The sequence below is a fragment of the Pomacea canaliculata genome, linkage group LG7 (genome assembly GCF_003073045.1).
Source record: "Pomacea canaliculata isolate SZHN2017 linkage group LG7, ASM307304v1, whole genome shotgun sequence".
NCBI classification, from domain to species: Eukaryota; Metazoa; Mollusca; class Gastropoda; order Architaenioglossa; family Ampullariidae; genus Pomacea; species Pomacea canaliculata.
This window is the reverse complement of record NC_037596.1, coordinates 26,473,733-26,531,660: the sequence shown is the minus strand read 5'-3', so window position 1 is coordinate 26,531,660 and position 57,928 is coordinate 26,473,733. Positions and strand designations below refer to the sequence as shown.

General features: G+C 38.7%; 3 protein-coding genes and 1 long non-coding RNA gene across 5 annotated transcripts; 2 read left to right on the top strand and 2 right to left on the bottom strand.

Moving 5' to 3' along the window:
* The first annotated feature begins 847 nt into the window (after positions 1 to 847).
* On the top strand, positions 848 to 3,506 carry LOC112568862. Its single transcript, XR_003100220.1, has 4 exons — positions 848 to 1,681; positions 2,320 to 2,344; positions 2,665 to 2,708; positions 3,199 to 3,506. It is a non-coding gene; the product is annotated as an uncharacterized LOC112568862 (long non-coding RNA).
* A 1,132-nt stretch (positions 3,507 to 4,638) lies between these two features.
* LOC112567567 lies at positions 4,639 to 7,287 on the bottom strand. The gene is made up of 6 exons (XM_025244263.1): positions 7,248 to 7,287; positions 6,269 to 6,348; positions 5,791 to 5,900; positions 5,515 to 5,682; positions 5,248 to 5,294; positions 4,639 to 4,722 (listed from the first exon to the last, which is right to left on the bottom strand). Exons 2-6 carry the CDS (start codon positions 6,331 to 6,333, stop codon positions 4,639 to 4,641), a joined length of 474 nt encoding a protein of 157 aa, XP_025100048.1. The 5' UTR covers positions 6,334 to 6,348; positions 7,248 to 7,287.
* Positions 7,288 to 9,118: 1,831 nt separating this feature from the next.
* On the top strand, positions 9,119 to 12,428 carry LOC112568858. Of its 2 annotated transcripts, none has more exons than XM_025246373.1 (6): positions 9,119 to 9,193; positions 10,278 to 10,356; positions 10,693 to 10,811; positions 11,340 to 11,507; positions 11,713 to 11,759; positions 12,246 to 12,428. In XM_025246373.1, exons 2-6 carry the CDS (start codon positions 10,298 to 10,300, stop codon positions 12,264 to 12,266), a joined length of 414 nt encoding a protein of 137 aa, XP_025102158.1. In that variant the 5' UTR covers positions 9,119 to 9,193; positions 10,278 to 10,297; the 3' UTR covers positions 12,267 to 12,428. The 2 variants fall into 2 exon arrangements, with proteins under 2 accessions (XP_025102158.1, XP_025102159.1); XM_025246374.1 differs by having other exon boundaries at positions 9,120 to 9,193; positions 10,702 to 10,811.
* Positions 12,429 to 18,413: 5,985 nt separating this feature from the next.
* LOC112568842 (deleted in malignant brain tumors 1 protein-like) lies at positions 18,414 to 40,522 on the bottom strand. The gene is made up of 11 exons (XM_025246352.1): positions 40,325 to 40,522; positions 35,210 to 35,435; positions 34,529 to 34,701; positions 25,624 to 25,771; positions 24,998 to 25,170; positions 22,105 to 22,252; positions 21,241 to 21,413; positions 20,659 to 20,797; positions 20,254 to 20,426; positions 19,511 to 19,762; positions 18,414 to 18,874 (listed from the first exon to the last, which is right to left on the bottom strand). Exons 1-11 carry the CDS (start codon positions 40,506 to 40,508, stop codon positions 18,525 to 18,527), a joined length of 2,139 nt encoding a protein of 712 aa, XP_025102137.1. The 5' UTR covers positions 40,509 to 40,522; the 3' UTR covers positions 18,414 to 18,524.
* Positions 40,523 to 57,928: the final 17,406 nt, after the last annotated feature.

The following is a 57,928-nucleotide window of genomic DNA, read 5'->3' as shown; positions in this document are numbered from 1 at the left end:
CATGCGTATGCAAGTAAGTGTCGTTCGTCATATTGATATCTTTTCGTAATGTTAGTATCATTTGTTTTTAATTTTAGCTACAGAAATTTTAAATTTAATTAGCTTTTACAAATATTCTCTTATCGCCGCCCATCTCTCCTGAATCATATTGATGACCAACACATCAGGCATTGAACAGTCGGAGCAACTCACTCTAAATGCCAAGTTTACATCAGTCACCCAGGCCTACTACACATAGGCCAGAGAATGCAGTGTGTCGGCCTGATGAGATCTCTAATATTCGAACAAAGCTAACGACAGAGGAACAAAATGAAGAAAGAGAGGGAGAAGAACGTAGGAAAGGGAGTGTGGCCAAGAAATTAAGAAAATTTACTGTGAACGACACCAGTTCCCCGCTAAGCCTCCTCACATTGCACAAATGTACACGGTAAGTACATTTGTATCTATATATATAGCTGATTTTATTTTTTCATTATAGAATAGTTGAATGTGATTTTCCTTATGTTGATAAAAAAATTGATAAATGTTTGCTTTCTTAGTCTCAGCTTGGTATTCTGTTTTGTTCTCCTGATTGGACTTATACAAATAAGTCTTTGTAAAAAAAGGTTATTTTTCTTTCTAGCAGAAATTTCAGAAGCACTGTCTCAGATAGGACATCTTTTTTTTTCGACAAACAACGCTTTTTACAAGCCCAAACTTGATATCCGTTGAGGGAATGTTGCAGATATAGCTTGGTCAGGAAGCTGACGTTCCAGTTGACATTTTGTTTTTGTTTTTGTTTTGTTTGTCATTTTGCAACTGATGTCTAAACAATCTTGTCCGAATATGTCCGCTGTTTTATCTGACGTTCCCGCGTTATGGGTGATCCAACTATTTGTAATTCTCTTCTTCCATTTTGCTTTAATTCATTGGCGATGTAAAATGTTTGTAATTATAATTATTTTGTACACTGCTAAATAATATATTTTATACTTTATGGTTACAAGAGTCTCACAAAATATAAAGTATATATATAATATGCTATCAAGAACGCTTACTGGCGCAAATTTTCGCAGTTTTTCCTGTTTGTGCCATGTAAATCTTAGACATGTATTTAAACATATTACAAAAATTTTAATCGAACCCTCGACTTTAAACGAATTAAAATAGTCACTTTGATCCTGGGGAAACATTAAAATAAAACGACAGTTCAGTTAGAAGATAGGAAAGGAAAGCTTCGATTTTAGCTTCCCGATGATTTGGTTGATTGTAAATCTGAGTCTCTTTTGATCCGCTATGTTGGATTCTAATTGCTTTCTAAACACGTTTTTTTAATGGACGTAAGTCACTTGGTGAATTATCCGGTTTTCCGCTTTCCATTACTCATAACAGCAAAAGTATTACAATATATTATTAATATTTTAATCTGTTTGCAAATAACTGTTTATATTATATCACATACCCAAATTATCATTCTCTTAATTAATAGAGTAATGAGGAATTACTGCATGACAAGATATGCTGAGATTTGTTTAATTTAAAACAAAAATTAATTATTTTGTTTATTATTTTCTAGTTGTAGATCCTAAAAACAGCCATGGAATGCAGTCTGCTTCAAGTATATTCATTGCTGTTGTTTGCTCCTTGGTGATTATTGCTGCAATCATCTTTATTAGCGCGTTTATTTGGAAGCGTTCTAGAGGTATGCAATTCAACACAGATTTTTTTGTATCCATTGATGAACGATGACAAAATCAGTATCACTTAAGCTGGAAAAGAAATGAAGCGTCGTTAACAATTTAAAAGCTTGCAACCTTATAGAGGAACTGCTTTTATAGAAACTAAGAAACAATAAAAAAATTAATGAAAATTTATTTGTACTTGATAGCTGTGATACAGTTCTTCTTGAATATTTTTCTTTATCAGAGATTATCTTAAACGTAGTGACCTTATAATGACAATGTCAAAAAACATAAAAAACTGCACTGTGATACTAGGTATCAATTAATACATTGACCTAGTCTGTAACACTATTTTACAACTACAGCAGCATTACTATACAATAAATACAATAACAATATTTAAGTACTGCAGTGTAGTAAAGTCATTAAATGCCAGCATTTTAACTTAATGAGCTAAACCGTGATGTGAGATTATTTTTGATATTAAAATACTAAAGTGATTGATTATAAGGATTATTAGTGCGTATTGTGGGCAGTGATTAGACACATTTTAAAGTAGTTTTTATTCATTTGATATTTTCATGTTTTCTGTCCGTCTGTGTGTGTGCACTCTCGCGCCCGTGTTTGCATGTAACAGTACTTTTTAATCTATCAACAGGACACAGCATAAGCTATAGGTTTGTGTAAGTATGAGTAATTGTTTGGAATGTTTAGCTTTACTTATCTTTGGTTATTCTAAGCACTGACATGACAAACATCTTTCTCCAAAATATTTCTTTAGCACAGCATTTAAAGAAAATGAGTCTACATATCCCACAAGACTATTAAAAAGTATTGCATAAAACTCATTAATGATTCCAAAACATATAGAGGACTTTTTAAAATTCAACCAAGAAGTAATGGTGTATACAGGAATCAAGTTTATGATAAAAAGAGATTGAATCGTAAAGTTTTAATATGATATATTAACAAATCAGTACTAAGTATTGTGTTATGATTCCAGAAATCATAAAGCAAGTGGACCTTATATTGAAAATATGATTTAAGGTCAGTCACATTTCATGCAGTTAAAATGTTTACTTTGACAACTATGTTTGCATAAACATTGATGCATAACCTGTTTTAGATGTCTATACTATGTCCTACAAAAGTATAAAATGTTTTCAATTTCATTGCTCTTGTAGTTCCTTAGGTTACATGCTTTTTGTGATATTAAGTGGCGACATAAATAGTAATACTTGATAAGTTTTACACAAGATTGTGTTTATTTGACGTAGGCAAAAAAGACAACACTGTATTTTGAGATGCTATGAAATATATTTTAACTTTTATTTACTATTTTAAATTTATTTACCACTTGAAGTACAGAGACGTAAGCAGAACCAAGAAGAATGCTTGAGCTCTGGTTGTGTTTTAGGAAGATTGCAGGACAGTTTATATAGTCTGTGTATGAGTAACCAGACATATTAGAGACATATTATATCAGATTTAAATTTGATAATTAATGTTCACTAGACTTCTTATTTAATATTGACAGGTGACCGCATGCTCAACTGAAATCGAAGTTGTTTTGAGATTATTGAGGTGAATACAAGGTATGAGTGACAGCGTGGCAGTAATATTACACAAATATTCATTTTCTTTTTGTTCCTGTTTTAAATTTCAAAGCCTAAGACGGTCTGCATGTCTATTAAAATATTAATCATCTTCGTTGAAAATTGTAATGAGATATTTTAACTATTTAGAATGAATGTTTAAAATATTAGGCATTTCACCCTCTATACTATGTTGATGATTAGTTAAAATATTACATTACAATTTTTTACAGTTTCACAATAGCAAAAATAAAAAAAAGGTCATGGATCATTCGAGGTGAAGTCATTGTTGAATGAGAACTTCCCCAAGTTTGGCTATTTTATACCCAACATCAGTAATTGTGAGATGTTCATGAAATATTATGAAATAAAAAGTCGGAAACGAATTATAAAAAGAAAAGCCCACAAGATTTAGGTATACATATTGAATCATGCTCTTCAGCGAAGAATACTGTTACAGTTTCTCATTGTATTGTGCAAACTAAACCATTGCAATGCATGTGTCTTATGTTTCTCGCGCAGTCTTGAATACTATACAATATACTGCTGATTCACCACTTATGCTTTTTATTTTGATAACTTATTGACAAACACGGATCTGTTGTCTTAACTGTCAGCTAGATATCATGCCAACATGGCCATTATAGTCATCAAGAGAGATAAAAAATGTCAGCTCGCAAAGCAGTACAGGAATATTGTTTTCATATTGTGCAAAGATGCTCTTTAATCTCGTCATCCTAGTGTCCTATTTATATGACAGGCTGTATCTAAACATGCAGAAAAACAAACACATTTGTAAGATAGCGAATTAAATAAACATTTGATTGGTTAGTATTAAATATAAAGAAATAATTTTTATATTTATCTAGTTTTCTGAAACCGATTGTCCTCATCCAAAGACGAATAAATGATTGAGACCACTAATCTACATCGGAAAAATGCATTGTTTCATAAAGTCATGTTTTAATTATTTCAACACAATTAGTTTTGATATTTATGCACTTACTTATTTCAGCATCAATGTGCCGCTGTAAAGTTTTCCCCTCTATTTATTCTTAAATCTTTCTAGTTCTTTTCTAAAGAAATATATTGTTAATTTTAATGTTGTGTTATGTCTTTATTGTTTGTTTAAAATGTTCTTGCCGTAACCTGTTCAAATTATTTTTAGAAAAATGGTTTTGTCGTTACCACAATAGCATAATATAAATACACCAGAGGTCAGGAATGAAATGGTGGAGAGATATCAAAGCCACGACAGAAAAGAAAACAAGAACTAAAGTCACTAGCATCAGAGATGAAAAAGCAGATGATGTGCAGTGAAACATCACGCCACTAAAAGACAATAAATAAACAAACATAAATTTGTTTCGACAAATTTGAATTTATTTGGAGTTTCTTTTGCATATGATGCAACAGATGTCAACATCCCGCGATGTTTTCAGCTCTGTTTTGAAGTAGCTTTTCGCCTGGAAACATAAAAAATACATGCAATCACATATTGATACATCGTCTATGAGGTAAAGCTTACTTTTCTTCACTCCTTATGGAGTCCGGTACACTTTCCTGCCAGCTGGATCGACTGAAGTTTGCTGCGTTGATCAGGCATCGAACCAGGGCGCTGTCTGTTTGGACACCACAACTCTAACCACTCGGCTATCCGCCTTCTCGTCTTTACGTGAATATTTGGTTTAAAGTCTTTTACTATTTCATCGCTAAAAGTGGTTTTTATTTTTAAGGACTATGAATAAACTTTTAGTTTCTAAAAATGCAGTTTGAAGCAGTCGGTGCAGATGATCTTGAAACAAGAAACATAAGACCACAGAAGGGGTTATTTAGTTTTTGACTAGGCAAATTACAGTTAAAGCTCATCTGTTATTCCCAAGAGGTAATCTCTCTTGATAAATTATAGTCTTTCATTTTTTATAACATTATCATCTACCTACCCTTCTCTGTCAGAATGTCACCGAATGTCTACAACATGACGATCTTACCTGATGGGATGCGTTTTTATATTCTCCTAAAATTGCTTTCCTGTTGTCTGAAAAGGTAAATACAATCGAGATGCTTAGGCAGAGCGACATACACCTAAAAAATTATTTTAACCACTTCTCAATTTACAAAATCAACAAATTTGAAATATTGATGGACATGAACAACAAATCCTTCATTTAAAGTTTACTTTATGACCTCTTAAATTATATCGTAATACGCTTTATTTCTAGGTCCGACAGAACTAACTTAGAAGGAAGATTTCTCACTGTCCACATCCATGATGCTGAAAAATGCGCATGTCACCGATGAATCGATGACACCGTCGACTGCAGAGTCCAGGGTGTCCGCAAAGTCAAATGCGATTTGAGCTTGAAGAGGAGGAATATCTGGAGAACACTTATCAGCGAACTCTTCAAAGCTCCAGACTCCATCATCTGTAATTAAAAAAAAATTCAATCTCGTGTTAAATTTTTCTGAGTTGACGTGAACACCGACGATCACTAAAACAAACATTTACGAACAAGAAAACATCGAAAAAGTACCATTCGTATCAACGTCCCTGAAAGTTGTGAAAGTTTCACTGAAATGGAGGATTCCATCGCCATTAAGGTCGAACGCTTTGAAATTCTCGACATCTACCTCGTTGGTAAAGCTGAAAGTATCAAAAAATGAAATTCTTTTTCAATTTGATGATATTATGAACTTTAATGAAATGGACTGAGAAAGTTGATTTTGCTGCAACTGAAAGTGACATTTTTTTTTGTTTATTTGCATGTTTGCTGGTGTTTTGTGCACATCTATGCTTAGTTCATTTTTCTTACTTATAGAACTAGTTTCTGCAAGAAATTAAAGTTTTGTAAGTATGATTTTCATGCATTTTACTAAAGGCTCCTGATGCATTTCCTTCACTTTTCATCGAGTGTCTACACATAATAAAATCTGATCAGACCTGACAACATCTTATTTTTTTCACATCTCGTATGAGAAAATATAATGCTTATCTGTTATATAAATTACTACCCCGTGTGAAACACAACTTCACTATGTGCAGTAGCCAGAAGTCCAAAAAGGATGATGATTCTCATTCTGATCCGATTTATCTGCAAAGTGGGTAGTAAGAAAATAAATGTAAAATTATATTTGTTATTTGATATCTCTGTAAACCTTTTCTTTTAGAGATATGTTCTTAAATGCACATTTACTTGACGTGAGTGGACAACTTTTTTAATTACTTATGTGATTATATCATCAAGTGAAAAATGTATCTGCAGGTATTTGTGTGTAGTCATGGTATGCTTTGAAAAGAATAAACATTAATATTGACATAAAAAGCGGATTATTTCGTTAAAAAAGTGAGAAAGACTTTAGAGAAAAAGACACAAACCACAACATAAAACAAAAGTCATGATCACAATTTCACGTGAAACATTTCACGTAAAGCACATAGTAAAAATGGAGAAGAGAGGTGTGACAGAACTTTTGCTCTTCAAACGAGACAGTCTTCCTAAGATATTTTTAGTGTTTATGGAGATGATTACAAAAATCACGTCATATAAACTCATTTATAGATCAGTTTAATAACGAGTTATTTAAAAAATTATAAATAAATACTCCTATAACCAGTTTATTATTAATATGATAAATTGGTTATGATTTTTTTTGAATTGGTGTGGGATTAGTATGTTTAGTTTAAAGTGTTTATACTTCTCTAAATAATAATAAAATTTAAATGTTGATAAGTATTTTTATTATAAGAAAAGTTGTTTAGAATAGACATCGACGATGAAAAAGAAAGTGACTGCAAAAAGAAAAGGAGTACAACGGATGCTCCATGCAGAGCTACTGACTACTAGCTACAACATGACTTTAAATACATTAATCAGTCATTAGTTTGACTGTGTTAAAGTTTTGGCAAAGATGACTTAACACTTCATTACCTGTACTTTCAGATGCTATGTAAAATATTTTACTTTTATTTACTATTTTCAATTTACTTACCACTTGAAGTGCAGAGATGTGAGCAGAACCAAGAACTTGAGCTCTGGTTGTGTTTTAGGAAGATTTCAGGACAGTTTATATAGTCTGTGGATGAGTAACCAGACATATGTCAGGATTAAGCCTGATAATTATTATTCACTAGACTTCTTATTTGATTTTGACAGGTGACCGCATGCTCAACCTGAAATCGAAGTTGTGTTGAGATTATTGAGGTGAATACAAGGTATGAGTGACAGCGTGGCAGTAATATTACACAAATGTTTCTTCTTTTTTCGTTCTTGTTTTTAAAATTTTAAAGCCTAATACTGTGTGGACATCTGTGGGAGAAAGACCTCTTTCCATACATCTTTGTTTCCGAAGAAGCTTGATTTCAGAAGATGAACACAGAAGTCATGCGGACGTATAAACTGGAGTTGGGAGAAATACCGAGGGCCAGTGCCAGAAATGATGGAATAAGTCAAAGAATGATAGCTGATCTTTTAATATTTTTAAAATTCTGTTTCAACTCTTGCAATTTTTCTGGCCAAGTTATGCTTTTTGCTGCTCGCTACTTTAATCCTAGGTTCCGAACTCAATCAAATAAACATAATCTTGCAGGGGAACCAGATGTGCACTAACAAGACTTTAGTCGACAACAGTTTCCTCTACAAGCTCACGTGCGTCCACACCAGTTCTATTATGGACAAAACATTTAAAAATATGTGACATAAAGTACAAACATAAACATTTACTTAACATACGAAAGATGCAAGTACAGATAAACAACATAATAGTATTCCCGTACTATCCATACTATACATATTACAGTGGTGGTATTCCCGTTAACACCACAATGTCCTTTAACCACACTCGGACAGTGTGGTCCAGTGATGCCACTTCTACACCATCCTCACCTTCCCTCGCAGCTGCACAGAGGTACACCGGGAGTAACGTTACTTTACAGCTTCATAGGTCATAGGTTAAATTTTGCTTTTGCATTTCGCTACTTTAACTGACATCCCAACTTTCCGATTCCTGTCAAACAAACTGGAACTGAATACTCCCCTTAATTATCAAGTTACAATAGAGAGATTAAACATTGAGACCGTGTTAACATTGCTGAAATAATTCGCACTTTGGGTGACGGAACTAACAAATATTATACTCTCTCTTTTATAAACAAATTCATGTCAAGATTAATATAAAGTAAAAAAACATCCGCACTATGTTTATTTCTGGCGTTTGAAAGATGACCTCTGTCTGAATCTGAAATCGAACATTTCTAGACAAGATTGATGTCAACAAGATTGATGTCAACAAAAACTTTTGGTAACAGCGTGGCGGTATTTTTAAAATAAATATCTGACTACATTCATGTGCTAGGATAAACAATTTTAGTTGGTAACAAGGAGTGAATTTAACTAAATAAATTTCTCCTAACAACTTTTAATCTTTTTCAAACTGATTTTTTAATAAAAATTGTATTCTTTTGAAGTGAGAATTAATAGCATCGTGGAGACATCAGTACTTTAATGTCTTTGAGAGTTGTTGGTATTTCAGTCCACTGCTCAACTGCAATCGAAACCGATGTGGTGATACTGCAACATCTGGTTCATATTACTCACATGACCGGTCAACCAAACCACGATCCTGCATTTTTCTTACCGTTAGTAATCTCTTTGATATCATAGGGGTTTTATTTGGCTTCCCAGTGTGTTTGAGGAGGTACATTGTATTGTGATATTGTCCCAGACAGACTGTTGTTGATGTCAACACGAGTTCGACTCCAAGTTCCTGAAGCGGTCATCTGTCAGATTAAGTGAAGCCTGTGGGAAGTTTGCTCAAGTTTTATCCTGATTTACGGACTTGTTGATTCAGAAGCCAGGTATATAGTTTGTCCTGGCGGCATTCTCAGACTCACCACTGCTCAGACATTCCCAGTCTGCTGACTTCACTGCAAGTAAGGCGGTAAGTACTCTGTAAGATGGAAATTCAACTTCTAAAGTTTATTTGCTTATAAAGCTTGTCTTGAACATCAAGTGATTCAAGCGGCTTTTACACATAGTACGACATGTGTACATTTACTTAGAAATATAAACTAGTTAGTTATCTCGTTACAAATTACGCCACTGAATTTTCAAAATCTGCAAAAGGTTTTATATGTTTAAAGCAATGCACACGTCTGTTTATAAATTTTATTCATATTCAGAAACGAACGCATACAGTTTTCATAATCTTATACATGGACTTATCTAAGAATAGAAAAATTTATATAATAGGTTGTACTCAAATCCCTAAAAACTGCTTTTAAATTGATTCAGGGTTTTGAAAGGTATAGATGACCTGTCCTTTTGTTAGGTCACTTAACTGATTGTTTGATAGACCTGTTCTCTTGTATTTAACTGCTCGAGTACGCTTTATTCACCATCTCTATATCTGAAGCGCTAAGCATACTCTTCTGATGTTTAACAAGAGAGTACGCAAATGACTTAGTTGTTAATTATATTATTCCACCTATTGATGAACACAAACTCTCAAATATTTTTTCTACTTTAATAAAGCTGTCTATGCAGTTTTTGGCTGAAAGAAAATTTTAACAAAAAGGTTGACAATTCTCATTACTTATCTTAACGATTTATACTCTTATTTTATACCTGTTACACAACAGGTCTCCCTTCTACATTCTTTTAAGTATTAAATTAATTTTGTTTAAGATAAACAACTCTTAGCATTGCTTTTTTAATATCCAAAGACAGAGATAATCATCGTTTTAAATATGAGATTTTGCACACAGACAAAGAAATTTGTTGTTCTTTATTGACATATTTTATGATAAAACGCTTTTGCAATTAAACAACTATTCTTAGTAAACATGGTGACTTTAGTACTTCACTGGAAATAATTTGCTTCATAGAATGTTCTACCTTATCGATATTGTTCACACTGGCATCGAAAACTCTTCTTTTTAGAATATTTAACTGAAAGGAAAACCTGTCCACAACATTGTGTCTTACTTTACAAATTTCTGTGGTTTCGTTTTGTGATTTTTCAGATTAACCATAGTTTTGCATAATGAAGATCGTCCTCCTTTTTGGTCTTCTGGCTACTGCGTTCGCCATCGATTCATCGGGGTAAAAATCAACACTTTCACATTTTATTCAATTGTAGTAACACATCTTAATGAATATTAATAGTGAATATTAATAGCTCTGAAAAATGATAGCTAACCTAAAAACTTGACTATCCGTTTTTAAGAAGAGTTTGGAAATCTCTCTCTCATACTAATATTTATACACAAATATTCATAAATATATATACCTACACACATAAACACCCAAACATATATATATATATATACTAGCATCCCACACACTTAAGCGATGAATAGCATTAGCAGAAAGGATGAAACATCATATAAAAACTTAACAAAAGCTTTATAATTCAAACTAGTGAAAATATATTTTCAGTCCTTTCAGCTACAGCACAAAAGAGATCCGAGTAGTGTTCGATTTTCTGGACAGGAACATGGATGGAATCATCCACCAGAGTGAACTTTTTACAAAGTTTAGGAAGGATGATACAAACGGTATTTTTTCTTCACTGCTGCCATCATCATCATCATCATCATCATCGTCGTCGTCGTCATCATCATCCACCAATGTGTTTTTTTCAACTGTTTTTGAGTGTTCGCGTTATTCACTGTCATGCATTATCCTCTTTTTCTCACATTCTCTCACTAATATCATTTCGAGGTGTTGCTGCCTGTATGTCGGTACATTTAAACGTTTGTAGAAATCTCACTCTTCTTGAGGGTCGGCAAACACACATGTCTGTGTGAGGGTGAGCGTTAAAAGTAGCTTCATATTTATTATGTTTAAATAATAAATTTATATATATATACACACTTTATATGCCTTTGGATACATGCATATTCTTTCGCAAATGAACAACTTAAATACTGAACGATGATCGTAGTACAGTATATGGAGGTAAGAAAATAATGCATAATTGCTTGTGATAAAAAAAGTAGGATAAATGAGCTAAAACAGTTCAAAATAAAAGAAGAATACATTTCCTATCGTAAAAATACGTTTTAGACAAATCTCTGTCACAGACGATAAAAAGGTGAGCTATGAAGAATTTACTGCTGGGTTCCCTCCTGAGATACCATCAAGTCTAATCAACGGTACTTTTATCTTCTTCGATGGAATGGACGACAACGTTGACGGCGTTCTGGATCCATCCATCGTTTGCCGCCTTTTCGCCTTCCTGGATGCTAACAGTGAGAGTCACACCCCTCCTCTATCTCTCTGGACATGTAAAATAATGAGCAATAAAACACAACTGAGTTGGGCATATGTTAAACGTGTAACAAAATATTTGTTTTATAGACAACTGCTTTTCAAAAGCATCGACTTTGAATGTTTTATAGTTCAGAATTAAGAAACCACGTTGATAAAACATTTAAATTGTATTTTTGGTTCCAGACAACAGGAAAGGCGTATTTGGGGAGTTTAAAACTGTTGTTGATCAGGTAATATTCTCATAATACGACAGTAAAACAGATAAGTGCAAAGACTGAGACTTATTATAAAGAATGAAGAAGAGGTAGAGCTAGAAATGATGACAAAAAGAATAAGATGCCAGGACATGTGTGTGAATGAGAACTAGTCTGTTAGCTAGAAGGTTTGCTACAAAATAAAGTGCACAAGATCTGTCGGGGAAGATAAAAAGACAGGACTAGACTGCAATGTCCACTTGTTTACTCCACATACAATAGTGTTGCCTGATGGTTTCAAGAATTATTGTCGTGATCATTGTTTCTGGAAGGTCGCTACAAACTGCAGGTCACGCGTTTTTTTCTGTAAAACTGCAGGCTATCGCCTGACTCATTGGACTTAAATTAATAAATTTAAATAGTGGCATTTAGGAGATCTTGTATTAAAAACATGCAGATGTACCATATAATTGAGGGTAGTTACAAATATGATTACATGTAATTATGTTCTGATGTTGCCAGGTGCTCAGCTCCATCTCCTAAGCGCAAAGACCTGATCAAGAGATTAACATGCTGACGCTATGATGTCAGGACTAGAGACTACAAGTAAATAAAAGATATTATCATAAAATTAACAGGCTGCTGCAACGATGTCAGGACTAGAGACTACAAGTAAATAAAAGTCAAATTTCGAAACCAAAAAAAGTGTGTTTTAGTGTTTTTTTTGAGACTGCATGTAATGGACTCATTATCACTGATGTTAATGAAATTTGTTCTTCTCAATCCTTCGTTGGGCAGCTATCAGGAGAACCAGTAATTCATATGGGTTTTAAGTACTGTGTACTCTTTCCTTCAGTTGCCGTTAAAAGGCATGCAAAGCTTCTTTATTCTTTACATTATCTTTGTGTCCCTTTCATACTTTGACAGACTCTGGCGTTCACCTACACTCCTGGACATTTCTTTCGTCACAAAATAACTCTACTATTTTGAAGTCCTGTTTATAATTAATAATTTTAACTAATGAAGATACACAAAAAGTATAAAAAATTATTTCATAGTAAACATACATCACTTAATCCATACCACTACCTAAGATATACCTAAGATATATTATTACTACTTATTACTGATCTCTAATTCTGTCATGAGAGAAAGTTACTGTTCTTGATGATTAACCTAAGAGTAATGAAGTGTAAAGCTCTGCACAACACTGCTTACATTGTATATATTGTCTATAGGGACGAATGTTCCATAAATTTATATACATGTAACTCAACATTTACAACTATTCTTAAAATGACACAAACAATCATACAAACAAAACACAACTGACGTGTCCACTCGGGGACAGACGTTATCCACTAAATGACTCTGAGCACGAGCGACCTTTACCTTCTGACATATCTAACGCTGCTCTTGGGGTTAGACGTTGTCTTCCTGGGCCGTATACTCCAGGAGACCAGTACAAACAAAACAAAACAAAACAAAACAAAACAAAACAAAACAAAACAAAACAAAACAAAACAAAACAAAACAAAACAAAACAAAACAAAACAAAACAAAACAAAACAAAACAAAACAAAACAAAACAAAACAAAACAAAACAAAACCTCTTCAGATATTTTATGGCATTCCACTATCTAAAAAAACAAAACAAACTCCGATTAGTCATTCATCAAGTGGGTTGAGCCTTTTTATAAAATTTAGGCAGGATGATGCAAACTCTTTCCACACTGCTGCTGTCATCATCATCATCATCGTCATCGTCGGCGTCGTCGGTAGCATTATAAGCGTTATTCACTGTCACGTATTATCCGCTTTTTATCAAATTTTCTTACCGTTACTATTTAGAGCTAATGCTGCCTGTATTTAGGTACATTTCTGTAGAAACATTGCTATTCTAGAGGGTTGGCAAATGTGTGCATGTGTGTGCGTGCGCGTGTGCGTGTGCGTGTGATCCGGCAGCCTACTAGAAATAGCAAGAGGATGCAGGTGGTCGGTGTGCTGGAGGTCTCTTGATATTCAATAGTAGTGAAAGGTATAGTTTCTATAAGTCAATCAAATCTGTGACTCACAGAGAGATGTATTTGAGCTTAGATGCTAATAGTTTCATCAGAAATGCATTAGTGAGAATTCGATTTGGTATTTCAGATATAATGACACATACTTTAAGATATTCTGACAATAATATAAGTAAAATATGCCCTATGTGTCAAATTGATGAAGAGGATGAGTTCTATTTTATACTATGTTGTCCATGCCTGAAAGATCTGAGAAAAAAATTCATTCCGACAATGTACTACACTAGACCAAATAATTCCAAACTGCAGATGCTCATGTCAAAAAGTTATGAAACAATACTGTCCAATCTTGCCAAGTTTTTATATTTAGCGGCAAAGAAAAGAGATGCTATTCTACGCTAATAACACTGTATCTATTGTGTTGCATGAATCCTTTTGAATGGGCCCAAAGGCCTAACAAAATAAACTATTCGTATTCGTATTCGTATAGTCATACAAAGGATTACAAGGTGAACACAAAATCCAGCATGATATTCGACAAACTAATCCTGGTTCATAATGAAAGAAACGTAACATGAAGTCAATCTGTCTTGTAAATATAATATATAAAGAGAAGATTCCTGATTTAGGAGAGTGCATGATTTCTTAGTCTCAGCTAAGATGTTTGCTTTCCCGTGATTCGTACTGTAAGTCTGAGAAAAAGTAGTATCTTTATAAGAAAGAATTAAACAGTTTCTTCCTCACTTGTGAATAGTGACAAAACAAGGTTGTAACTTAATTAGAAGCAAAGATTAAAATTGTAAACAGAATTGTAATAGCAGATTTGGTATAATTTTTGTCCCTGATTTATAGTGGTGATTTTGGCATAATTGTAAATAGAGCACTGAGAGCTGCAATCATTTTATTAAGACTGATTGTTTAACAGGAAGAAAGAAATATCTTCCATAACCATAAGGCATTATGACTGTATTTTTTTTATGTAGATTTGTTTATTAAAAGCACCTTTGTCTTCCTTATTGTAACTTCTTGGTGTCTAGCATTGAATTAAGGATATCTTACGTTTGCCTTTCAGTGTAGCAGTGATGAGCCACTAGGATAATCGCTACTTCTTGGTGGTGAAGACCATCTCTTTAACAGTATAGTACCTGTGATTTGGAGTAGCTCTTACACAACTTTATTTAACTGACCAATTGATTCGTTAACACTATGTCTCGACACTTAGCTTAAGCACCGATTGTCTTTCATAATATCATTGTCTTTCTACACAAACCTCTGTCACTGCACTATTGTAACACTATTAAAAATTATATTGTTTTTTATAATAAAATTATACAATATAATAAGTATTTGGAAACTGTAAGATGCATTGTTTAATGAAAATGTAATGAGTTTTGTATTCTTACACCTAATTATATTAGCATAAACATGTCACTGTTAAGTTGTCCCCTGTCTTCTAGTCTTTAGTCTTACCATTTCTATTATGTGATATGTAGTTTAATGTCAATGTCGTCTATATTGTCTGTTTAAAGATTTTATGCCACAACATGTTTTATTGCATTTAAAAAAGATTTTCTGAAAGCCCGTTTCGTCGTTCGCTCTATTGCCGTCATAGCAAAATATAAAAATACATCATAGATAAGGAATAGAACCTTAGAGAGAAATAAAGTGATCGACAGATAAAAAAAAAAAACGAAAGAAAAAGTTAGCATCAGTAACAAAAAACCAAAACAAAACAAAACAGAAAAGCTGATAACATGCAGCGAAACACCACGCCACTAAAAGACACAATGTAAAGCATTCGTTATTTTTTCGACAAATTTATTTGGAGTTTTTTTTTGCGCATTATCGCAAGAGACTGTCAACACCTCGCGATATTCGTCTCTTTTCGAGCTTAGTCGTATGCCTAGCACCATCAAGCGTAATACAAGCAATCACATCTGTATATACCGTAATATTTCATTTATACATCTTTTCAAGGTAAGGTAAAGGTTGTCCTCGAACACTTTTAGGTATTCGAACTCGAATTCGAAGACTTTATTTACTTAAGTTCATTTCAGCCATTGTCACTTTTATGAATGGATGAGAATGTTAGCGGGAAAAGGGTTAACCGTGACACAAAGTATTTACTGAAAACTGCTCAACCATAGAAATTTCGGCTAGAACGGGGTTGGAAAGGAATTCAGGCCCGGGATGGTGAAGGAAGAAGACGTGTCTGAGTCACATGTAAATGTCCCGAGTTGAGATCACAGAGTAGACCAGGGTAGTGTCCATCCACGCTGGATGCGGCGCGATACTGAGTAAAATTTATTTAAGTGCAAAGTTGATTACATTTTACATCATTGAACCATCTCTTGCTGAACATGAACTCTCAAAAAATTTTTACATTGATAAAGTTATATATACAACTTTTGGCTCTACGAAAAAAAAAATCAACAAAGAAGTTGACAATTCTGGTAACAAGTCTCTTCTCAACTGCCCTCCTTAAACAAACGATTTTTAAAACCCATTTATAATCTTATTATATACAGAAACATACCAGTACACATATCTATAGATATATTTAAACACATTTATAGTATTCGAAAACCAACCCATAAACTCGTTTATTAAACGATCTTCTATAAATATCCCATAATTTTAGTCATGAATCAGAAAGGGAGATAAGCACTACTGTGATGTCAGTCACCGCGTTTGATGCAGTCTGATGTCAAGAACATATGATAATAAACACTAAGGCCTTACGATTAGTAAGACAACAAGAGGTACAGACGAGTGATTATCTCACAACGTAGCAAGATGTCACAGGTTGGTAGTTTATCTAATTAGCCATCACCTGAAAAAGTAAATTAGCCTGTAAAGGTTAACACATTAACATCTGCTGAAGGGAGATAAACCTTCAATTAGCACAGTGTTGAAATAAAATTAAAAAATGTTCAACTGTTGTGCTCAGTTACACACTAATTTTTTAAAAGTTTAATTGGAAAATGCAAAAATGTATTTTTTAAAACAAACAGTAAATCAAATAATTATTACTTCTCTTTTCTTCGTAAACCATTGAATGTGTCAATACCGACAAGCTGTTGCTGTTGATTTTGTCTTCTCACTAAAAGAAAAATAAGCACATGACGTTAAGAACGCATGCGGTGACAGTCGTTCAGCCTGTACATTGACTGTTTTCAATCATGTTTTACTTTCTATTAAAGCATAAATAAACACAACTGAGTTTAAATAATCGTAGTTTAATGATTACTTTCACCTTGTTTCAACGATGATTGTGACGATGGACCATCGGCGATGGACGTTTCTACTCTCCCTTTCATGTAATTTGAGATTAGTGGCTGTATTGTGTGTTTGGCATAGTTATTTGCCGTAAATGACAAAATAAACTGGACATCAGAACAAAGACAAAATGTGCATGGCTTGCTAAAATAAAAGGAAAACAAGAAAAGATTAACCATACAAAAAAGTTGAATTCGAGAACAGGATAAACATTATTGTTTTGCTCAATCTAGTTTCAGATGCATTTTTGAAAAGCTCGTCTAATAAGTCGTATTTCTGGCACAAAGCTTTAAGCAGTATATCATGGCTGAACTGACACAAAAATGTCTCGTAGGAGTCATTTATCTTTTATTTGTCTTTTATATGAATATTTAAAACCGCGCAGCAGCAGCAGCAGCAGCAGCAGCAGCAGCAACAACAACAACAACAACAACAACAACAACAACAACAACAACAACAACAACAACAACAACAACAACATACTTACGCAGCAAGACAACCCCTTAAAAAACAAGCACGTAACAAAAATCTTTCCTCCAAGCACATATCGTCTCCACTGAAGTCTTTTTCTTAATACAGTAGATACTTGGCCGCATATGACCAATCGTTTGCCTTTAGGCTGATGATGTGTTTGGTAAAGAGCGGAAGCTGTTGTAGATACAATGAGAAACAATATGCGCAGATCCAAATAAACACGAAAACTACGAAACCTGCACATATAACAATATTATTTGTTCATACATGTGTTATTTTATGGACAACATAATTAATTTTTATGTACGTTATTCAATGCGTTGACAGCAAGTCGGGAACACTCATTAAGATACACAAAAGTGAAGAGCTTCAACAAAATCGCTGACTGCTACAAGATTTTTCAAAATTTTCGACACATGCACAGTCTGCAGAAAGAGTCTTTAATTTAGTTCTATTTTCTTACCTCTGACATCTGACTGCTTTCTGGAAGTTGGGACAATCCAAAATGATTTATAGAACACGACATCAATCACTGTGGACACGACACGCGCTGCGGTTGACTCTACGAGTCTCGGTGGTCAAGCTGTGATGTTACCTTAGTTTTGTTTGTGTTTACAAAATGGATATGAAATGCAAGACAGTGTTATGTGGCTGAAAGGCAAATAGCAAATGTTAGACTTAAATGATAGACACTGATGTTCTGATTATTTTTCTGGTCAAAAATTTTTGGCTTACTTAAAAATTGATATCCGGCGAACGAAAGTGCTTTCTTAAGAAAATTTATTTAAATTGTTACTAAATTTATACCTTTGCACTTTTATTTTGAGACTTATATTTTAATTTTGTGATTGCTTTACTCGCAGTTGCTATGCTTATCGTGAGCAATTACTGTATATTATACTGTATATTCGGAAAATGTGCTTAATCTACACAATGTAAGCTGCTGTTGAACATGAAATTATGAACAGAAACGATTTAGAACATTAGCATCTACCATTTTATTTTTATTTGCTACTTTACTTTTCCTTTAAATACGTGATAGCATTAATAATAGTGACAGATGATGAATAAAACCTTTAACAATTAAAGTAAAGTGGTAAGATGACTTCAGTGGGAGGCGGTCATCACCATCAACAGTTTCAGTAGTCACGGTACAGGTGTAGATGCCATTGTGTCTGTTGTCTGCTGCTGTAATATGTAGTTCCCCGGTATCACTGCTTACTACTCCTCGCCAAGTAATGGAAGCAGGAGGTGGGTTGCTGTCAGCTTCACAAACAAATGTTACATTCTGTCCATGAGCGATCTCATAGAGGACTATGTTTTCAGTCCTTGTTGCATTCATATTATTTCTTGGTAATATTCTGATGAGCGGCTCATCTGCAAAAATACGAAACCCAAATTAAAAAAAAAATCTACTAATCACGGAGCTGTTTTAGTATCTCATAAGTAATTAAAACATTTTCTACATTCAGTTTCTTTGTAATCTCACTTTTGTTATTTCGTTCATATTAAGCTTTTACCCCGAATTCTATTTATCAACTATTAGCTACATCTTACCTGCCACTAACTTTAACCAACATACGTCAGTGAGATAAAGTGATATCCTTATCTTTGTGTCGAGGAATGAAAACTAACCAAAACCGAAAATATATATTTGTGTCGTTGAAGAACGAGATAGTATTAACCGTGCTTATTTCGGGGATTGCTTTTATCGTAAGAGCGGTGAAAATCTCAGCTTCCTTATATCTTCTCTAGCATTTTTCAACCCTTTAACGGGTCAGGAATCCATTCAAAATCTCGGTTAGTAGAGTCAGAGAGAACATGATGTTTGGCCAATATCTGTACGATATATCTTATAAGTGTTTAAAAAACCGACTGGCGTTATAATCGAGAAAAATGTTAGTAAGCAACGAATCAAACCTGTTCTCTTTGAAACTAGTGACCTTAAAAAAATATAAATAAAGTAAGTTAACTTTTTTATCTCGTAATTAAGTATCTTTTCAATGTACTCACAATAAACATTTAGTACGAGACTATCACCAGATATATTTTTGACAGACGTTAAGTTGCATGTCACTCGTCTCATATTGTGTGTCCTGGTCAGAGGTTCAAAGATAAGAAGATCTCCATCAGGTCGACCACCTGCTGTTTCTGACCAAGTGGGCTTTTCTGCTATTGTGTAACTGTTTGGAGTCAAACACCTGAGAGCTGATTTTTTTCCAGCCATCAGCCGATCATTTGCAGACACGATATAAACAGAAGGGGCTGAAGAATGAAAAGAAAATAGGATTTAAATAATCAGATGTTGTACACATACTAATCAGATGTTGTTTACAATGGCACGTAATTAGCCTTTACAGCTTGTGTAGTTTCATAAAAACACAAATATAAAGTGCTTGACTTTAGAAAAGGTTGATGTAGTTTTACTTTTTTTTTTTTGGGGGGGGGGATTGTCAGATGTTTTTGATATCCACGTGTTATTTTAAAACTAAAATGATTTTCATTTCCTTTATGGTGGGAGTGTAATTGAAATGACCTTATATGATTTACAAATATCTGTATCTCTCTGTGTTCCGGAAACACACACACACACCCTGTAAAAAAAAACTACATGCTTTAAGAGTCTGGGGAGGGGCAAACAGTTCTGAAATCTTAGAACTGAGCTTAATCCGTATTTTTCTAACTGAGCGGCTTAATAGTAACCAAACAAAGTAAAGTATATCAACAGAAAACATTAAAAGTAGTTTATTTCTTACTGTCGGTGCAAAAGACTCCCACGTCACTGTCGTCACACTCACTCTTGTAGCCGTCTACATTCTGACCGCAATGGAAAAGATTGTTCTCATGGCCCTCACAGGTAAAAGATACCTTTAGTACAGGGCTCTTCCTAGCCTCATGTAACAATCCCCCTGTGTGAACGGCTGCCCCTCTAAATAAAATGAAAAAACGGGTTAAGAAAGATGTGCATACAATTACTGTTTGTCGTAACGGACAAAGACAGTTACTTAAAAAATGAAAAAAAAAGTTTTTAATTGACTTGAGGTGAGTTTGATTTTTTGTTTCACACATCGTCTCTCTTGTATTGCAGAATTGCTATAGAAACTTTATTAGCGTTTTTAATCAGTTTTGTCGACTTAAAGGGAAAGAAGCGTGTTTCTCACGTGGGTAGACGGAGTTGTCTGCACGCTACTGTCGCCGTCGTGACGTCAGAGACGCAAACAGCTTGCCACGTGCTCCCGGTCTTCATCTCTACAAGGCCCAGGTCTTGTCTGGTGCGACTAGTGCCAGTCAGACGTAGTTCTGCCACAGGTAAGTACGTTTACACTTATAAATATATAAAACTTGTTTCACTGATAGGATATATTATACTTGGTTAAGTTGTAATCGGCAACACAAATATTAGTATTCATTATTATTGTATCTTTTTAAAACTAAGTACAGGTTAATATGAAATTTTACTGCATCATGTACTCAATACATCATCAAACATGCATACTCATTCAGAAAGTCACTCAGATATAATTTCCTTCAATATACTAGAAATTCTCACTGAATAGCAGGTATTGTCCTCGTTTTGTCTGCTTATTTTAATCCAACTTTTTTGTCGTATCGAAAGCAGAGGTTGTTTTAAGAGAATGGTTTTTTTTTTTTTTTGTTCTTCCAAAAAATATTTATTAAGATTAGGAATGTTATCGCGATCCCGTATCTACAATAAAAACAAGCTGTAAAATAAATTTTCTAACCTATTTTGCAGACGACACCAACATCATTCGAATGCTTGCAGGAGTGTTCATAAAGCATTTTGTGAGAGCAGATTCCCAGACTAGTTTCTGTTCCTGTGCACTTCAGACCATCGAGCAAAATGTTGCCTGACCCTGCTCGGTATACACCAAAATTTACAGCTGCTGCTCCAGTACTGTAGAAAATAACAGAAAGATCGTGAAGTTACTTATGAATATGCTTATTAAATATGTTTGTTTTTTTTTAAATAAAGGACAAATACAGATGTCAAAGCTTAAGTAGATACAATAGTGAGTTCTATTTTTGTGTTGAAGTAGATAGTGATTCTTTTGTTTTTCATTATGGATTAAACCTACGAAGTGTGTGTGTTTGATAGGTGAGTGGGGGTCCGTGTGTTTGTGCTTGTCTAGAAATTATTGTTTATGTTAATAAAAAATGTAAGTATCCCTTGCATTATGTATTTGTTTAGGTATGAATTGAAATATGTATGTTTCGGAGTTAAATACTTTTGCTTGGTTTCGATGTTGTAATCATGAAGAGGGACAATTCATGTCGCTGGATAAACACTGCAGTGGAGCTAGTCGTCACTCTAACCAAGGTACACAGAACCATAATCTAAGAATCTTTAGGAAGGCTCAGAGGTAATAAAGTTGAATTTAACAGACATCACCCAGAAATATTTTTCTCTGCATGTAGGTTTATACTCCCAAAAATATCGCCCCAATTTGTTGCATTTATAAAAGAAAACTAAGTTATTGACGAATGCTTTAGAGTTTGACACAATCAAGAACATCACTTGACCAAAAATAGGGAAAAGGAAGTGAGAGATGCAGAAAGTTAACACCTGTGTCTTAGAGGCAGCTTACCTGTTGAATCCTAACATCCTGCAGGCTACCTGCGCCTCTTCCTGTCCAAACCCAGTGTCACACACTGTAGTCCATTCCTCGTTAAACAAGATCTCAAGTCGCCCCGCCGCAGACGTACCGTGAACCAACCGCGCTGACATATTGTTGGCTGACAAGTTTAACACGTGAAAACAGTATAGGTAGGGATTGTCAGTGATTACTTGCAACATATTGTTGGTTAACAAATTTAAATCATGAAAACAGTATAGGTAGTGATTGATAGTGATTAATTGAGGCATAGAGCAATCTTTAGACTATTAACATCGCGGTCTACTTGTAACTTTGGATAACTGTTTCACGAAAGAGATTATCTTTTTAATTATAAAGAAGTTATATAGTGAAATGTTTTTAAACACATGTAGAGTTCCTTTACGTCAGCTGCAAAGGTAGATTGTTATACTCATTGTAACAAAAATTCATTTTTTTGCGCACTAGAAGAGCATCCGTATTAGTATTAACTGTATATATATCATGTTACACTTTTGTCTCCAAAATGGTGCCAAGCGTACGAGTGTCTGTTCCAATTGTAATTAGGGATAATTAAGGCGGGAAATTAGTATAGCATTAACTACAAATACTACTTTGTCATGCATTTCATGATGAAAACGCACACACGGTCGAAAATGCAATGCCTATGTTATGAAAACATGAAAATTAACTTGTACCTAAATTATAAAAAACAAGTATATAGTGTTACTAGAAAAAAAGACGAATGGTCCACTTAGTCTGATCTCCACCCACTGATCAATCGGACATGGGTGACCGTGCCAGGAACTAGAGCTACCATCGGTATAGTTCAAAGGGTCATTAATATACACAAGCTCTCCGTTTATTTCAAAGATTTTATCCAACTGGGGGCAATTTTCTTTCCCTAAAATGTAAGGTTAATAATGCAACATTTAAACATGACATAATACTTAAAAAACAGTTTAAAACGCTTAGATTTTACGTTGTATTGTTGTGATAAATAAACAGTAAACACCTATTATATCCTAACATCCTGCAGCTACTTTAGCATCATCAGTTCTAAATTGTCAGTTACATACTCTGTCTCATTCTCTCTTAAAATAAATCTCCAGACAACCTGCCATTGAAGTCCCGTTAACCATACATGTTCCCATCTGTTCAGCTAAAAGAGTTGGCATCATTAAATTTCTTTGTAAGCCACCACATTCTGTAGACGAGATTTTCTAAACAATATGAACATTTGTTTTAATTCATTATTAAAAAATACTCTACTACACAGCTCTGACAAATTAGCTAAACCAGTGATGCCCAACCTTTTTTGGCCTGCGGGCCATATCCATTTCGGACAGCCGTGTCGCGGGCCACTTCACCGCAAAAATACAAAAAAGAAAAAAAAATAGAGCAGATACCATTTTTTATTAGAAACAAGTTGTATTTACCATTAATTATGCAGTAATTAGTGGGATATTTGAAGTTGTTTTCCCGAAACCAACTTCTGAATGTCCGGCCTCATCGTAGAGACACCAAGTCGGAGCACTGAATCGAAATGTTCGTCCATCGAAAAAAAGATTGGGAAACGCCCTTACGTGGGGATAAATACTTCTTCTACCCTTTTTTTCGTTTTTTTCGTTTTTTTTTTTTATTACTAACATGCCGATTTCCTGCACTGTGGGCAGAAGTTTCGCGGGCCGGATATGGCCCGCGGGCCGTAGGTTCGGCATCCCTGAGCTAAACGTATCAACATCCTATAAATCAATCCTGTCACATTCTATAAAATGGTTTTGAACAGGCTTCTGTTTAACTAAATACTCTGTCCAACAAATGACTCCAATAAACGATATGAGACTTTTAACCCGACTGAAAAAAACAAGAGCAACAATTTTAAATATTTGTTCCCATTATTACTTAAGTTGCACACAATGTTGACATCATACGAATGTGTGAACAGTAGAGAGTTGTGTGAATTCACTACTGTAGACTAGTTTCCATTACCTTTTAAGCGGGAGAAGAGTATTTGAACCAGTCCTTGACCAGATATCAAACTGCTTACAACTATTGATAATTTAAACTTGTCTACTAGCCCATTGAACTGGGTCGTTTAAGTCCCGTAATAACCGACAGCTTGTTTACGTGTCTCATAAGTTCAATAACAAAGTGTGTTTCTCGGTCAGTCAATATTTGCTTATAACGCCCGGCCTCGTCTACTTTTCCATGAGGACTTCAGCCATTTTTTCAGTTTTTTCCTGGCAAAGAGACGTATACTGAATAACAAGTTGCATAGTCGACCATCACACGCAGGTGTCGGTTCTTGCTTTGCGACATGGATGTGATGTGTCCTACAATATCTGTTGCGATTCTTCGAAAGGTTTCATCAATCAAAGGAAACTGTCCAAATGTTACTTTACCTACTCCTTTGGCAATGGTCCTTGACATGGATATCATACATTTCTTTTGCTGACACTTTATAATTGCTCGGGTCTCTGTTTTGTAAATATTTAGATTTGTCGCACAATATTTCAGCTGTATCAGTTTTTCCAGTTTTATCAGAAGTGCTGGTCTGTTACCACAGCAAAAATATTGAACTATCGCTTTTCTTTCTGGGTGAGGTTTAAAACTTAATAGACCATCGAAACATTTACAGTGAATAGTTTTTTCTTTACTTGCTTATTGTGTTGTCGCAGTATATTCTTAATTTCATTTCCTTTATATTGTGTTGTATTTGTCGATGATATGCTGCTGCTAAGTTTTATAACTGTTTAATTTGTCTATGTGCAAGATGCGTGAATTAGGGTCATTCATCTGTACTTTGTACAAAAATGTGTAACGTTTGGCTGGTTTTAGAAAGCGCAATGTGACGATTGACACGGTATAGACACAAGTATCTTACTGATGTTACAGACGACGCCAACGTCCTCCGAGTGATCACAGTCGTCGGTGTACAGGGGGTCATGCCGACATTGTGCTAGACTGGTTTCTGTTCCCTGGCAGACCACGTTATTAAGCAGAATGTAACCTGAACCACGTCCATATCTACTGGTGCTCACAGCTGCTGCTCCGCCACTGTCGATAAATAATGATTCACTGTGTAATTATGAAAGAAGCAATGCTCTTTATTTTTATAGTATCACCCTTTGTCATTTATTGTTTTATACCTTTGCAATTCTAATCAGGTTTGTAATTTCATTAAGGGTTCGTTGGAAACTATAAGTTATTTTAAACATTGCACACAGCTGTATTTTCTCTGTCTTAAAAGTGCAGCAATATATTTATTATGCTAGTGTGGCCTTTAGTCAGATGACATACATCCAGATTCTTCAAACTTTGTCCAGAGATTAGGTGATAATAGAAAAATAATGTTTAAGGACCACGACTTAAAGTCGATAAAATGTTGCAGAATCTTTATGTTTAAGTGCAACACGTGATACATTGATAATGTAAATAGTCTTCACTTGTGCAGAAATATTACACACAGCCTTCCCTTATATACTTTAGAGGGAAAGAAATCATACACACCTTTTGAATCCTAGCATCTTGCAAGCTACCTCAGCCTCTTCCTGTCCAAACTGATTGACACACACTGTGCTCCATTCTCCGTTGAAAAATATCTCTAGACGTCCTGCCTGTGAAGTCCCGTTAGCCAGACGTGCTGTCATCTGGTCAGCTGGCAATTTTTTAATATTTAAAATTGATCTGCTATTACTAGATAAAAGCATATAAGCGACATCATGATTCATGTCACACATTGTTGCACGAAGTCTTATTTTTTCTTGTTAGACGTTGACGTGAAAAAATAATGTATATATATATATAGAGAGAGAAATTATATTTTAATCGGGCTACAAAACGCACACTGTAAATTACCTAAATATGTACATATAAATTAAAAAACGACATTGTGGAGAATACTAATAAAGTTCTATTTGCTGTCTATTAATTGATTTTTCTCTTTTCTGATTATTTACAACGATGATACAACTATAGTAAACTTATTCATTAAAGCAGCTGTCGATTTTTAACTGGCCTAAAAGAGGTATTGCTACTTCTGTATGCAGACGATTAATGTTAAAACCTTTTACTCCAGTAGAACTGCAAAAATCCAGTTAAAACATCATGTTACCCCTTCAACAACTTAGACCTAAATGTAAAGCTGGGTAAAAATAGGAAAGGAGGATTGCTTGAGTAAGTTTAATAATATTAAATAAATAGTAATAATAAGATTTATATAAAACATGTCCTCGTGGAGGCGATCTCTATACTCTTTTTAAGAAAGAGAGGGCATAGACCGATATACAAAGAAGGACATCACAATGAGGTAGACCTACACACCCACATGAATGCCAAAAACATTGGAGAAACATTTAAGAAACAGTACACCAGACAACACAAGGTAGTTCAGACAAAAGGTTTTAAGCCTAGAAAAAAATTCTGTTAACATTCTTGTGTACAGAGAGACGGAGGCAGGACAAGAGAAAAGAAGCGACAGCTGAACGTCTATACTCTGATTTGTGAAGAGATAATCAGCTTAGGAAGACTAACTTGGCCTACAGACTTAGACTACAACACAAACTCAGTCAGACTGGGGGGGGGGGAATTGGTGTTTTACGCCGTGTCAGCAACTAAGGCTATATTACGGCAAGCAGCCAGCCCTGTAAACAGATGCCACGTGCAGAGAAAGATCAGCGTGCCCGAGACGAGAAATGAACTCTGGACAGCCAACCTTCACTGTATTAATGACAGGCGCTAACCGTTGCGCCGCAGGACCGCTCAGTCAGACTGGGACTACTCCATAAGCACCACAAAAGACAAGTAAATATAAATAATCACAGGAACCTATCCTACAATACTGCTTACAATGATGATGATGATAGATGATTTGATGATTGATGGTGATGATTGATGATGATGATGATGATGACGACGATGACGACGACGACGACGACGACGACGACGACGGCGTAATAAAGGCAACATTTTCTTGTGCGTAGATCAGCTTAATGCACTGCAGACGAAAGATCACAGAGTAAGTCGAAAAGAAGGAGCAAATGGATGACACTGTGAAAAACTTGAACAATGTGAACTAATGATGCTCAGGAGGCCTCACCAAAGCAGTACACTTAATTATAAAACAACACATTTTTCTAAAGAGGTTCTTTGTGAAGGCATCCGCACTTTGTGATAATCTCCTCTTAAGGTTGGGACCAAACTCCATTAAACTACAATTGTAAAAAATGTGTCTGTATTTCTACTGTAACAAACATATCAGAAAGCTGTTCTAGAGAACTGGTAGCACATGTTGTCAAAAGATGTTTTACTTCTGAAAAATTCCTGTTCTCTATCACAAAAATATCCCCATAGCAAAAACATCTCATTACAAAATAAAAACAAATCTATGTGGACTTTCAGGATAGTACAAGAAAAAATTGTTAAAAAAAATTACTTCAGCTGGAAGTGGTGTGATCAAAGTTATTTAATTAATCATGTTGAGGGTAAGGTAATGCAATATTATTTTTGTAAACTGACGAATTGGACCTCACTTGTAAACGGTTTTTACGCATTTAAAAAAGTCCACGACTGGGTTGACTATTCTATATACCAAGAATATTCTAGCCACCAATATATTTTAATGATATCGTTAAACAAAGACTAAATCATAAAATGACAAATTATTAGTGTAACTAATGTGCTTTAGAGGTGCTTTTTTATCGAAATCAGTTTTGGAGTTAGATATTTACATGCTACCTTTTATTATATTGACAATGTAAATTGTCCAATTTGGTCAACCATAGAAGTTCTTATTTTATTTTAATGGTTTTTTCACTAGAACTATATACTGTAGCTTTGGCAACTTTGTTGTGCCACCATTAACCTTAAGTTTTCTTCTAGAACTTTAATTTTACTTTTATAAGGTCAGCATAAGAGTTAATTAATTTTGATACAACGAGAAAGATTAAGTAAGGGTAGTGTAGATGGCCATCATAGAGCTTTATATCAACAAACCTACACACATCGGCACATCGTGTTAGAGATTCAGTTAAATAAAGCAAACTATTCATGCATTAAAGGATACAAAATATATACTCTCACACACACACACAGGTACCATTCTTACATACACCTGCAGTTAAACTTGCTTAAATTTAAAAAAAAATCGTTTTTTAAAAAAATTAAATTGTGTCAACTGATGTTGTTTCGGAAGTTGACAATTTGCAAAATCAGCAGATGAGATAGAAATCCTGTTCACTTTGATAGTCGACAACGTTGGTGTGACTACTGACTACTGGTGTGTGCCGTACGTGCACTTTAGACATTTGATTACAGTTATTTTTATAAGGGGTTATAACAAATATCTTTAGAGCATATATTTAGCTAGTAACCGGTAGGCCTAGCATTGACAGTGAATATTTTATTCTTTGCTTTCTTGCTGTGTTGCTGATTTTTATTTTTTCTATTGACGTTTGCTTTACATTGTGTTGTAATTGTAAATAAAATGTTGCTGTACAGTTTTATAACTTTAATTTGTTTTATAACTTTAATTTGTTTCCATGCATGATGCGTACATGTTCTTATTTGTAATTTGTAAATAAATGTTCAAATTGGCTTCTTAAAATAAAGCTTTACAAAGAGTGCTGAAGTAAACATAAAAGCTCCTCACCTACCCAACAACATGCAAACACTGGACACTCTCACACCCACAGATAGACTTTGCAAAATATAGCAAAGAACAACACCAAAACCGAATCACTGCTGAAACAAAGCTTAAGCTAAGTACCACATACAGAAGATCACGTACAATATATATTTACACAGATAGATCATAGGATCAAGAGAAAAACATAACTAGAGTAGGAATATACTATACCGACAACATCATTATCTCCAGAAGACTCTCCAGACACACATTAATCTTCACACATAAACTGGCTGCCATACTGACAGCTCTTCACACAATTCACCTAAAAGTGAAGGACACAATGCAACGAGACTACCTGCTAATATCAGATTCACTGTGGACACTCAAGACGCTTCTTCTTCTTCGTCGTCGATCACTCAAATGGACACGCCTGCCTCCTGCACAAATGATGCTGTGCGCCGCAGGTCCTCCAGGCTGCCGTGTAGTTTCCTCGATACTGGCGTCTCATCAGTCCCAATGCGGTGCCTGAGGTCTTCGTGCATGGGGCATTCTTGCAGTAGATGAGTTGTTGTCTGGCTGCCTGTCTGGCACGGGCACTGGTCTGTCTGGCCGATCCGGAGCTTGGTGTATAGGTGGTGATTGAGACGGTTGTGGCCTGTCCTCAGCCTGAAAATAATGACCTGCTCAGCCCTTGTAAGCAGGTAGTATGGGTCGTTTCGGTTGAAACGTGGGTGCTGCTGCAGCCACTTGTTGTGCTGTTTGGCCTTGATGATGGTTTTGGCTTCACTGAAGGTGGTGGACTTGTCTTGCTGCTCTTTTGTGGATCCTTCCTTGGCAAGAGTGTCTGCGGCTTCGTTGCCAAATACACCACAGTGGGAGGGAATCCACTGTAAGACGACTGTGTAGTCTCCGCATAAGGAGGAGAGAGCAGTAGACAGGTCGTTCAATTTCTTGTCTCTGGCAGTCTGTAAGGCCTGCAGAACAGACAGTGCGTCCGTAAAGAAGACGACGTTGTTGGAGGTGTCTGGACTGTTCTCAACGTGGGTGGCACCGGTCTGAATGGCAACTGCTTCAGCCTTGAAGTTGGTGGAGTAGAGGCCGGTTGCGAGGGAAAGACGGTCTTCTCTTCCTCCTGGGTACCGGATGTAGATTCCGGCGCCACCATTCTTCACGGCTTGTTCAGCTGACCCGTCAGTGAACACGTGAGTCCACTGATCTTGTGGGAAGTTGTTGTGGATATACTCCATAGTACAGGACTTCTTCACAGCCCCGTGTTGGGAGTCTTTCTTGCCGACATCAGGGATGCTGCAGTGAATCAGGGGGAAAGCAGTTTCATTCCATGCTGGTTTGTCCGCACAGGGGGATCTCTCTGGGGTCGTGTTCCAAGATATCTTGGTGTTTTCGTTCAAGGATCCTCGCCTGGTGGATGAAACTTCCCCTTTTCAACCTTCCCTTCGTCGGCTGAGCCAGTCTGTTTCTCATGGGGTGATTTGGAAGTCTCTTGAACTTGGCGGCTTGGACGAGCAGCTTTGTGTCACGTCGGTCCTCAAGTGGTTCCAACCCTGTGATTGTCTCCAGTTCCTGTATGGGCGTAGACCTCATGGCTCCAGTGATGAGTCTGGCTGCTTGGTTCTGAACCTTGCTGACCTTCTCAAAGTTGGATTTTGCTGCTGTGCCCCATGCTGTCATGCCATACTCTAGGACTGGTCTGACCCTTCCGGTGTACAGCTTCTTGAGGATTCTGTCATCCGCGCCCCAGTTCGTGCCAGCCAACTTCTTCATAAGTGCAAGTCGCACCTTGGCTCTGGCTTTGACCTTCTTGGTCTGAGGCTTCCAAGTAAGTCTCTTATCGAAGGTTACCCCAAGGTAGGTAGGGTTGTCCTCCAGTGGGAGAATCTGTCCATCGAACTTCAGAGTGGCCTTCTGTTCCCTAGTGGACAGACTAAAGATAGTGTAGGTGGTCTTTTTGGGGTTGACTTTGACAAGCCACCTCTTCGTCAAGTCCTGCAGGACATTAAGCGCCTCTTGGAGTCGGTAGTTGGCAGTTGTCAGGTGTTCTTCTGTGCACCAAAGGACCAGGTCATCTGCATAGATGGCTCCTTGGACATTTCGGGGGGGGGGGTCCTTGATGATGTCGTTTATGAAGACAAGGAACAGGGTAGGACTGAGTACTCCCCCTTGAGGAACTCCTCTCAGCGTCTTCTTTCGGCTGTATGTTCCGCCAACGTGGACTCTGGCCTTCTATTGTTCAGGTATTGAGAGATCCACTGGTACATACAGCCGGATACGCCACACTTCTGGCGTTTCAACCTCAGTCCATCTTCCAGACCTTGTCGAAGGCTTTTCCATGTCTATCCACACCGTCAGCGTGTGCTTCTTGTCCTGGAAACCATCTTCGATTTTCTGGGCGATGTATGCAACCTGGTCTTCAGTTGAGCGATGTTGTCTGAAGCCTGCTGTGTTCTGGTGTAAAGATGTTGTTCTTTTCAAGTGCCATGATAATCTGTTGATGAGGCGCTCCATTAACTTGCCCACGCAACTGGTGAGGCTTATGGGTCTGTAACTGTCCACCTTCGCTCGGTCTTTGCCTTTCTTGTGGAAGGGCACCATGTCTGTTTCTCGCCAGATTTGTGGGACATGGCCGCTGTTCCAGCTGTTGTTGAACAAGGTCGAGGAATTTGGTCTTGGCTCGTGGGCCCATGTGTTGCAGCATTTCATTGGTGACCTTATCTGGACCAGGGGATTTCTTCTTACTTAGGGTCTTGACTGCTTCTTCAAACTCTCTCATGTTGAATGGTTTGTTCATGTAGTCTTCCTGGTGTTTTTGCTGGCTGAATTCTCTTCTTTTTTCATGAACTTGCTGTTTCTTTTCTTCTGGTACTGTGATATTGCTGACCTCTTCATAGCTGTCAATGAATGCGTTTGCTGCTTTTCTACCTGTTAGCATATCTTGTGCTTGTTGTATGACGATCGGTGCACTTCTAGTATCTTCATCATTCATCGCCCTTGCCAGCTTCCATAACTTGTTTCCTTCTCTGTCTAGGTTCAGTTCCTCTGTCTTTTCTCTCCAGCTCTTTCTTGCAGCTTCGTTGCAGGCTTTTCTGTATTTGGCGCTTGATTCTTTCAGTGCTATGTTGTTTTCTATGGTGGGGTCATTCTCAACCTTTTCCCTGGTCTTGGAGACTTCATCTTCTAGTTCTTGGAGTTCTTCTGTCCAGTATGGCCTATAGTTCTTTCGTGCGCCTCTTGGTATTGTTTCTGAAGCAGCTTTAAAGATCGCCTTGTTGAATGCATCGATGGCACGGTTGATGTTCTGGTCCGCCACACGTATTCCTTTGGTGTACTGGTCTGACAATGAGACGAAAGTATCCCAGTTGGCTTTCTTGTAATTCCACCTGGGAAATGTCTTTGAATCTTGGGGCCTGTACTGCAAGTTGATGGCCAGTTTGACTGGTCTGTGGTCGCTGCCGCCTAACTGGTTCTGTACCCCTCTGGTTGTTTTCTTGGAGAGGTCGTCAGTGGCGAAAGCAAGGTCAGGGGTCGTTGAGGAGACCCATCTGCGCGAGAAGAAAGTCGGTGGGTCTTCTGGATCGTTCAGCAGGATCATCTTGCTATCGATCTGCCAGTCCTCCACTTCCTCTCCTCTATTATCCGTCTCGTCGTAGCCCCAGCAGGTTGAGTGGCTGTTGAAGTCGCCGACAGCAAAGCAGTTTTCGGCAGGGATATCAAGAGTCTGCAGGGAAAGTTCTTTGGCAGGTGGGCAGTACAGGTTGAAGATAGTGAGCACAGTGCTGTCTACTGTAATCTTGACTCCGTTTATTTCAGCTTGCTGATTCGTGTCCACTTAAAAATATCTTGCTGGGATGTTATTCTTTACAAGAATCAGCACACCTCCCTTGTGTCTTCTTTCTCTGTCCATCCTGAAGGTTTGGTAACCTCTGATGGTAAATCTGTGGTTGGGGTTCAGGTGTGTTTCTTGAATACAGGCCACATCTATTTTTTCAGCATGTAGTCTTTCGGTGAGGGCTAATTTTTTGTTGTAAACGCCCTCGGCGTTCCATTGTAGGATGTTGAGAGGCCTCGGGGTCTCTTCTGTGGTTGTTGTTCCTTTTCGGCCAGTAGCCATTTCCCTGCGCCTCCGAAGCCTGGCTCCTCGCATCGGGGCGTGGTGACCACCAGTATCATGGGGTGGGCCCTGTTGAGGCGCAGGGCCCTGTACTTCGCCCGCCTGGCGGGACCTCACAGGCAAAGCACCATATCGTTTAGAGTGAGCGTTGTCCATTCCATGCGAGTGTCAGTGCGTTGTGCTGCCGTTAAGCGCCTGATGGCCCAGCACATCCGTCTTCGGCGTCAGTTTTCTTTTCCGAGTGTCTTTCTCGTAGAGAGACTTGCCGACCAAGGCTAACGACCATCCTCTGGCCGGGTGCAACATTTTAGTCTGGCCTCTACCCTGACAGACCTGTTCGGCTTGGTTGGACCTGCCAGGAGCACAAGGCTCTCTGTGGGTCGACGAGGCACACAAGCCACCACACCACTACAAGGTAAGTTGCACCAATTGGTGGTGGACTCAAGGCGCTAAAAACCAAATCCTCAAACAGAATAGACATAGTATCGAGATAATGTGTCTCATAAGCAATATTAACCAAGAAAATGAAGATAGTAATATCATTTGGGCTGCCTCTATACCAGAAGAAGAGGAAATGAAGAAGCAGGTAAACTAGCTAGACTGGCAGTAAAACAAGAAAAATCTTAAAGCCACCACACTTAACATCCCCATTAGACCAGCAGACAGAGGAATGATCATAAAACCACCAATAAAAATAAGGTGGCAAGAGAAATACTAAATGAAGGCAAAGGTACAAGGAGACGGATAAGCGACCATCTAAGTGGCGCTTTGATGTCCTCGAAGTCAAATAGGTCTGACAAAACCTAAACAGCTAGAATGAGGCTTAATGTAGAGTATCTAACAAGATGTCAAGACCCTCCTTCATGTGCCTTTGGGGACAGACTGCAGACCCCACATGTGCTGCTGGAGTGCAATAAAAATAAACCAGAAAAAGAAGAATTAAAATATTTTTTAAATAAACACAGACTAGCACTAAACCTAAATGGCTGCCTCAGACCACTTAAAAAACAATCGCATAATATTATTTTATTAGTAACATCAATGGCGACAAGCTACCCAAATATCTAGAGAAATATAGGACACGCAAAGTGTTAACCTCCACAACATAGATACTTATGTAGAAGTTTACAAAAATCCAAATAATCCAGAATAAAACAAGACAAGAAACACGGCAACCACTCTAATTAACCACTACGGCTTACTTGACAGGCTTCCTAGTCACTAATGGCAAGCGGCTGGAAGGGTAAAAGAGGGCACCAGCACAGTGTACCACCAACTCAAGCCTGGAAGGCCTCATAGATTAAAAACAGGAAAAGAGTGTACAAACACTGTTTACCAGTGAAACAGACTTGACAAACCTCCTAAACACCAAAAAGCAAAGAACACAAAGAGAAGTAAGCATTACCTACAGCACCACAAAAAGACGTCCTTTCCCTCCTTTCACACAAACCAACCGTAGCTACCCAAGATCCTCATCCGGCACAAATGCAAAATCACCGCGTTTACTTTCAAAAGCAGCAGCAGCAGCAGCAACAACAACAACAACAACAACAACAACAACAACAACAACAACAACAACAACAGCAACAGCAACAGCAGCAACAACAGCTTTTAGAAAGCGCATAAAGATTATTGTCACAGTAAAGACACAAATATCTTACTGATGTTACAGACGACGCCAACGTCTTTCAAGTGACTACAGTGGAACATGTAGAAGGGATAATGCCGGCATTGTTCCAAATTAGTTTCTGTTCCCTGGCAGATCACGTCGTTAAGCAGAATGGGACCTGAACCTCGTCCATATCTACTGGTGCTGACAACTGCAGCTCCATCACTGTTGGTAAATAATGCTTAACATATATTTATAAACGATAGGCATTATGTATGTTTTAGTGTTCATGACTTCACTTAAATGTACTAGTCAATGCGACAGTAACAAATCATTTAAAAAAGGTTTCATTTTTTGCCATTTAAAGTTTTCTTATTTTATAATTCTAATCAGTTTTGTAATGCCATTAAAGGTGCGTCCGATATAAAAGGTCATTTTAAATAATGCAGTTTTTTGCTGTGTTTTATTAGTTATTCACTATATTCATGCTAGTGAGGTCTTCAATCAGATGACAATGACATACACCGAGGTACTTTAAACTATGTCAAAGCATCAGATGGTAATGGAAAATGAATCTTTAGGGACCGTGAAGGAAAAGCCGCTATAATATTGCAGAATATTTACGCTTAAGTGCAACACCTGTGATAGATTGATAATGAAAATAGTTTTCATTTTTTTTAAATAATACACGTAGCCTCCTCTTATTTACTTTAAAGGAAGAAATGATTCACACCTTTTGAATCCTAGCATCCTGCAAGCTACCTCCGCCTCTTCATGTCCAAATTGCTCGTCACACACTTTGCTCCATTCTCCGTTGAAAAATATCTCTGAGCAGTATACCTCAGCCTCTTCCTGTTCAAACAGATCGTCACACACTGTGCCCCATTCTCCGTTGAAAAGTATCTCGAGACGTCCTGCCTGTGAAGTCCCGCCAGCCAGACGTGCTGTTATCTGCTCAGCTGACAAAGATACAGTAGACACATTATCTTTGTCCCCAACTTAATCTGTTGTATGATATAAATTATAAAAGCATACAATGACGTTGAGTTCGTAATTAGAAGCTTATAAAGATAATTTAACTGTATTTTGTTTTAACACTTTGTCTGGCAATTTTTATCTGTATTAAGTCTTTAGAAATACACAGGAAATATTTTACTCCAAAGGCAGTCGACATATTGTCACGGATCTCTGTGTATAATGTATCACCTGTGTCCAGTTTATTAACTTTTATGACTTAGACTTGAACATTAAACACTTCATTCCGGGTTAGAGAAGATCACAGCTCAGACTTGAGAAGAACACAGTATGCCTTGCTTTTAGCCCAAACGTGTTGTTTATTGAGTGACATATAGGATGACAGATGTGCAGCCAGGTTACAAATGTTTTTAAATTATGTCACAGGTACAGTTGTGTAACGGATCCAAGGTAATTGGTAGCGAAAACAAGCGGAATAATCGTGTCTATGGCGCCGATTGGATAAAATAATAAAAAGTGAGAAGTAAACAAAGATCAACAGAGGGGTGAGCATTAAATAGATAGGGTTTAACAACCTCAGATAGTCTGAGATAGACAATGCCTAATAAATGCTATTTAGTAGAGTGCGCAATAATCAGCGGTATACACTTCGCTCACAATCAGCATTAGCTGCCATGCGGGTTGTATCTGTATGCTTACATTTATTTTTCTTGTGCTGTTTACTGTCGGCATTTGTTGTGGTCTTTGGGTTACTTTACTTTAAAACAGAAGTGTGATGAAACAGAGAAATGTGAAGTTCTGTGTGAATTCGTATGCGATACCATGTGTTAATTGTCTCAATATATGTTGTAATTTTAAGTAGAGTCTCTATCAACATGTTCATTCCAGTCTAAAACAGCGAGACCCGTGTGCATGTCATAGTGCAGGGATGCCCAACCTACGGCCCGCGGGCCATATTCGGCCCGCGACAGGGTGCCGTCCGGCCCGCGAAGCTTTTGCCCACAGTAAAGAAAATCGGCATATTAGTAATAAAAAAAACCTAAGAAAAAAATAAAAAAAGAAAAAGAATGGAAGAAGTATTTATCCCTAAGTAGGGGCATCTCTCAATCTTTCGATGGATTTCATTCTAGATTTTCGTCTTGGGAGGAAACCAGTGTTTGAGAACGAGGGACGCTGCATTCTACAGGGGATTAGTGATCTTTTGATTGATTAATATTTGAATCAGTCGTTAAAGAGATTGAAAATACAAACTCCGGGCTTTCTAGCAAGGTATAAAACAATGGGGTTCTGATAAGGAAGCAATACCGAAACAGCGTTTGAATTTCATTTTCCTGTGGAAAACAGGACGGATCGCCTGGGGGTACCTCGATTAAAATGTATTTTCAGACAATTTCTAACTTTTATTTTAACAAGACAACTTCAAATTTCTCACTAATTACTACATAATTAATGGTAAGTACAACTTGCTTCTAATAAAAATGGTGTCTGTTCTATGTTTTTTTCTGTTTTGTATTTTTGCGGTGAAGTGGCCCACGACACAGCTATCCTAAATGGATATGGCCCGCAGGCCGAAAAAGGTTGGGCATCACTGTCATAGTGCATCGTGTTTTTAATATGAACACGCTTAGGCAGATACATCAGACATATATTATTAAAACTTTCAACATAACATGTGTCCCTAGACAGCACGTAATTCTCTGGATGTTTTTACAAAACATGGCCGTGTAGAAAATCGCTCACAACTTGACAGCAGCAGGATCCGTTAGCACTATTACAGATGGTATATAGAGCGATTGCCTGCAAGGTGAGCCTTGGTTACACTTGTCATGGATGTTTTGGAAGTGTGTAATACATCCATCCAACAAGTGCCTTAGTCTCACAGGGTCGCCATCGCAGTGTTCAATACACCAGTAAACATAATCTCTGACCTGCTGTCTTGTCGCTGAGCTGAGGATGCCACGTCTTGCCGATGTTGACTTTACTACCTTGCGCCAGTTTTTTCATCCCAGCTTTTATACTTTTAGCAATGTCGTGCCACCTCTCATTGATGTTTCTAACACCTTTATTTTTCACTAACTTATTTATTGTCACGTTACGATCGTGAACGTGTTCTTGAATTCTAACACCTGACTCATTCATACATCCTCTCGCATCCCACTGCCTCGTGCCGCTGGGTGCACAGGTCGTCCTCTTTGGTGATATGCTGGAGGTTTACAACCATGTGAGTCGACAATCCTAGAGTAACATGATCAGAGTGATACGAATTTTTCCGGCATGCATGCCGTGCATCTGTCACCACACTGATCCCGTCGGCCACAGGAGACTGTTCTGCTGCAAGTGCAGCTGCGACGGACTGGCGCTTCAAGACGTCAATGACTGCAGAAAACCGTGGCAGCCGTTTACTCAAAAATGCATCATTCACATGTCCCAAAGTGATGATCAGCACATGCCACAATCCATTGTTGAATTATTCACTTCGAGCGAAGAGGTGCAAGAGACTGAATGTGCATGAACTTGATCAACAATATCCTTCACCTTGTCATGCTCACCAACAAACAAACATGGATGATGTTTGTTCTTGCATGGGTACATTATATATTCCACTATCTTGACTGCAGGGAATCTGAGGACTTTCACTGCTCAAGAAATTATCCAGTAGAGAGGACCCAAAGGCAGACCAGGACGCTGATTTTTTTTTCCTAAACGTCCCAGTGAAGGGAAAAACTTCGGAAGCCTTCGGATCCGTGACGTCAGCGACCTTGGCCGACCGCGCTCAGAGAAACCCTTCGCTTCAATCTTTGGACGCTATGAAAAAGCTATGAAACTTGCTCTGGGGCTAATTCAACTACTGTTAAACACTATGAAGGGCTGCATTAAATTAATTGTGGCAGTCAAAATAACTCAAAGCCTAAAACTGATGAGAGGTAAAGGTAAAATAAATGAGAGCCCAACAACGCAACACAGACAATGATTAACTACAAGTAGGTTAGATTAGAGAGCAGTGTGAGCTGCGCCTCTGTGGCCTAGTGGTTATGAACGTCGTCTCAGAAGTGATAGGTGTTGTGTTCAAATCTTGGAGTGGGTTTTTTTATTTTTTTGTTTTGTTTTGAGTTGGGATGTTTTCGTTCTCTAATATGATCAATTTTTAAGACGTGTTGGACGTACACGACTTTTCTCAGGAATGTAAATTGGATTTTTATCCTCTCGCCGTTTTATATTTTAATGGACAAAAATGTCATTGAGTTTGTATTAGTTTGGATTAAAATTTTTCAGACACTCAAATCAGAGATCAAAGAACGGAGGTTAGCTCCTGTGTCCAGCAGCTGGTGTCATTCATCCCATGTTTTTTTTTTCATGTGTTCCTTAACTGTCAGTTCTTGACTAGGCTAAGCGACCCTTTAAACCAGGGGTGGGCAATTAATTTTCCCAAGGGGCCGGATGAGAAACTGGAATGGTTCTAAAGGGCCGGATGAGAAACTGGAATGGTTCTAAAGGGCCGGATGAGAAACTGGGATGGTTCTAGAGGGCCGGACTAATATAGTAAACTCAGTTTTACCCAATACTGTATATATAGTATATTTACTGGTGGGCGGCCAGCGGGCGGGCCCGTCAGAGACAGTAGGCGGGCCGGATCCGGCCCGCGGGCCGTCGTTTGCCCAGGTCTGCTTTAAACATTCTTACAGCACAAAAACATCTTATGTAAATAATTATTAAATGACTTTAGGCCAGTTACTACGACCCCTATACTTGCATGGAAACTTCATTGTGTGGAACTAATCAGTCGATGCAATTGCTGATCTGTTGGATCCTTTCCTCACACAGATCAAGGGATGGAGTGGGTGATGCATCTTTTAGCCTCTACACTATTAAATTTTGGACACATCTTTGTGTTGTTTAGCTAAACAAATTACAGATACTATGATATTGGTTTATTGGCCACAGGATGAAGAATCACTGGCAAGCCTTTTTTTTTTGTTTTAAGAAATGCATGTACGGTGTAACATCGGTATAAATATCATTTAGCGGCGTCGTTCAATTAAGTTGGTCGTCTGTTTTACTTTCGAAAAGTTCTCAAATTCCTACTTACAGTTTGGCTTCTGTCATTCACACTTATTCATATATCCACACTGTCCGGAGCAATTGTCCGAGATTAAACTTTCTGGTAAAATCCTCCATTTTCCCGGTCCTGAAATTTACAAGTGCAGACTCGGCACACCTGCTGATGTCCACGAATAAAACTCTTAGGGGAACCACTCACACGTTCCGGTTCTTAATAGGAGTAAGTGCTGACTTGGCAGACACCTAGTCGACGACTAAGAATAAATTCTCTGGGATCAACACACAAGATCCAAAGCGGACACTCCACAATCCGCCTCTCTTTACTTCTCCCAGCCGTCTCTGTATCCACACGTACAGCAAGACCGCTCCTCAATTTTCCGCCCGTCCTCTCTCCCAAAAATCTTCTCAGTCGTCACGGCGGTTTCGTTGGGATTCCACATTCTCAGTGAGTCCCTCAGTAGTTCCTTGACTGGGCAAGCAACTAGTTTACTTATTACCGGTTCCTGTATCCACACGTACAGCAAGACCTCTCTCCCCCTGTCTTTCCTATCTCTCGTCTTTCCGTCGTCTACTCTCTTCCAAATAATTTTCACACTACGTCCCTCTAAAATTGCGTCATAAAATGACGTCGGGTTCTGACATGAAACCACGACGCAGCAAACACACTCATATACTGGTAAGTGAAATAATCCCTGACTAACAACAGACAGGGGAAACAACCCCCTGTTCCTAACAAAGTAATAAAACTATTATTAACAACAGGGTGATAAAATTAAAAAATAAAATAATGGAGTAACTGTAGATGTGTACGTACTAGTGTTGCACATGACCCCGAGATCCCACCAGTGGTTACAGCTGTGTCTGTAGAGCCCCGAGTGTTGACACTGCGCCAGGCTGGTTTCGTTTCCCACACACCGCAGGTCACCGAACAGAATAGGACCAGAGCCTGCTCCGTACTTGTTTGTCCCCACGGCTACTGCTCTTGTGCTGTCCGACATCAGAAACGAGAACAAGAAGATAATTATAGACATTGAAAACGTACAGACTTTTCAAACTTAACAATGATTAACGTGTGTAATTACATATGAACACACACACATGCCCGCACATGCAAACGAACTTTTCGGGGAGGAGCTGAGCGTGATGAGCCACCTTAATGTTAATTTAAAACAAGTAAACTGTTAAGTGTTCAAAACATACTAGTCAGCCTAAGAAATAGTGCATGAAAAAAATTAGAACTGTAGTTCTATAATGCTGGTTTTTAGAACACAGGATACTAATTACAAGTGAAAGACATGCGCGTAAACTATGCTAACAAGTAATCTTCATCTGTGTCTCCGTAGGTATTTTGCGGGAAACCAAAGTGTTCAGGTTCCAAGGGAAATTCAGAAATTTGCTAAGAGTGCATTATAAAGTAGGGTAAATGCGTATTCGAAGCACATGAAGAAAAGCCTCTATTTAAAAGTAACACACGAGATACGGGTTTTATCAAGGAGAGTCTTTTGCTAATTTTATTTAACTCCCTTTTCGCGTAGGCTGAATAAGTTAATACTATGTCTATGAGTCCCGTTCGTCAAACTCATTGTAATTACAAGGCCTGCTCAGCTCACTAACCCAGTTTCTGTCTCTGAACACGCTCGTGTCCCTTTGCCTACTGCCTTTCGAGTACATCACCCGAAATTACATTGCATGGCTAGGGCACTTAGGGGCCATCAAAGGTTCGCCCACCCTTTATGTGCGGCAAAGGTCGAGTCGCGTGTCAAATTGCAGCTGCGCTAGCGGGTGATTCCACCCCTAATAAGTGTAGAGACGGCCCTCCCCGCCTGTAACTCCCTTGAGGCTCGCTAAAGGCCTATTCTCACGCGGCAATGTTCTTGTACAAAAAACTTGCGCCTAGGTAGCTTAACATCATCGTCTTATTCTCACGTAGCTAGGCCACACTAGTGTCTTGCGAGCTGACGTCATCCGCGCAGCGCATTATGGGTAGTCAACAATATGGCAGACGAAATCGACGACGAGATACTTTTGGAAGCAACTGCGGCTACGATAGTGATATTGCATAATGTAGTGGAGAGAAAGAAGAAGAAAGAAAAAGATATGTGGATGAGGGAGTGGGGAACGCGAAGGAGTCGCTTAGGAGCATAGTCATGTCTTCTAAAGGAAATATTTTCGGAAGATTCACGAGAGTACGTGTAGACGCTTTTAGCGAATGTCACCTTCCACTTTTAAATTGTTACCTGTCATGCCCATAGCATGAGCGATTTCCGTGAAGGCATACTAGCCTTATATCTGTTCATGTAATCGGGGTGTGCAATGTCGAACAGACACGGATAATTCTCCGAAAGAGAAGTCATGAGCACACAGCTCCCCTCCGACCACATGGCCATTGTTTACAATGTGGAGGTAAGAAGGGAGCCAACTGTGTTCAAGCATTCTGATTGGGTACAGCTCTACAAGGTAGGTCGGCCTAGCGAGAAAATAGAAACACGCGCTATATCTCGAAACCTAGAGAGAAGGCCTCTCTGAGTGCCGTGTGCACAATTCAAGGCCTTACGGGGGCTAAGTACCAAACATTGCAGCGTGTCTTTAGATGGCTGCTGTATACTTGATGGTGTATGACGTGGGCAGAAATCTTTCGCAGAAACAGAATATTTCGCGATCGAACTAGTCCCATCAAGTAATTACAAGTCGGGGGCGCAATGTCACATCTACATTGCAAGTGTGTCTAGCGCTTCGTTTTTATGCAACGGGGCTCCGGTGCATAGGCGGTCTTAACTCGAGTTAAGACAGCAGTTAAGCCAAGCACGCTGTCTTAACCTAAGACGCCTGCTAAGCGCGGTGCATGGGCGATCTCAACTCGCTAAGCAAGCGGTCTTAGTCTTAAAATTTAAGACTGGTCCCCCCCTGTCTTAACTCCTTGCTTAGCCGCGACACGCTGCTTACGCATGACCGCACGGCGGCTTTCGTAGTAACAGAGGCGCTTGATCGTGTTGTTTACTGAGTTGCCCTGCGTGTACCATTGATAAATACAGATTTTTCACTACTTCAGCGATCCATCAAATCAATTTGAAATGTATGACGTCGATTTGTTTCATCGTTTTCGATTCCGTCGAGCGAACATAACAGTGGAAAATGATTTCGACCATCATTTTCAACGAAAAGACTCTATTCCGCCTTTGCTGCAGGTAAGACTATAGTCACCACCACTATATAAATATATAATTAATGAGTGTAATTGACAGCATTACGTTAAAAATATTTAATAATGTTAGAATGACTTCAAAATATAATCACATAACAAAACAATGGCGTATAACTTAAGACGGTGTTGACGACAGTGGGTGATGTTTGTTGTTATTATTGCTGCTCTCAGGTAAACATGAGACCACAAAACCAATACATTTTTGGAAAGGATAAAACTTGAACTTTGCAATAAAAGTAATGAAAATTTTCTACTTTCACTCTGGCGACAGCAATAATCCAAGAAAATTCAGTTTGTTATACTTGGCTCATATGAGCAGAGGCACAATTATGGCCCATCCACTGTGCTCCAAGTATTGTTTTAGAGTATTATTAACCTTAACATTATTAAAAAATTGATGTCATCGTATTTAAGTAAAACAACACAGAATAAAGTAGCAGAGCACCCAGAATCTCCGATATAGTTTGATTTAATACATGTTTATCATTTTGACAGGCAGTTCCTTGCAGTATGTCTCAAGTTGTAAGCATGTGGCTCAAGAGGTAAATAATCATAATAGGTTAATGTTCACATCGTCCTTTTTAACTAAAAATGGACAGTTTCGTTGAGATGTGAGTACTAAAATATATAAATCATTGAGGTCAATAATGTTTCCTGTCTTTTGCAGGTGATGGTGGCATTACAATTTTATGCAACAAGGCATAATGCAAGTTGTAGTGGCTGACACCTTTGGCATTGACATGGGATGAATATGGGAGACAGTGGCTACCCGCTGACTGATTGGCTTAGTATCCCCTTTTTTTAAAATGCAGACACTAGAGTCAAGGAAAAGTTCAACTGTGCCCACAGCTCAACAAGTGACACCATTGAGAGAACCAATGGTACTGTAACATGTATTAGACTTGTAGTTAAAACTGGTTAAATGTCCAAATTGACTGTGGATGTAAAGACAAACCTGCTGTGTACATCTCCCAAATTATGTCATAGTCTGTGTTTGGCACTTGAATTAAACAATTTATAATTTTAAGCCAGCTTTGGAAGTAAAGTACAAAAACATTGGCGCTTTTCCTTAATATTTTATGTTTTGTTCAAACTTACCATCAGGAATATCTATGTGATATAAAGTACATTTTTACAATTTCCAATTTGAAAACATTGTCTGAAATGTTCAATTCCTTCTTGCTTGTTATGCAAGAAAATAATACATATGCATATACTTCTAACAAAAGCATTTCCATTATTGAATTAGAAGATGGAACTGGGGTGTTCTACATAAGTACACATATACATATATAATGCACCTCCTACATATGTCAACATTATTTTATTACTCTCCCCTATCATAAAAGACTTCTTGAGGAACCAGTGTAAATGATTCACCACCTGTCACAAAAACTAAATGAGAAATGTACCTAGTCATTTTAAATAAATGTATTTCGGATGGAAATATTTATTTTCTAAACTGGCTGTTGTGTGCTGACTATCGGCTTTGCATTTGCATTCTCTCGGTATCTAGATCTTTTTCTGCGGATGACACAGACGTGTAAAAAATAAGTCTACACAGGTAAACAAAATGACTAACCTTCGATGTTTATGCCGTCCATCAGTTGTCTGCAATCATCTAAAATATTTATCACTTTCTCTGTTTATCACTGGTGTTTCTGGTGGTTGCCCCCGCCCGTTGGTGGATGTTTTTGACGACTGCGAGATGAAATTGTGGAAGATTTTAAATTGTTTCATTTCTTTCTTATTTCATCTTTTTCTTTTTCTGGTAAAGCCTCTTCTTCTCCCTGGTAACCTCCTCGATTAAGACTAATATTTCGCTGTCGCACATCCCTACTTCGTTTCTGCCACGGTATGCAGACGAATTTCGCGGCTCAGCACCATCGCTGTAGCGCAGTTTTCATTGGTGGAATATACGGTTGGCAAGGCCGCTTCCCGGACGAATTTATTTATATCGCTGACCTCGACCGCCGGGCTGACCTGACCCGGTTCTCAGCTAAGCAAGGGGCTGAGCTCGCTCATGCAACAGGATTGAGACCGCTAACTTAGCCAAGACGAAAAGCGAGTTAAGCAAGGCATCTTAAGACGAAAAGTTAAGACCGCCTATGCACCGGAGCCCTGTACCCGAAAGTTTCGTGTAAGAAGGAGCAGTATACACTGATGCTGCTGCTAATACATGTTGTACAATGCATTAGTCGAGTCAACATGTATCAGGCTAGTTAGTCTATTTGTCCAGTTTGCCTTTCCTGGCTTTTTATATGGTGGTATATTATGTCTTCGTCTCTCTTCCTTTCTATTGCTGACAATGACATAAAATAGAAATTTTTGGCCTATTTCGGCTGAATTAAAAAATTACAAAGAAACAAAGGTATGCAGTACCAATGTTATCATTTTATGTACAGACTAAACACTTCGTACGCTGTACTCACGAGCGTTTCTCACAAACACTTGGTTCTTTTCAGTCAGTTTAAGATGCTTGCTAGTCACTGTCATCGACACTTTTCGTCTTGGCTAAGTCACGGTCTTAATCCTGTTGCATGAGCGAGCCTAGCCCCTCGCTTAGCTGAGAACCGGGTCAGGTCAGCGCGGCGGTCGAGGTCAGCGATATAAATAAATTCGTCCGGGGCGCGGCCATGCCAGCCGTATATTCCACCAATGAAAACTGCGCTACAGCAATGGTGCCGAGCCGCGAAATTTGTCTGCACACCATGGCTGAAACGAAGTAGGGATGTGCGACAGCGAAATATTAGTCGAGGAGGTTACCAGGGAGAAGAAGAGGCTTTACCAGAAAAAGAAAAAGATGAAATAAGAAAGAAATGAACGAATTTAAGATCTTCCACGATTTCATTTCGCAGTCGTCAAAAACATCCACCAACGGACAGGGGAGCCACCAGAAACACCCGTGATGATTGGAGAAAGTGATAAATATTTTGGTAGATGATTTCAGAGAACTGATGGAAGGCACAAACATCGAAAGTTAGTCATTTTGTTTACCTGTGTAGACTTATTATTTCACGTCTGTGTCATCCGCAGAAAAAGAACTAGATACCGAGAGAATGCAAATGCAAAGCCTATGGTCAGCACACAACAGACGGTTTGAAAATAAGTATTTCCATCCGAAATACATTTGTTTGAAATAACTAGGTATATTTCTCAGTTAGTTTTTGTTACAGGTGGTGAATCATTAACGCTGGTTCCCATAGAAGTCTTTCATGAGAGGGGAGAGTAATAAAATAATAATATTGACATATATAAGAGGTGCAATATAGAACACTCCAGTTCAATCTTCTAATTCAACAATGGAAATGCTTTTGATAGAAGTATATGCAGATTTATTATTTTCATGCATAACAAACAACAATGAATTGAACATTTCAGATGATGATGTTTTAAATGGGAAATTTTAACAATGTACTTTATATCATATAGATATTCCTGATGGTATTTTTGAACAAAACATGAAATATTAAGGAAAAGCCGCCACGGTTTTTGTTCTTTAGAGAGGGCAGCTGGCTTAAAATTATAAATTGTTTAATTCAAGTGCCAAACACAGACTATGACATAATTTTGGAGGTGTACAGGGTTTGCCTTTACATCCACAGTCAGTTTGGACATTTAACAAGTTTTAACTACAAGTCTAATGCATGTTACAGTACCAGTGTTCTACAGTTTAGATTCCGGTAGACACTCAGCTTCTGAATGACATGGATTTGCAGTGTCTACATTCTTAAACAGTTGCAAATAAGATGTTATGAAGTTCTGAAATGGCTACACCTGGGTCCAGTGAAAAGTGCTAAATATTAACTCTAAAGAGAGAAGAAACATGTCCTTCACAATCCTACTAGCAGCATGTAGTAAATATCAACATAACTGCTTTTTACTAGTTACGTGGCATCACAAAGAATGACAAGCAACACAATAATCTATTTATATAGAAACCTTACATAGAAGAGAAATTCAAACAATACCTTTACATAACCTAATGAGATGGTAAGTACTCAGTGCTCCCAAGTAGAAGTGTCATGAATCAATTGTTCTCAAACATATTTCTTTCGTGCAGCATCAAGACCACTGAGAGCCACACAGCAATATTCAAAGCGATCCAAGCGGCTTAGGCCTAGACAGTTGCACATTTCTCAAAAAATCTTTTTGACTGTCAGATAAAACACACCAGGTTATGTACCAAGCAGCCAGAATTCCATCCATCAAGTAGGTCACCTGAAGAAAACAAAATACCTGATGATGCAAAAGAATGCACAAAAAAGATAAGAGAACAAAAAACTTTGTAGCTCCTGGACAGTGAACTTGAATCATGTTAAAAAAGAATTGAAATTGATGGAAATCAAAATAAATCTGGCACTGTGGCTCAGGCTGAGATAACAAATACTACATGGAAAAACAAATGGAAAATGAACTGGTGCTCAAAGTGTTCACCAACTGATTGAGGTGGATGTTGCTATTCAGCCAAACTCAAATTGAATAATAAATAATGTGACCATTCAGTTAGAAATTATGACAGCACAATGGAACACATGATGATATTTGCTGCTTTGGCAGGGATATATCAGTCACACAATATATTCTGAAGCATTGGATAATAAAGGGGAGGAGTTTATGTATTTCTAAAGCATGATGCAAACAAAAGGGTGCAATGTATTACAACATGGAGTAAAGACACATACTAACCAGCCCACAAGCAAAACTTGTGCATTTTTAGTCTGACAAAGCAAAGACAGTATTTACCTTAGCTGTGCCTGAAGAAAATGAACCAATTTTTGAGAACACCATTGGTTCTCTCAATGATGCTCCTTGTTGAGCTGTGGGCACAGTTAAACTTTTCCTTGTCTGCATTTAAAAAAAGGGATACTAAGCCAGTCCCTCAGCGGGTAGCCACTGTCTCCCATATTCATCCCATGTCAATGCCAAAAGTGTCAGCCACTACAACTTGCATTGTGCTTGTGTAACGGATAAGTACTTAGTAGAGGGGGTTAGGAGGGAAGATCGACAACCGTGGTTGATCTGATCTAGGGTAGTGGGCTGGAAGTTGTTTGCCCTTGAGCAAATGACGTAAATTGTGATGTCAAAATAAGGTGACGTAAAAGATAGAGGAAAATAACGTTAGAGAAAAAACGAAAAGCAGAGAGCTAACGGCGGAACAGAGTTGGAGCTGGTGGATTTTCTCGGGACTTTCTCGCTACTGCTGCGACAGCGGAATAAATATTACGGGAAGTAATACCGTGGTTAAACTACAGGTGGATGTACTTCACAGGTCGTGAGTTACTGTAGTCCGTGTCCGCACCGTGGGGGAGCTCTGTGGCTTGGGCATCCCGCAGTACAGTTTCTTGGTGGGGCCAAGAAACCACACACTGGTGTGAGCGAGAAAACAACGGTCCCAGAACGGAAAACTTGGTGCAAGACTGGTGCACCGACCTCCATCTGTCGCCTGGAAGGGACAGTTCTTAACAGCCTGAGAGTAAGCGTCGGTGGAGGAAAGGTTTCCTCACGGCCTTCAGCTAATCTAACATCATCCTGCCAAACACCTAGGAGGCAACCGCATGTGCAAGACCGAGATGTTCCGCTTGTAAACTGTTGGTATCGTAAAACAATTTATTTTTAATAATAAAAAGACTTCTAGGAAAGAAAAGTAGTGGGACTAATTAGAATAGAGGACTTCGGAGGGTCACAAAGACTTTAATATAAAAAGGTTAATGTTTCATCAAGAACGAACATTTTTTTATACGATAATACAGTGGATATTAACATTGGTAATTCATCAAGAAAGGACAGCTCCGGAGACAGCGGAATACTTCATCATGGACAATATTTATGGGAATCAATTTTATTGTTAACTAATAGTACATTGGATGAATGATAATATATTGGTAATATATCTTGTGTGGCGAATGAAGGAGTGAATCTAAGATCGTTAATACTTTGCCTTTGTTTCGTTTAAAATTGTGTTTGAATTGAATAATTATTCGTGCCTCTAAGAAGGTACGCCCACCCTCAAGCGATCAGAATATTTTGGTTTGTGGAAAGAATGGCGTGTCGCGGACGGTCCGTGACATTTTGGTGACCCGACGTGATCGCTTTAGGGTGAGGCGGTACTATGGCGAGGCAGGTTACATATATTGTACAAAAGTTATTATTAGTATCTGGTGGATTATTTTGACTACTTTGTTTTGCCATCGTAGGGTATATTTCTTTAAATTGTTCTTGAGAGACAGGAATTCCGGATATAGATAGCTTTATAGCCAGGGACTGAAAATGGGCTATACTGATAGTGCCCTGGAAAAGTACGTCCAACAGTGCATAGAACGTTTTGATAGATATAAAGAAAGAGAAAGACAAGAAAAAGAAAGAGAGATAGAAAGAGAAAGACAAGAAAGAGAAAGACAAGAAAGAGAAAGAGAGATAGAAAGAGAAAGACAAGAAAGAGAAAGAGAGATAGAAAGAGAAAGAGAAAGACAAGAAAGAGAAAGAGAAAGACAAGAAAGAGAGAGATAGAAAGAGAAAGAGAAGAAAGGGAGTTTGAGTTAGAAAAACTTAGGCTCCAAGCAGGACGCAGGACTGAAGGGGAAGAAATTCAGGCCGCGGGAGGTACGCGTGGTGGTAACCTTCCTAAAATTCCCATTTTTAGAGAAGATAAAGATGATATAGATTCTTTCATTTATAGATTCGAAGCGCATGCAGTTGCTCTCAGGTGGGAGGAGAAGCGATGGCCTTTACATCTGTCAGCTCTTTTACAAGGTGAAGCTTTAACCCTGTACCATGCACTTTGTGCAAGGGGGATAGTTGACTATGAAACACTCAAGAGGGAATTACTTCAAAAGTACCAGTGTACAGCGGAGGGATTTCGGGAACGATTTAGATCCATCCGACCCGAACCGCAGAGAATGCAATGGCGCATTTTTTCTCTAGGTTGTCCGGTTTAGCAAAACCGTTGGATAACTTTAGCCGAAGCGGACAAAAGTATGATGGTCTTCTGGACCTCATGTTTCGGGAACAAGATTCTCCAGAGCGTGTCAAAGGAATTAGTGCTGTCTTTTTGCAAAGAACGAGATTTAAGTCCGCAACCGAGATGATAGCGAGGGCAGAGAAGTACCGGCAGGCGCATGCAACAAAAGTATGGCAAGAAAGAACCAAGGTGTATCGGTTGCCAACACCGGGGTGAATTTCGTCCTCGGTCACCCACATTTAGGGCTACCCAATAGACCAACAGTCCTCGGAAATCAAGCCCTAACAAAACTATCCAATGGAAGTAGCGGGCCGAAAAGCAAGAGATGAGGTACTGCGAAGAACTAAGAGAGAGCTCACTTGCTTCGCTTGTAACGAAATTGGACATTTTGCCCGTGAATGCCCTTATGTTAGACGGAAAGATAACACAGAAGTATCCACTCCGGTAGTAACCAGCGTTTCCATCCTGTGTAGTACTCTTAATAGTGAAGAGATGGATCGACTTCCTCTCTATCCAGGTTATATTAGAGATAAACCCATAACTGTGTTAAGAGATACGGGAGCCACAACAGCGGGCATAAGAGCCTCCCTGGTTAGGCAGTCAGAATACACTGGTCAGTCCCAGTCCTGTATTACGTTTGGGGGTAATACGGAAGTCTTTCCAGTCGCTGAGGTACAGGTAGAGACCCCTTCTATGCGGGTAAACTACGCTGTTGCGTAATAGACGAACAATAACAGATTTAATTTTGGGTAATATAGACGGGTAGAGGGAGGTTGGTGACAAACCAAAAGCAGACTTAGCACAACCAGAAGACAGAAGAAGCGGGAATGGAACTGCCAATTCCCGCTGCATATTCCAAAGCCAGCAATGGACATCCTAGAGAGGAGTTAGTTCGACTCCAGAGGGAGATCCGACATTGATCACATGCCGAGCTGCAGCCTGTCAAAGGAGCGAAGAAGCCAACCTGGAGACGAACTTCCATCTTCAGCAGGGAATGTTGATTCGATCATCCCGCACCAATACAGGGACTTTTCAACAAGTGGTGGTGCCACAAACACTCAGGGCATCAGTGTTATGTGCGGCTCACGATGGTCTTTTAGCCGGACATGGAGGCGTCCGTGCCACGCTGAATCGGGTGCTCGCCAATTTTTGGTGGCCGGGAGTAAAGAGCGACATCCGAAAGTATTGCCAAACATGTGACGTGTGCCAGAAAACCGTGGCACACGGAAGAAATCGACCGGTGCCACTCGTACATGTGCCAGTCATCGATGAGCCCTTCAAGAGAGTGGCTATAGATATCATGGGTCCTATACATCCATTCATCTAATGAGGGCCATACCATGTATTGAGTATAATAGACATGGCGTCCAGATATCCAGAAGCAAATACCGTTAAAAAGAATTGACAGTGTATCTGTGGCTGAACACTCTTGGTTGTATTTGCCAGAATGGTCTTCCGAAAAAATTCTATCCGACCAGGGGACACAATTCATGTCGATGTCATGAAGGAATTTTTCAGACTGCTGTCCATCAAGGGTTACGTTCCACCCCTTACCATCCACAAACGAATGGGTGCGTGAAAGTTCCACGGGACATTAAAACCAATGCTGGGAAGTTGGTACATCGCCAGCCTCGAGAATGGCATCGCTATCTTCCTGCTCCTTTTATTCGCTTGCAGAGAGAAACTCACGAAAGTACAGGTTTCTCACCATTCGAACTCGTTTTTCGGACGACGACCAAGGGATCACTTGACCTCCTTATCTCAACTTGGACAGAGAAGGAAATCAGTGATGAGGATGCAAAACCTGTTTACCAATACATATATGAGTTGAGAAATCTACTACAGGAAAGCTATCAATTGGCCCAAGAGAATAGCCATAGGACGGCGGCAAGAAATAAACGTTACTTTAACAGGAAAACGCAACAACGAACTCTGCAGGTGGGGGACGAAGTGCTGATAATGTTACCTACGTCCCCGAATAAACTACTCATGCAATGGAAGGGACCTTTTTCAGTCATCCGGGAATGTCATCCAGACTACGTGATCCATATGCAGGGAAAAGACCGGGTTATGCACATTAATATGTTGCGCAAATATCACAGACGTGAACCGCCGATTGATGTGAAGATTCCAGACACCACCAAAACGGCTAACTGTGGACAGACCAATGACGATAAATCCATGGCTTTTCGGATCTTATCTCGGAAGAGATGTGCCCCCAAAGATTTATCATGCGTCAGGAGTCCGAGAGAGAAATCAAATGGACACCTGGCATATGTGACCTTATTGATAGCCGATACCGATGATGATTCGTGGAAATACCAGTTCTTCCTGGAGATGGAACGAGGAATAAACAGCATTAAAATGGGGCCCGACGTGACTGAACTCCAGACCACACAATTGAGGAATATTCTAAAGAATTATCAACACATACTGACCGTGATGCCAGGACAGTTTAACGGTGAAATTGAGCACCAAATTAGACTGACTTCTCCAGAGGTAGTGCGCTTAAGGCCCTATCCACTTCCTTTTGCTCTACAGCAAACCATGGAAAAGGAAGTCATTAAAATGTTACAAATGGGAGTGATTGAACCATCATCCTCACCTTATGCATCACCAGCGTTGTTGGTCAGAAAGAAGGACGGTTAAGTACGCTTTTGTATCGACTACGAGCCCTAAATAAAATAACAGAGTTCGACTCAGAACCCATTCCGGATCCGAAACTGTATATAGTCAATTGGGCCGAGCCCAATTTTTCACTAAAAAATAGATTTGGCCAAAGGATATTGGCAAATCAGAGTTAAAGAGAAGATAGGCCAAAAACAGCCTTTCAAACACCAAAGGCTTATTTCAATGGACCCGAATGCATTTGGATTGGCTACAGCTCCTGCAACGTTGCGAGAGCTATGAGAGCGCTCAATATGGAAAGGTTTCCAGCACATACCTTCTTTGATGATTTACTGGTTGCTAGCGAAACGTGGGAAGAGCATCTGACTCATGTAGAAGGGGTGTTAAGAACCTTAGCCCATTATCAACTCACTGTAAGGCCTTCGAAAATTCAGATGGGATTTCGGAGCTTGGAATTCTTAGGACACATAGTGGGGGAGGGCATCTGCGTCCCAGTCCTGATAAAGTACAGAAAATTCTAAGACTTCCTACTCCTAGCAGTAAGAAGCAAGTGAGAGCACTCTTAGGTCTGATCAGCTACTACCGACGCTATGTTCCTAACTTTGCTACGGTGGTTGCACCCATTTACAGAGTTGACAAAGGAAACAGCCCAAAACATATTCAATGGTCGAGATGAATGTGTCCAAGCATTAACTCACATCCAAACCGTTCTGTCATCCCAACCATACTAGCGCTGCCAAGTTTGACAAAGCCGTTCATAGTTCAAACTGACGCGAGTGGGGTGGGATTAGGAGCAGTACTCTTGCAGGAATACGGAGGAGATCGTTTTCCAGTGGCTACGTCAGCCACAAACTGACAGGTCCTGAAACACGATGCACCATAGAACGAGAGTGCCTGGCAATAATATGGGGAATTTCGAAACTCTCTCGTTATCTGTACGGAAGAAAGTTCATTTTTACAGACAGATCACAAACCCTCTTTGTTTTTAAAAAACAGCTGTATATCATAATTCTCGAATTATGAGATGGATGCTAGCTCTTCAAGAGTTTCAGTTTTCAGTTGAGACGATTAAGGGAACAGAGAATCTTCTCGCTGACAATCTATCCCGGGTCGAGTGGGACCAATTTATCCCGTAGAAGTGAAAGAAAGATAACTCTTAAATTGATTTTTTCATTCTTTTTTTTCAGGGGGGAGGAATGTAACGGATAAGTACTTAGTAGAGGGGGTTAGGAGGGAAGATCGACAACCGTGGTTGAACTGATCTAGGGTAGTGGGCTGGAAGTTGTTTGCCCTTGAGCAAATGACGTAAATTGTGATGTCAAAATAAGGTGACGTAAAAGATAGAGGAAAATAATGTTAGAGAAAAAACGAAAAGCAGAGAGCTAACGGCGGAACAGAGTTGGAGCTGGTGGTTTTTCTCGGACTTTCTCGCTACTGCTGCGACAGCGGAAAAATATTACGGAAGTAATACCTGGTTAAAACTACAGGTGGATGTACTTCACAGGTCGTGAGTCACTGTAGTCCGTGTCCGCACCGTGGGGGAGCTCTGTGGCTTGGGCATCCGCAGTAAGTTTCTTGGTGGGGCAAGAAACCACACACTGTGTGAGCGAGAAAACAACGGTCCCAGAACGGAAAACTTGGTGCAAGACTGGTGCACCGACCTCCATCTGTCGCCTGGAAGGGACAGTTCTTAACAGCCTGAGAGTAAGCGTCGGTGGAGGAAAGGTTTCCTCACGGCCTTCAGCTAATCTAACATCATCCTGCCAAACACCTAGGAGGCGGCCGCATGTGCAAGACCGAGATGTTCCGCTTGTAAACTGTTGGTACCGTAAAAACAATTTATTTTTAACAGTAAATAGACTTCTAGGAAAGAAGATTAGTGGGACTAATTAGAATAGAGGACTTCGGAGGGTCACAAAGACTTTAATATAAAAAGGTTAATGTTTCATCAAGAACGAACATTTTTTATACGATAATACAGTGGATATTAACATTGGTAATTCATCAAGAAAGGACAGCTCCGGAGACAGCGGAATACTTCATCATGGACAATATTTATTGGAATCAATTTTATTGTTAACTAATAGTACATTGGATGAATGATAATATATTGGTAATATATCTTGTGTGGCGAATGAAGGAGTGAATCTAAGATCGTTAATACTTTGCCTTTGTTTCGTTTAAAATTGTGTTTGAATTGAATAATTATTCGTGCCTCTAAGAAGGTATGCCCACCCTCAAGCGATCAGAATATTTTGGTTTGTGGAAAGAATGCGCGTGTCCGCGGACGGTCCGTGACAGCTTGTAGCATAAAATTGTGATGCCACCATCACCTGCAAAAGACATAGGAAATATTATTGACCTCAATGATTTATATATTTTAGTACTCACATCTAAACGAAGTTCTCTATTTTTAGTTAAAAGGACGATGTGAACGTTAACTTATTATGATTATCTACCTCTTGAGCGAAATGTTTGTTAAAACTTGAGAGGATACTGCAAGGAACTGCCTGTCAAATTGATAAACATGTACTAAATCAAACTATATGAGAGATACTCTGGTGTCTCTGCCTAATTTTTCTGTGTTGTTTTACTTAAATCAATGATATCAATTTTTTTAATAATGTTTATACTCTAAAAAAAAAACACTCCGAGCACAATGGAAGGCCAGAATTGTGCGTCTGAATATCATTATCGACTCCAATTATAGCAAAACGAGTGAATTTCTTGGATTATTGCTGTCACCAGAGTGAAAGTAGAAAATTTTTCATTAGTTTTATTGCAAAGTTCAAGTTTTCCTTTCCAATATGTATAGGTTTTGTGGTCTCATGTTTACTGAGGCAGCAATAATAACAACAAACATCACACTGTCATCAACTCCGTTTAAGTTATACGCCATTGTTTTATTATCGTAATTATATTTTGATGTCATTCTAACATTATGAAATATTTTTAAACGTAATGCTGTCAATTACACTTATTATTATATATTTATATAGTGGTGATACGTGAACTATAGTCTTACCTGCAACAAAGGCGAATAGAGCCCTTTTCGTTGAAAATGATGGTCGAAATCATTTCTCCACTGTTATGTTTCGCTCGACGAAATTGAAAACGATGAAACCAAATCTACATTATATATTTCTAATGGAATTTGATGGATCGCTGATAGTAGTGAAAAATTGTATCTTGTGTGCAATGGTATACGCAGGCGCAACTTGGTAAACAACACTATCAAGCCGCCACTGTGACTACGAAAAGCCGCCGTGCGGTCATGCGTAAGCAGCGTGTCGCGGCTAAGCAAGGAGACCAGTCTTAAATAAGGGGGGGGGGACCAGTCTTAAATTTTAAGACGAAGACGCCGCTTTAGCAGAGTTGAGACCGCCCATGCAACGCCCTTAGTAGGCGTAAACTGTAGGCTAAGACAGCGAACACGGACCGTGCTTGGCTTAACTGCAAGCAGCCCTGTTTGTGTCGCTCTGTCGATGCGCAGCGGCCTTCTTGCTCTAGCTCAAGACTCTGGCACTGTTCTGTCAACCCTCGTGTCTTCCGTGGCGTCCTTTCTCTGGACTTGCCGTGTTACAACGGGCTTCTTTTCGTCCTCTAGGAGTCTAGGTCGAAGCGTTGTCTCAACTGCCAAGACACGCACCTAAACAAAGACCCATGCTTATAGCGTTCAGCTTCTACTGGTTTCGATCAAACAGCTGCTGGTGATGAAGCTTTATAACACTCGCTCCAGCGGTCAGACGCGCCTCTTGAGTAAGTTGTGCTGAAGCTGTCACACTTCTCACACAGAGTTGCAGTGGAGAACCTGGAACAGCTTGAGAGTTACCTCTACAGCTTTACTGGTCGAGTTAGCCCAATGTGAAAGACCCGTGTGTCCTTTGATGTATTTAACCGTGCCATGTTAAATTCTCATTGCGCGTCGGTCTGTCTACTCTTTCGTGATTTGTCAAGTCATTCCTGCCACAATATTCTACTCGACTTAGTCCATATATCTACATATGTCCAATCACTACTTAGCTAATCCATTATAGGTGGTGGTCACTTTGTCTTTCCCTACACCCCACTCTCCTCCGCTAGTACCTTCACTCGTCCTACTATAGGTCCAAGCGTTCTGGTCTGCCCTTCTGACTGAGTGTAATAATATTTATTGTGTTTCTAAATTTCGTGACCTGAAGAGTTCTCTGTGAAAGGACAGCTCTTGCCCGTCACCGCGCTCATCAGGCATCCTGGTACCGTGCGACGGTCTTGTGCCACGTAAGCGGTGCCGTCTTAGGTTTTACTGGTCAAAGGCCCGAGGGTCACCCATCTGCCCGTCAGTTCGCCGGCCGTACACCTGTCTCGTGATAGAACAACGGGTAAACCACACTAAGCCCTAATTACTAGTCTATCACATGACAAAGTCGTCCCCCCTCAACCCCCTTAAAGATAAGCATTCTTCCTACACCACTGTGAAATGTAGACAAATGCGAGTCTGTGTGTGTGGTGTGTCTTGCACTCTTATACTGAACTACTCGCACACCAGTCTTACTCTGACTAACCTCTTCCCCATACCCTTGTTTCTAGCAAACTATGCAGACCTTAAAATTGGTCTAGTAAGTGATCGCATACAGCAACGACGCTGGCCTCTACACAAGCGTGTACCGCTGACAGTATCTTTGTTCCCTTCCAACCTGCCAACCCTTCTTTTCATTCCTCATACCTGGCACGTAGTCTACCGCGGGTACCACGGATGCGTGGAAAACGCAACTACACCCGTGCCTGTGAAATACAGGTAACATGCAGGACGCTACACCACATTCATGAGCAGAGCGCCTCCCTCTTTTATTTCGCTTTACCTTGCAAATTTAGCTGGTGTCACTGCGTGTATCTGCTTCAGGTTTTGCGATCACCTACCTCCAAAATCTCTATTTCTCCTTTCTTTTCTTTTTTTCACTCATTTTTAACGAGAGAGAATTAGCTGTCCGCCGTCGACCCCCAATGAGGCTCCACCTCCATAATCCTGATGCGCCATTTATTAAGTTCAGCCAATGCTCAGACCATGCTGCCTTCGAGATATTGCCAATGGGTCTATTGAGATATCTTGCTGTAACTCTGTTGTCGGTTTGTTTATAACCGAAAAAACAGTGTTCCTTAAACAGATAAAGTTGTATCGTCTCCGTTCACGGGTGATTTAATCACACTGAATGCAGATAGGAAAACCATTCACTAAACATTTCGCTAGAACATGCGTGCGGTAACACACTACAACCTCTACATTAACTATAAAAAAACGTGTAACAGATTTATGTTGTTCAATTTTGTCCATACAAATTTGAGTCCCTTTACAAAGCTGTAGAACTCAGTGGGACGAAATCTGAAAATGAGACAAATCAGAAGTTCAGAGGTGCAAAAATATCTGCAAAAGAAAGCAATGACAAGGAATCCACAGAGACATGATACAGCACTTGCTTTGACTCTCCATTCTATGGCAACTGTGAGAAGTGGTTGGACTATTCTTGGTAATCATGGTAGAGCAGTGGCGTCTGCAAGGAACAAGTTATCATCCCTGACTACGTCTAACGAGGGACCAGACTGTCTCCCTTGCGTTGGTTAGAAAATGTGTTGTACGTTGTTGTATCTCC

Excerpts from the sequence above, each read along its gene's own strand:
- LOC112567567 (XM_025244263.1), bottom strand. The coding sequence starts at position 6,333 with ATGAGAATCATCATCCTTTTTGGACTTCTGGCTACTGCACATAGTGAA. Across the intron at positions 5,295-5,514 it reads CAGCATCATGGATGTGGACA|ACAACAGGAAAGCAATTTTA; the intron begins GTGAGAAATCTT and ends TTACCTTTTCAG. Across the intron at positions 4,723-5,247 it reads ATAAAAACGCATCCCATCAG|GCGAAAAGCTACTTCAAAAC; the intron begins GTAAGATCGTCA and ends TTATGTTTCCAG.
- LOC112568858 (XM_025246373.1), top strand. The coding sequence starts at position 10,298 with ATGAAGATCGTCCTCCTTTTTGGTCTTCTGGCTACTGCGTTCGCCATC. Across the intron at positions 10,812-11,339 it reads TAGGAAGGATGATACAAACG|ACGATAAAAAGGTGAGCTAT; the intron begins GTATTTTTTCTT and ends TCTCTGTCACAG. Across the intron at positions 11,760-12,245 it reads TTAAAACTGTTGTTGATCAG|GTGCTCAGCTCCATCTCCTA; the intron begins GTAATATTCTCA and ends TGATGTTGCCAG.
- LOC112568842 (XM_025246352.1), bottom strand. The coding sequence starts at position 40,508 with ATGTCGGACAGCACAAGAGCAGTAGCCGTGGGGACAAACAAGTACGGA. Across the intron at positions 35,436-40,324 it reads CGGGGTCATGTGCAACACTA|CTGAGCAGATAACAGCACGT; the intron begins GTACGTACACAT and ends TATCTTTGTCAG. Across the intron at positions 18,875-19,510 it reads TCTCGTACTAAATGTTTATT|ATGAGCCGCTCATCAGAATA; the intron begins GTGAGTACATTG and ends GTATTTTTGCAG.